At 38.6% G+C, this 72089-nt stretch overlaps 4 protein-coding genes across 5 annotated transcripts; all 4 read left to right on the forward strand.

Moving 5' to 3' along the window:
• Positions 1–1704: 1704 nt before the first annotated feature.
• Positions 1705–20824, forward strand: cnot3b (CCR4-NOT transcription complex, subunit 3b). The gene is made up of 18 exons (XM_082185735.1): positions 1705–1862; positions 6126–6189; positions 6392–6459; positions 7211–7285; positions 7595–7684; positions 8030–8158; positions 10262–10357; positions 10972–11191; positions 11292–11419; positions 11999–12052; positions 12145–13132; positions 13231–13336; positions 13831–13972; positions 15604–15700; positions 15790–15946; positions 18270–18402; positions 18619–18744; positions 19389–20824. Exons 2-18 carry the CDS (start codon positions 6165–6167, stop codon positions 19485–19487), a joined length of 2733 nt encoding a protein of 910 aa, XP_082041861.1. The 5' UTR covers positions 1705–1862; positions 6126–6164; the 3' UTR covers positions 19488–20824.
• Positions 20825–20975: 151 nt separating this feature from the next.
• Positions 20976–39718, forward strand: shisa7b (shisa family member 7). Of its 2 annotated transcripts, XM_082185743.1 has the most exons (6): positions 20976–25627; positions 28818–32014; positions 32207–32364; positions 35621–35677; positions 37077–37262; positions 38397–39718. In XM_082185743.1, exons 2-6 carry the CDS (start codon positions 31335–31337, stop codon positions 39221–39223), a joined length of 1908 nt encoding a protein of 635 aa, XP_082041869.1. In that variant the 5' UTR covers positions 20976–25627; positions 28818–31334; the 3' UTR covers positions 39224–39718. The 2 variants fall into 2 exon arrangements, with proteins under 2 accessions (XP_082041869.1, XP_082041870.1); XM_082185744.1 differs by lacking the exon at positions 35621–35677.
• Positions 39719–48549: 8831 nt separating this feature from the next.
• On the forward strand, positions 48550–54318 carry znf865 (zinc finger protein 865; the record flags this gene model as incomplete). Its single annotated transcript, XM_082185732.1, has 1 exon — positions 48550–54318. One exon carries the CDS (start codon positions 48550–48552, stop codon positions 53068–53070), a length of 4521 nt encoding a protein of 1506 aa, XP_082041858.1. The 3' UTR covers positions 53071–54318.
• Positions 54319–57049: 2731 nt separating this feature from the next.
• dbpa (D site albumin promoter binding protein a) lies at positions 57050–64996 on the forward strand. Its single transcript, XM_082185759.1, has 4 exons — positions 57050–58049; positions 59354–59785; positions 61876–62120; positions 62772–64996. Exons 1-4 carry the CDS (start codon positions 57860–57862, stop codon positions 62985–62987), a joined length of 1083 nt encoding a protein of 360 aa, XP_082041885.1. The 5' UTR covers positions 57050–57859; the 3' UTR covers positions 62988–64996.
• The last annotated feature ends 7093 nt before the right edge of the window (positions 64997–72089 follow it).

The raw sequence follows: 72089 nt of genomic DNA on the forward strand, positions 1-72089 counted from the left end.
CATGCATGGATTGTGAAAAATCACACATCTTTATTGACAGCAGATTCTCACGATTACAAAGAGCCCAAACACAACATAATCCATTGCTTTGATCACGAGATATTCCTCACGAAGTGATGCATACTTGGCTAAAAAACAAGTCTCTCATCCTCCCGGGGTGCAAAGTGTTTTCCAGTTTTCCCGGAACCATCCGTGCTCGATTTCAAACGTGGAATAACACAAAATATGTATCATATTAAAGCTTAGAATCTCAGCTTTTTAATGCATCCAACCACTTCGATCAACTCTGAACGAGTGCTGACTAGTCTCTCTCAACCGTAGTGTACCGCCCGCAGACGCCCCACAGACGCCACCTAGCTGCGAAAATATTAATTATCATATTTTTCCAAAATATTGCCTTGATTCAAACAAAATTGGTGTCATTTGAAAGCTTAGAGTCTGAACTTTACAGTGAATGTAGCCAATTCGAAAAACTCCTAAGTACTGCTGAGTTATTTGTTGATAAATAGAATATTTTTTTTCATAATCTATAAAATAGTTTTTTGTACTATGTACTGCAATGTGTCAAAAACATCATACATCTCATGAAACATTCAAAAATCATTGAAAATTGCACTTAATTTTTTACAGCATATTAATACAATTCAAATGAGCCCAAAATGTACTTAATCTATTGCTTTTATGACAAGATTTTCTTCATGGTGAAACAATTTTAAAAATGCCCATGAGGGGGCGTCAAGGTCTCAACAAAAAGGCTATCTTGGTTCCAAATGCTATAACTTTTGATTGCTTTATCCAATCACCACAAAATTTTATCGAGATGCAGCTCATATGTAGAGGGACTTCCCCAAAAAAGAATTTTCCTTCTACCTTATTTCCTTCCTGAGTTATTCCATGTCAAATAAGAAAGATATGCATTATCATAATAAAAATTATATATATTTTTTGTCTTTTATCAGCAGTTTCTCGGCAGGAGAATGTCCAAATGTAATGTAATGTATATTTTCAAAAAATTTGAAAAGTGTTCTTTCAAACGATACCTACCTTTAGAATCTCCTTGCTATAGTTTTGAAGTTATGAGTCTTTAGTTTTGTGTATGTCACTAAGAAAACTCATTTTTTTTATTGCCTTCCAAATGTGTGAGGACTTAACAAAAAGGCTCCCTTTGTTCCAAGTGCTGTAACTTTGGATTACTTTATGCTATCATCATAAAATAACGATCCAGACGCAGACCACACATAGGGGAACATCACAAAAAAAGAATTATTTTGCCACCGTATTTCCTTCCTGAATTATTGCATTTCAAATAAGAAAGATATCTAAATTATTAAAAAATAATATTAATATTTTTGTCTTTTATCAGCATTTTCTCAGCATTAGATTGTCCAAAAGTAATAAAAATTTATATTTTCTAAAAATATAAAAAGTTTCCTAACAAATGATATCTACCTTTTGACTCTCCTCTCTATAGTTTTGAAGTTATGAGTCTTTACTTTTTTGTGTGTCACTCAGACAAAAAACTCCAAAAATGGCCTCAGTGTTTAAGGGGTTAACCTCTCCATTTACACCAACCATCACTCGCTATGCACGGAAGCTGTCAAGCACTGCGAGTAGATAGACAGCTCCGCTTACCCAATGAGAGATGAGATCTGATGGCCGGCACCCAATGGCGATGAAGTGGGCGGGACCACAAGCCTCCACGCACAAGCGGAGGAGGTGTTCCTGGCGGCCATCTTTGATGCGAGAAGTGATTGTTTGGCGAATAGAAATAATAGGAAATAAAAATATAGCGTGAAAAGTTGTGGAATTGTGGCGGAACTGAAGGGGATATTAAGAGGGAAAGTAAAACTCAGGAAAATCAGGTAAAACATCCCCTACAACGAGGGAGCGTAACTCCAATTACATGCTGCTTTTTTCCTTTCCAATTTGTATCCCAGCCAAAAAAAAAAAAAAAAAAAAAGCTCGAGCCGGTCGCGTTTACTACAGGCTCGCGAGCTGCTTGCTGGAATTGAGCTTTCTAACTCATCTAAAGTGTTAATATTATCGTATCAGTGTCTCGTCACGTAAAAAAAGTAGCGGATGCGAATGAAGTTGGATAAGCGCCTATAAAAGAAGCCACATGCATGCAAAGACAGTGGCAGTCTCTGGTTTCATGTTGCTGAAATATTATTTAGTACCGTTCAAAACCGAGCTTGGTCCAAATGAGCTGTTATCACCAGGACTGTGAGATCTGGGGTTTTAGGTTTACTTTAAACTGTTAACATATCCGATGAAGGATCAGCTCGAGAATTGCCAGCTGTTGTGTTTGCACGCGCTACATTGTTGCGAGGACTCAATGGACGCGCGCGACTGTGTCAGATAATTTTGATTGACATGCAGCTGTCATCCTCTCTGTTTATATGATAAGAAATGCTGCTGAATGAATATCACGTTTCTATACAATGTTAGGTTTCTGCTTCAGTCACACTTGAACTAGTCATTATTGAAGTGCATGGATGGATGGAATAATGTGTTTCTTCATTGTGGCAAATGAAGCTGATGGATCTTGCTCAGCTGTGTTTGGACGGTGATCACTTTAGTTATAAAACCTGCCTGATAAAATGAATGCTTCATTTTGATTTCTGCTGTTTCATCATTCAATTTGGCATATTTTTCCTGTCACTGTTGTCTACACCTTTCAAATTTGTGAATCGGATGTTTTTACTGACCATGACCCAAAGCAGGATAAAGTCACCATTAAATCAAAATTGACCTTTTATTGCAGTATTTGTTATAAATAATTTTTCTGTGCACATCATTATTATTTTGTATTATTAATGTGCCCTTAACTTCCTGTCCCTCTTATGACAACATATCTTCTCTGATGAAGTGTTTACTGGCGTGAGAGTGGGACAACCTGTCACTCACATGAGATCACATAAAACAATTCCCAATGGACAAAATCAAGCCCACCCTACATTTTCTTTTTTTCTTGTTCAAGAAGCCGTTTTACTCAAATATTCGTCACAATAGGAAAGAATACCACAGCTTTTGTTTCATGCCGAATTGAAATACAAAAGCCATATATGTGGAAGTTTCTTTATGTATCCATTTATTCTATACTAGCCTTGACGGTGCAGTACCACAAAGATTTGTGTAGATGCTGATATTCCTTTAAAAGGGCCGAAAGGAGCTATTTAATCATTTATACATGTAGGCTTCAAAGTATGCTTCTTGCTGTCACGTGCCTTTACATCAGGAGCTTTTTTATTTACTGAAGAAATAGACGACAACCGTCATTTAAAACATCAGGTCTTATTTGCAATCTCAGCTTTTTATTGATCTTTAATTTTAAAAGCATTGTAAGTATTGTACACTTTTAGAAGAAAAGGTTCTGTATAGAAATTTAAGGGGTTTCCATCGTATGATGATTTTATGGATTATGTTTTAATTCATTAATTTAGTTAAATTTGTCATTTTATTAATTAAACAGCTCATAAACATATTTTATCACTAGAAAAATTGAAATAACCTGTTTACCATGAAAATATTATGCCATCTTTTAGAACCTTTTGGCATAGAGTGCTTTTTAAATGGATCCAAGTTGCCCCATTTAACCTTTTTTTCTAAGTACATGCTGCTTGTGTTGAGCAAAACCCTTGAGCTTTCTGAATCTAATAAACACGGATTACATGTCTTCATCCATGGAAGTCTCTACTATGTGAGATGTGCGAAGAATAGATTAATGCATTCTCTAAATTTAGACTGAGATCACACATCTTTATATTTCCCACCGGCATACTTGTGTGCATCCCAAATGTGTGCTTTGAATGTGCATTGGTATATATTTGACCAGACATGCCTGTCTACACACACTGATAAACATATGATTTCTTTACTTTTTTACCATGCAACTGGATCTAAACTCAACGGATCAGATTTTGTTTTATTGTAGAGATGTTTACAGACATATCTGTAAAATTATAGCAAACTCTCCAGTATAAGGGCTTAGTTGTCTCGTGTAAACAAGCAGAACTGTTCAATTGCCCTTTGCGTTGGAGGTATTTTTATTAAAATGTTTCGTGTAAAAGCGGTAAAATACTTTCTCCTTTTCCAGTTTAATGTGCAGAAACAACTCTAATTGTAAGCAATTCATTGGTTGACTTCCAAAGAGTGTGTAAACACTGTGTCTTTGTGCCGCTTTCAAAACATTGACACCATTTTATCTCATCCAATGACGTCGGATTTGTCTCTCTGTTTTCTGTATAATTATTTGCAAAGACCGCTACCAAAGACTATTATTTATTACTGCCTTGCTATGCTATTGTATATCTACCTAAATTCCAGGACTTTTCTATTGAACCATAATGATATTTTATGTAATATACACATATTGCTATTTGCACTTCTGGTTAGATGCTAACTGCATTTCATTGTCTACTAGTACTCCGCACAATGACAATACAGTTGTATCTAATCCAATCTATTCTAATAATTATTTTCCATGCAGGTTTATCATTATGGTATAATAACACCATGAGACCATAAAACCCTGCCCCAAATGGCAAACATAAACAAACTATGGTTGATTTTCTTAACATTTAAATTAAGTATGGTTCTCACTGCAGCTTGTGGAAGTGAAATACACCAATTACTAAAGGGAAAAAAGAGTAATTTAGCATTTTTATATTCAAGCCAAACCTGTCCAGCCTTCTCTACAGCAATCACAAGAGTCGGTTTGTGTGTTTGTAATTTTCGTCACTGTGCCATTACAGTAATTACACTAATAGTTCAGGGGGAAAAAACATAATTATAAAATAGGCCATCCGTCTAAAAGGCTTGTGTTCTTTATTTGGACATCTGGCTTTGAAGCACATTATAATGTGTCTTGTTTCTTACAAATCCAGTCATTTGTAAGGGATTATGTAGGGCTCCAGACTGCAACCAAATGTTTTCCTGCCGGTGCAACAAAATTTTGTTAAAGTTTGCACTGGTGCCACTGTCACGTTGTCCAACTGATTAGAGCTGCCATTTCTGTTGCATATGAGAAACGAAAGCGGATCAAATTTGCGCTACTCGTTTGAGCAGCGCATCGCGGACCGTTTATCAGCTCGGAGCCTCGGACCAATAATAGACAGTGCAAGCTCAAAACAGGTTTACTCGCGGTCTGATCTCGACCAAGCGACAGCGTTATTACACAGCGCTGGGAGATCCAGTGAGAAAGTGTGTGAATTTGGGGCAGAATTCTGTCATAAACCATAGATGTCAGATAAACCAGCGCTGACTTGGAAACCAGGAGAAACATTGTGCCATGAACGAACAAGTTATAGAAGGCTTTTCATTCCACAAATCACCAACATTCACCATGGATTTCATGTAGTAACACTGTAACAATGGTATTGTGGCAGATAGAGTCGAATGCTTTTACATTATTCATTTCAGGGTTCGTACAACCTTTTGAGAGTGAAATTCAAGTACTTAAAGAACTTTCAATTGCTTCACTCTTTTTCCAGAACTTCAAAGCTCTAAATATTATCCAGTTTAAATGTTATTTTTTATGTGATGACCATAAACATTATTTGTTCATCCTTCAAAGATTGTCCCCGTGGATTTAGTTTTAGACATTATGAAATCACTGTTATAAAATATCGAATCATCAAGAATATTTTTTTGTTAAAATGTGGCAATTTTTTTTATACTGATTAAGTAGGAAAAGTCACAGTTTCATAAAAAAACTAACTATTCTTAAAGTTGCCAATGAATTACACAGAAAGCAAGCGAGTGAAGTTTTAATCGCTGAAGCTGTTGTATGATGCTATAAAATAACAATGGTGCATTTAATAAAAGTAGAATATTTTTATTTTTATTTTTTTTGGTAAATAAAGTTTTTAATAAGAGAGAATGTTATCTGAACTCAAGCTCAGTGCTTTACTGTCAAATGTGCATTTCCAAAAAATAAACATGTAGCCTTATATTATTAGTAACTGCACTTATTAATGCATAACAATAGTAATTTTATGATTCAATTACCGTTGATTAAAAATCGCAGTCACTGCTCTCAAATGTTAGTCTGGAGCCCTGCTATGCTAGTTGATTTACCATGAATGAAGAGCTACTGTGCTCATTTTCTCTTCTATTTCTTTCAGTAGATGAAGGCATGAAGAAAACATCATAGTCAGGAAGTCATGGCTGATAAAAGAAAACTTCAAGGTAATGGGCAATATATGTTTAATGGTCTTCTTGGAAGATATCTTTATGCAGCTTAGTTTGAAGAGAATGCTACATGAATAGCTTACATTATTTAGCATATTTCTGCTGTATCAACCCCATGTTTGCATGTGTGTCTCTGAGAATGCGGCCTGGTCTCACCCCATCCCATCATGTACTGAAGGTTTTGTTCCTCTCTCTTCAGGCGAAATAGACAGATGTTTGAAAAAAGTTGCAGAAGGGGTAGAGCAGTTTGAGGACATTTGGAAAAAGGTAAGAGACGACTACAGCACTTTTTGTAAAGCTCATTAAAATGTTAATTATACTTTAGATGCATTCTCAGTGATTTTTGCTGTTTTAAGAATAATATTTTACAACAGATCCAAATTGGATAGTGAACTTAGATGGGGCTGATTAATGCATAAATACACTACCATTGAAAAGTTAATAAAAAAGAAATGACTATTTTCCCAGCAAGAACACACTAAATTGACCAAAAGTGGCAGCAAAGACATTTATAATGTTAGATAATATATTTCTATTTCAAATAAAAGCTGTTCTTTACAACTTTCTATTCATCAAGGAATCCTTACAAAAAGCATCACAACTGTTTTCAACATTGACAATAATTAGAAATGTTTCTTGACCATTAAATCAGCATGTTAGAATGATTTCTGAAGGATCATGTGACACTGAAGACTGGAGTAATGATGCTGAAAATTCAACCTTGCTCAGCATTTATATTAAACCACAATGAGCAAACTCAATCTCCCACAATGAACAAATGTAATAATCAATGATATATAAGAAATTTCAGAATGTAAAGAGTTTTTAAGAAAGTACACCTACATTTGTTCTGCTCATGCTTCTTGAGTGAGGCCCAATGTATAGAATATGCAATGCATAGTGTTTTCAACATATAATTGAAATTTACAATCACCTTCTTATGATTCAAGCCAAGTAGAATCCTTTAAAATTAACTTATAAATAATTTATATGTTTGTGATTTATTTCCCCCTTTCAGCTCCACAATGCAGCCAACGCAAACCAAAAAGAAAAATATGAGTCTGACCTCAAAAAAGAGATTAAAAAATTACAGGTGAGAATATTTTGTTGATATCAAACTGCACTTTTTGGCCATAGGCGAATCAAATGAATTATTGAAAGATTGAACTGCTTTTCATTTCATTTGTAATACACTTGGCTTGTTTCACTGCTCATGGTGTGTTTGCCTTTATTGGTAACCATGAGGACAAGCGCTACCCATGCCGAGGGTCATGTATGCGCGTGTCCTGTGCTTGGCGGCACAGGACGAGTCGGCATGCTTGATTTCAGGTGTCCAGCTCAATTTTCTTTCATTCTTTCTTTATGCATGCTCTTTCTGTTTCTGTCTGCATTGCTTCTGCAGCGCCTTCGTGACCAGATTAAGACATGGGTCGCCTCCAATGAGATCAAAGACAAAAGACAGCTAGTAGAGAATCGCAAACTCATTGAGACGGTGAGTCTGTTTAAATCTAACAAAAAGACTTGATACTAATAAATAATGCCAGATTTAACATGTTTGAGCAACTTAAATCAGTTTATTTTATTGGATGAAGTTCATTAGCAATGTTTTCAGTAAGGTGAAACCTTTGAGATGTGAACTTTGAGACCTTTTTGTAAATAAATAAATAATCAATTATTAATTATTTAATGTAATGTAGATACTAAATCCAAATAAGACCAATAAATCCAAATTCTGAAACATAATATGGAGAAAAGTGCTCAGCTTTGGCACACGGTAAAACAAAATGTGGTACTTAGTTTTGACTGTTGATTTATGATTTTTTTTTTTTTTTAACAGCAAATGGAGCGGTTTAAAATTGTGGAACGGGAAACCAAAACGAAAGCATACTCTAAAGAGGGACTCGGCCTCGCTCTGAAAGTCGATCCTGCACAGAAAGAGAAAGAAGAGATCGGGCAGTGGCTAACGGTAAGAACGGCAGTGTGAACAAAATCGATATGGGTCGATGCATCGATCAAACATCTAATCAATGCCATCACGTAAAATATCAATATGAGGTACCTTTATTTTGACACTCTCCACATCCTCACGCAACGTCCACCAAAGCAATACTTTATCAATACCCCCCCACACCCCCTTTTTTTCCTTTTTTCTTTTCTTTCTTTATAAAAACTGTGTAATTTTGTTGTTGTTGTAAATGTCCCAATTGGGAGAGGGTGTGCAATTTTCAAAGAGTTTAATTAAACATTCATATTATATATTTTGGTTAATAAAAATGTAACTGGTTTTGTGAACTTGGCACATATTATCCAAATATCGACAAATCAATCGATACAGCCCTGAATCAAATCGTAATCGTATCGCAGATTTTTTTTTGAGGTATCGGCAAATATCGTATCGCTGGCTGAGAGAATCAATATCGCATCATGATGAACTGTCCGATTTACACCCCTAGTGTGAAGCACTCGAGTCAAAGTCACTGCAAATTGTTTGCACCCATTTGACTCCTGTAATGTGGAAAAGTAGGACTGACCTAGATTTCTTTAGAATTTTTTTGTTTGTTTTTTACTAACATGCACCAATAAATAATTCACAATAAGACAAGAAATGTGCATCAAGAAAGTAATTAGGATTTGTTTTGATTTCATGTTAACTTGACACATATTCCTGTCATTCTGTAAAGCATTTGTGTCTTGACACAATATGATAAAACATTAGGATTATTTTAGATGCCAAATGCCTCGTTTTTAATGTAGATGATAGTAGGCGGCTGCTGTCAGGGGAGGAGTGAAAAAACAGCAGCCGGACTCCCACTTCTTGTAGTGGTACATCTACTGTATGTATGTTTACTGTATACATCTACTGTATGTATGTTTACTGTATACATCTACTGTATGTATGCAAAGGCAAATATTGTGATCGCATTCTTTGCGATTCATTGCCAGTAAAGTGGATGTATTTGATATTGCTTTTACACACGATTGATATGATGAACTAGTAATCCAGTGTAACTATTATTAAATTATACTACAAGTAATCCACTGTATCTATTAGGGATGCACCGATAAGAAATGTTGGCCGATATACCATTAACCGATAATTCTTTATATTTGAAAGCCAATAACCGATATATTTGCAAATAAATCTAAATCCAAATTTATATAATTTGAGAATTGAGAGCCTGATTACAAAAACAAAAGGCTCACCATTAAAAGCCATGTCCCAAGCACACAATTCTAATGTTCTCAAAATAATTTTATGTAGCCTATATATGACAGACTTGCACATTGCGCTTAACTATATTGTCCTTTTTTGAAGTGATTCCAATCATATTTCAAGCAATTCAAAACCATCATGGCGAATAGTGCGCATCTGAATTGTCTCAGCTGAAGGAAATAATTCATTATTTATCAGATTTTATATATTGGCCAATTTATTTTTATTATCGGGCAGATAACGATAACATAAAAAATGAACATATATCGGCCGATATCGATATGGTGGCCAATATATCGTGCATCCCTAGTATCTATTATTAAATTCTACTACAATCTGGATCTTTTCCATCCATTTTTAGTTTAATAAGACATGAGTTCCGCAGTATGAAAAGTTCTGAACTGTGACCTCAGTTAAAGTGCGGTTACATTAGCGAGATTTCACGAAATGTCCATTGTCAATATTGTAGCTATGTATGAAGCACAGCTCATACTAAAGTCAAACCAAGCAGTCTGCAAGCAATCTGTGTGGGTAAATCTTTCACACTTGCGTGAAATCCCTGATGGTGTGGATTGTTATTGAAATTACTTGATTTCACCCAAGAAAATTAGTTTCCCATCATCATTTCCCATCATTCTTTTTGTGTGCACAGTCTTTGGAAAGCTGCTGTAACGCCTGGTTCTGAAAGCTGCGTCCATCTCACTGTCGTGAGCGTATTTTGGCAAACAATAGCTCGAAGTTACAGAGAGCTTTTCAACTCACTACTCTGCAAAAAACATGCACATCTCAACTGTTGCTCTGTTTGCATCATTTGCTAATGTCATCTACTTCTGCTTTGTACCTTGGTTTCCCTAGAACACGATAGACACGTTGAATATGCAAGTGGACCAGTTTGAGAGCGAGGTTGAATCGCTTTCTGTCCTAACCAAGAAAAAGAAAGGAGACAAAGAGGTCAGTTAAATTTCTTCCTGCTTTTTTTTATTCTCATCCTTTTTGTCTTTTACAAGGCAACTGTTTGATCTGGGATTGTTTAGCCTAATAATACAATTTCTGGGCTGGAAACAAAGAGGTTGTTGATTCAAACCCAGCAATGGGTGAACCATGAATGATGACACTTATTGGGTGATTGGCCTTTCTGTAATTCACTTTGGATAAAAGTGTTAGCTAAATGACAAATTAATTAGTGATTATTGATGCCAAAGATATTTATTGTGTACTTCACCACTCAAATTTCAATAATTTATTTATTTTTAATGAAAACATTAATAATGCAAAAACATCTTGACTGTATCAAATGGTAATACTCTAGTACCTAATGATTTTCATATTCATGTACCATAGTATTTACTATGTCTCCAGGGTACTTAACAGAATATTATGGGATTACCATGGGGCATATCAAAAATAAAATAAAAATGGTACTAATGGTAATACTATTTTGTTAGTGACCATATAAAAGACTATTTTAAAAGATATTTCTAGCAGTTTCACTCGTTCTGTTAAAGTGACTGCTCATTCACATCAGAATTCTATATTTTTCCCTTGCTGTGATGCTGTGACCTCAGAAGCAGGATCGGATCGAGGAACTGAAACGATTGATCGAGAGGCACCGGTATCACATACTCATGCTGGAAACCATCCTTCGAATGCTGGACAATGACTCGATAGATGTGGATTCCATCCGCAAGATTAAAGATGACGTTGAGTACTACCTTGATTCCTCTCAGGATCCAGACTTTGAGGAGAATGAGTTCATCTATGATGATCTTGATTTAGAGGAACTTCGTAAGTGTTTGGTGCACATGTCAGAATTATGTTTTTTATTAATTTTTTTATTCTTAATTGTAACACTTTTTTTTTCTTTCTTCATTTTTCCTTCCTGTAGCCCAGCCACTTGGTACCACATCTCCAGCTGGTAACGCAGAGGACGAGATCTTCCAGCACTCCAGTTCCACACCAACCTCCACAACGTCATCTTCTCCCATACCTCCCTCTCCGGCTACTTGCACTACGGTGAGCATCAGACCTTACGTTTAATCAGAGCTTGGGATGCACGATACATAATTAAAAAAAATATATATATTAATTGTAATAATAAAATTTATACATTTTAATTCAAGTGTGTTTTATTTATTTATTATCAATTATAAGTCAGTAAATCTTGTAAATGTGTTAATTTGATTTCCAATTCATTTTATTGTTTTATTTATTTATCGGTTATTGGTTGTAACTTGAAAATAATTATCGAGTTATCAGTTTCAGCCTGAATTTTAATATTGATGCATCCCTAGTCAGAGCAACATATGACTTCTCAAACCTGCTTACCAGCAGACACATTTATCCTATTGAAGTTTATGCAAGTTATCATGAAAATCTATTTGAATCATATTTCCCCTAAAAAATTGAACATTCTATACAGGACCTTGATTTGTTCATGGACAGATATTTTTCTTAACTTCTAAAACACTAAAAAAAAATTTCTCTGTGAATGCCATGGATGTGGATGGATATGAATGTAGTAAAAAGCAATTCAGTCATTTGTTTTGGTTTGTTTTTGTTCCATGTCATGTTCTCTTCATTTGTACTGATAAGAATTCTGAAGATGATAAGAAAAGAGGTCGCTCGACAGACAGTGATATTAGTCAGGTGAGAAAAGATGCATAAAATCACTGTTCTAAAAATCTTATGGTCCTTTCCAGCTTTGGCCTGACAATGAAAATCCTGTCATTTTGTTGCAGTCACCTATCAAGAATGGAAATCCATCTTCATCTCTATCCTCCTCTTCCTCACTGTCATCCTCATCCTCGGGAGCCTCTTCAAGCTCCTTGATCTCATTGGCGACTGTCGCCATCAGCGGAAGCTTGGCATTAGGGGGCAGCAGCCTTTTAGGCAACATGGGCGTCCCCCTCCAGAACTCTGGCAGCTATAGTTCAGCAACACAGCAACAAACACAGCAATCCCAACAACAGCAGCACCAGCCCAAAACCTCAGTCTCCTCCCACTCCAGCACCAACTCTGCGTCCTCCAACAACAGTATCCTACTTCCAACATCCAGGTCCACGTCACCACCCAACACCTGCACACCGGGTCCCCTGACTCCCAGCTCACAGAGCCAGCCTCCGTTGGGCACGGGTCTTTCCTCCAGTCTGGGCCTCGGGAAGGGCATGTCGGTGACGAGTAGCGCAAACCAGATGCCCGTTCTAGTCCTTTCAGGGATGCCGGCGTCCTTGGGCATGACTGGGTTTATGAGCGGATCCACCCCAGCGCCTTACGCGCAAGCGGCCGCCGCAGGTTGCATAGGCAGCGGGCTGTCAGCATCGATTGGAACGAATATTAGCAGTACAAACTCCAGTGGAGTCGTAACCTCAGTGGGGACTAACGGAAGTCTAGGCTCCACAAGCCTCTTGGGCTCAGGGCCTGGTGTTTTGGGTCTTGGGTCCACACAGTCTGCTGTGGAGCCTTTACCTCTGCTAGCTCCCAGCCCTGTGGGAGGCGCACTGATCTCAGGGAGCAACGTGGGAGTTATCGGTGGCAACGTGGGAGTTATCGGTGGCAATGTGGGAGTTATCGGTGGCAATGTGGGAGTTATAGGTGGCAACGTGGGAGTTATCGGTGGCAACGTGGGAGTTATCGGTGGCAATGTAGGGTCATCTGGGACAGGAAATACAGCAGGAAGTGCCGCGCTACCGCGGCCACCCAGTGGGCCGAAACAAAATGGTGGTACAAGTGAGTGCATGTTCTGAAACAGTATTGAATTATAAGAAGAAACTAAAATATTTATAATAAATACAAATTTTGTTCACATTTGTATCCACATCTTCCAGGTTATAGTGCTGTGGTAGCAGATAGCTCGTCAGACTCTGCCCTCAACAGTGCCAGCCAATCACAGACCAGCCAATCCTCATCCTTAAATTCCTCAACAAATCAGCCGTGAGTACTGGCGCACTTACTACACTTCAGAAACCACTTCCCTGTTAAGAAGCTATGCCCTGGCAACCACCTACAACACCCTAGCATTGTGACGCCTTTTTTGTGAGGTTGATATTCGATTAACAGACAACAAAGACAAGTAATATTCAGTCATATTAAAGATTTAACTGCACTACCACAATCGGATGAGATTATGTCTTCTGTAGAGCTGCTTTATAGCTGAAATTGAATTTGTTTCATAATTGATGAATTTTACAACATTAACACTGTTATTTTCCTGTTTATTAATGTAAAGCTGCTTTGAAACAATCTGTATGAAGCACTATACTAAACTTTTCAGATAATGTACAAATCTAGAGGTGAATAACATGGAAAACCTGCATTAAAACTAATATCACTACTTTCCTGGAAAAAAAACCCTTCTGAATTACATATCTATGTTATTCATAATTCAAACAATTTTCTATATGCTCTTCTCCCTCCTCTCAAAACAGTAAGGACAGTGGGTCCAGCCTTCTGGGGTCGATGACACTGCCGCCCAGCTCGCCCTCACCATCGTACAGCGAGAGTAAACCAAGCGGTGGCAGCCTGCTGAATGGCCCTCTCTCATACACACAGGCTGCCGACACCATCAAGGTCAGGCACACAACATTTGCTCATACTCAGAAACAATGTGTGTTTGATGTGTGGGTCTGAAGGCAAAGTCTACATTGCTGTTGCCCGATAGTGCTCTGCAAAGATTAGATGAGGAAACGGGCAGAGAAATTACTCTTTAATTATTGCTCATCACCTGATTGCAGCAAGAAGTTTAGATAAAATAAAAGGTGTTGAGAGCCTGGGTTGTTAGATGTGAAGACACTTATGCTACCGTTTAGAAGTTTTTTTTTTTAGTTTTTTTTTTAAGGAAACATACTTTTATTCTGCAAGGATGCATTAAATTAATCTAAAATGATACTAAAGACATTTATAATGCTACACAAGATTTCTACTCAAATAAATGCTGTTCTTTCAAACTTTCTATTCAAAGGCTCCTAAAAAAAAATGTTCTTGAGCACCAGATCAGCATATTAGAATGATTTCTGAATGATCATGTGACACTGAAAACTGGAGTAATGATGCTTTAAATTCAGCTCTGCCATCACAGAAATAAATTACATTTTACAATATATCAAAAAAAGGTATAAATAAAATATAAAGATAGTTATTTTAAATTGTAATAATATTTCACAGTATTTTTTTATCAAATAAATTCAGCCTTGGTTAGCATAAGAAACTTCATACCAACCCCAAACGATTGAACAATAGTGTGCGTATAATAAATTAATCACATTTATAATTTAATTCATACTGATTGCAACCATCACATTTTGATCTAATAATATTAATATAATATACTGATGAGCCGAAACATTATGACCAGTCCCAGGTGAAGTGAATATAGTTGATCATCTCCTAACATGGCCACATTTTAAAGGGATGGTTTGGAGTAATTTCAACCTAGGGTCCTTTGCACCAAAAAGAAAAAAAGGGTTCCTAGGTTGAAATGACTCCGAACCATCCCTTTAAAGTCTGTGTAGATTAAATGGTAAGCAAACACTTAGTTCTTGCAATTAACTTGTTGGATGCAGGAGAAATGGGCAGGAATAAATATCTGAGTGACAGATTGTTATGGCAAGGTGACTGGGTCAGAGTATCTCTGAAACTGCAAGGCTTGTGGGTCGCTACCGGTCAGCAGTGGTGAGAATTTACAAACAGTATTTCGAGGAGGAACAAACTAACAACCGGTGACAGCAACGGAGGCTATGCCGTCTGGTCCGAGCCAACAGAAGGTCTACTGTCTACACTAAATTTTAATGATGGTTATGAGAGGAATGTGTCACAACACACAGTGCATCACACTTACAGACCACTCAGAGTGCCTATGATAACCGTTTTCCATCGTTGAAAGCGTGAGCGTCCAAACTGTTTCGTTTTCTTTTACATCACATGGATGGTCCCGTGTGCACCATTCACCTAAGGAAGTGATGGCACTAGGATGCACAGTGAGATGGCGAAAAGCCGATAGAGGGAGTGTGATATTCTGAGCAATGTTCTGTTGGGAAACCCTGGGTCGAGCCATTCATGTGGACGTATAATTTCATATATATGGATTTCAGTGGAATTATTAATCATCATTAATTGTTTTGAGCACATGCTAGATCACTAGAGTCCACTTTTATTGACCGTTTTGACCAATGCGTTTTCCCTTCTGCATTCACTCTCTTCAGCCTCAGGAGCCTCTGAGTTCTCAAAAGTCGATGGTAGAGAGGGTTGCCCAGAGCTCAGGGTTAGAAGGAGAGCTGTCTGCGCTACATATCTCTAGTGGTAAGTATCAACAAGTACTCAACACTATAAGGTTATCTTGCCCCGTTCTCTATGTTGTTGGTAACATTCTTTCTCTCACCGTCTTCCAGCTTCTCAATCTGTTCTTTCGGAGGTGAGCATCGCCCCTTCTTTGGGCGTGTGTCCACTGGGTCCCGTCCCCCTCTCCAAAGAGCAACTCTACCAGCAAGCCATGCAGGAGTCCGCCTGGACGCACATGCCTCACCCGTCCGACTCTGAGAGGATCAGGTGAGCGCACACCAACACACACACACACACAAATACGATTTTTTAGTATTCACTGATTCTGACAGCTGACTACACACATGCCTCAAAATCTAGGGAATTCCTGGAACCTTGTACTCCAATGTGACCATGTTTTGCATCAGTTTGTCATTTCTTTTTCTTGTATTCAATTCTAAAATATCTAATGCAACTTAATGATATTTTGGGGCATTGCCGAATGAAAGATATTTGGCCCTTGAAACAGCCATAGTGCTCATCATTGCACAAGACATTTCAAGAAATCTGCTTTCATATTACTGACACTGGATTTGATAAAAAAAAAAAATATATAATTTGTATTTCTACATGTCAATTTAAATAGTAACAAGTTTCATGAGATCATTTGTTTGAGCATCTTGATCAGCCTGATGCTGCCACATTGATTCATTCTATTATTTAATTATTTTAAAAGAGGTTCATTTAATTTGACACATTATTTGATTGATTTACCAAAATGTTCCTATTGGTACACTTACTTATTTTATTATTTCCATTTGTATTAAGTCTTATTTTGCGTACATGTAATCATTTTAAAAAGTAGAAACAATTACATATCTTTTTTTTACTAATGTATTTATTTATTTATTTATTTAACTAAATGTTAATAAATCAGGGTTTCCGCGGAGTCATAAAAAGTCATAAAACGTCTTAAATTTAATAATAAGAATTTTAGGCCATAAAAAGTCATAAAAACGTCCGGATTTTCCATACAAGGTCATAAATTACATTTAGCCACGTCTTAAATTGATATGCTCGTTCATTCATTGGTTCTACCATCGCCTTTTCCCCCCGAAAATGCGCTGGCGGCGGCATTCATTCGTTTCGCCTGTTGTAGTTCTGTCTGAGGAATCTGGGTGGTATCACAGCGTTCCAGGTCCATGCGGCAGTGCAGCAAATAGACTTGTCGGAAGGACTTTCACAGAAACCCGCGCGAACTCCCAACTCGCAAGAATCTCCTCAGCTTATTACTGTATAGGTCGTTGAGTCACTGCTTAATTTAACTGAAATTATGGCTGGGCATTAAACAATATTATTATTGCGATATAATTGTTTTCTCGATAAAACAATATAAAGAGTTCGATTGATGTTTATGCGCCAAAAGTGGAACGAAACTCATTTGAACCGCGCGCCACTCGGACCATTTATCCGCTCGGCTCAAAGTCCAAACGGCAGCGCAGCGCGTTTACTCTGATCGGCCTCGGTCACGAGATCCAGTGAGAATCGCTTGAATTCAGCAAAGAACACAAATGTCTCCGTGATCTAAACCAGTTTAAAAGCAGATGAAACGGCGCTGACAAACAGGAGAAACACTGTGCGCAACGATACAGTCAGAAGGCTTTTCCGTCTACAAATTCCCATCATGGATTTACTGTAACGTTAGCCTAGTATTATTAACTCCACCGTGAAATGTGGGATATACATATTGAATTGTATTATATTATTAATGTAGACAATGCATTAAAGGACTAATGGAATATAATTACAGTATTTAATGTATTTAGGCTACTACTGTTTTTCATACATTTCATGAAGATACGTGCCATCAAAGTCAGGCAACACAAACCTGTTTCAAGACTTGAAACAATATCCCCCATTAGCACATGCAGAAACTAAGAAATACATTTTCCAATAAAGATATTTATTTTGTTAAGGACAAATGACAAATGTTTGAATGTTCTGCCTCAGATTTGTGAAATGTTCACCTGTTTGGCATGATATGTTCTGACAATAAAGAGTAGTTTAAAACCACAATTAACGCTCTGGTTTCTACAACTTCCAGTTAGGAGCAAAAATCTGCCTTTAAACTTGACAGAAATAAAGATTTGACATTTATCATGATAATTATCGATATTGACTAATATATAATCATGATAATTGTTAAGTGTTGTTCCTGTGTTATTGATACTTAGGAAAAGGGAGCCTTCAGTTTGTTACTCTTAAGAAAATGGAAAATGAAAGTCAATTAAAAAAAAGACTTTTGAAAGGAATTTATTTTTCGTAATTCATGTAGGTCATAAATTTAAATCAAAATGGTCATAAAAAGGTCTTAAAAAGTCTTAAATTTGACTGACTAAACCCTGCAGACACCCTGTAAATTGATTAAAAACCTATTTTTTTCAAGTACCTATTTTTTGAATCACTTAATTTTGAATTCTTAGGTTCTTCATATTAAATCCACACAAAAATACTATCTCTATCTCTTTTGAGTTGATCAGGGTTCTTTGACTTGCAAACTTGTTCTGATTGAATACTCACTCAATAATTTACCCTTTTATTGGACACACAGGCAGTACCTGATGAGGAACCCCTGCCCGACGCTGCCTTTTCACCACCAGATGCCACCTACCCACTCTGACACTGTGGAGTTCTACCAGAGACTGTCTACAGAGACCCTCTTCTTCATCTTTTACTACTTAGAGGTGTGTGTGTGCACATTTATAGTTAACACCCTCAGTGAAGCCCCAGTAATTGCAAACAGGTTGTTTTGTCTTTTAGTAAGCACATATGGCTTGCATTTGATTGAAAGATAGAGGTACTATTGATCTCTGAGTGGGATTTTTTTTATGGTCAGATTACAGTCCCTTTTTATTGGTGTATTTCTGGTAAATGACAGATTGTTCCTTTCAACTCCCTAGGGTACAAAAGCGCAGTATCTAGCAGCCAAGGCCTTGAAAAAACAGTCATGGCGGTTCCATACAAAGTACATGATGTGGTTCCAGAGGCACGAGGAGCCCAAGACCATCACTGATGAGTTTGAGCAAGTGAGTCACACTATTGCTGTATTCTGATTCTGGGGCCCCTGGTCCCATTTTTATCATATTTTGGCCAAGAAACGCTAACTTATACAGGAATACGTCTCACCAATATGTTGAATAAAGTTCATTTTATGTACCAACGTAGCATAAGACTTCTTTCAAAAACATTAAAAATAGTAATGTTTCCAAACTTTTGACTGGTTATATATCTTCTGTGGGAGTCTCAGGTCCAAATAATGCTCGTCCAATCATTGCATTCGGTCTATTAATCAAACTATTCTGAAAAAGTGTATTACAGTGGCTTCCACAAAAATTTTCAGCCCACACCTGTTTTGTCAAGCATAATAGACTTTATATTTTTTATTCAATCTTACTGACCCCAAACGTTTAAACGGCAGTGTATATGTGAATACAGTGCTGGGTAGATTACTTACAAATTATAGTCAGTTACTAATTTCAAATGACATAATGAAAATTGTAATAGTAATTAGTAATGTAATCTATATTATCTAAATCTTTCAAAGAATTTTAAAAACGTAATATAATTACAAGTACTTCATATTGGAATCTTAATAACCAGCACTGTGTGAATATGACCCAAAAAATTATAATTTGTAACTGAATGGTTCGTTATTTCCATCTTTCTACAGGGAACATATATCTACTTTGACTACGAGAAATGGGGCCAGAGGAAAAAGGAAGGATTTACATTTGAGTACAGGTACCTTGAGGACCGGGACCTTCAGTGACGGATGGTCAACTAGAACGGAGGACTACTGTCGACATTCCGAATTGAATCAACACACACATGTACACTCTCTTTCATTCACTGGGGAGGAGACCCAGATGCACATGCGAGGCTGTTTTATGTCTCGCTGGTGCATAATGCATCTGAAGCCCCTCCCACTCTTTACAATCCTCCCGCCCACCAGCCGAGTTCTTTGTGACTCCGCCCTCTCATTCAATCAGACTTAACGCTGGTAAATCACCCCGTTCTGAGAACTTTATGGAGCATTTTTGCGCCAAAGAAGAAGTTGAATGAACATTCACTCTATCAGCAAGATGACAATAAACTCAAATCATTGTGGAGGAATTATTTAGCCATGGCTAATTGCGTAAAACACTGAAGTTCTGCTATATTGATCACATAAATCCAAACTAATCCAAGTCCTCTGAGCTACAGCTGTGTTGTTCAGCAAATGATTAGTTTAAAGTAAACATCAGCAATTAAATTCTTATGCACAACCATTTCAATCTTGCATATATCTGTCCACTCAAGCCATAACAACTGCTGTTTTCTCTTAGGAAGCTTGATTTTGGGGTAGTTACACCCCTGTCTTGTAAGCTCTGATTAAACCACAGCTATTAATAAGCTTGCAAGTGTGTGTCCCAAACTCTAATATTGATATTCATAATCGTTTTATCACTGTGGCACCAAATAATGAGTCTGAATGAGTCTCTTGCCAGCTCAAGCACACTATTTTTGTTTGTAGACAACAAACAGGAAGCCAAGTACACGCCACTCAGATCAGGTTTGTGACTCATGAAAAAAATAAAAAATAAAGTTATTATATAGAGGGCTTTTTTGGAATAATGAATATGTTCATTTACTAGGGTAAATGTACTTCTCCGGTTGAAATTCGCTGTGAATTTTTGAAAGCAACAGGCTTGTGAGAGTTTCAGTAGACTTGCATGTCTTACAGATTTCACTAAAACTTCACCGTTTCATTTCGCAATGACACCCATAAATGTTCCAGCATTTTATGACATTTTGTTCCCCTTATTTGTTTGTGCTGTATAAATTAGCAACCATGGAATTAATTTAATGAGAAAAAACGTGCTGTAGGGAGGATTGTGGTCAGTCATTTTTAAATTTCTTTACAATTCAGCAAGAATCGGGCATTAAATACCCAACCTTATAAAATGCGTACGCACACAACCTTGTTTTAATCGTAACGTTTATCTTTCTCGTTGAGCGTGTGGAAGAGAGCAGAAATGTGAATTATGATTATATATATATTTTTTCCTAACTGGAAAAGTGTTGTACAGAACATTTGTTCTCCTTCTGTTGACCCCCCTCCCCCCCCCAACAAAAAAACCCCATTTAAACAGCATGGAATATTACACTTGCTAAGTGAACTGGAGAGAAAAAAATAAAAAATTGAGAAAATGAAACATTGAAATGAAAGTAAAGACTGTAAAATATAAATAAAATAATTACTTTACAAAAAGAGGGCATCTGGGTTTTCATCATCGCCGAGCATCTGTTTTGAAATGACATTGTCCTCATGAGTCTGCTTCCAGTAACGTAATATATTGACTGCCTTGTGAAGAATTGATTCTCGTTTTAATTTAGACCCATTTTAATAGTTATTTCCAGTCTTTAGATTTGATTAGCTGAGCGGTGTTGTACAGTCCCAGCAGCACTAGGACTCTGTTCACTGTTTTTATCCCTCTGCTTGTCTTTTTTTCAGGGTGGAAGCCAAGTGAGGGACAGGTTTTTGAAAGTCAGAGCATCTGTGTTTTCTCTTGGTTCGTGATCGCTCACGGTTTCTTGCTAGTAAGGAAATGGAGCTGAAGCTGAGACACTTTAAAGCGCAGATGGGAGAATCTCTGCCACTCCACTCGTACGCCGTTCTAGACTGGCTTTCGGTATGTGCACTGGTCTTTGGCTCATAAAGAATGGCAAGTTGTTGGTTTAATGATTAAAGAAATCATTTCTGTTCATGTGTCTTAATTAACAAAAAGCTTGTAGTCAATGCTCTGTATTACTGAATGTATACTCTACCATTCAAAAGTTTGGGGCCAGTAAGGTTTTTTTGAAGGAAATTGATACTTTTATTAAACAAAGGTGCATTGAATTGATTAAAATTGTCAGTGAAGTCATTGAATGTTTCAATTTCATTAAATAATTGAATTTTCTTTTCATTAAAGAATCCTGAAGAAAAAAAAGATCAATTTCCACAAAAATATTAAGTAGCACAACTTTTAAATATTGAAAATATTTCACAGTATAACTTGTTTTTATGGTAGCACTTTATTTTACAGTCCTGTTCCCCATGTACATACGATGTGCTTATTATAGTTATTACAATAACTGGGTAATAACTAGGCACTACTAACCGTAAACCTACCCCTAAATCTAACATTAACCCATGTAGTTACCTTATTACCAGTACTTTCTTAGGTAAGTCCACGTACTGCAAAATAAAGTGTAACCATTTTTACTGTGTTTTTGATCAAATAAATACAGCCCTGGTGAGCATAAGAGACATCTTTCAAAAAAAAAAAAAAAAAAACCTTACTGCAAACTTTTGAACAACAGTGTGCACATTGAAGTAATACACTTAGGATGTACAGTGGCCCCAAAATATGTGGAGACTAAATGAATGTCTCTGCATTACAAACAATCTTAAATCTGCAAACACATGTTGCTCAGAGCTAACTTTACTTTTCTGAGCTATATTTGCTAGCTTTTTACCCAAAGTGATTTTTCATGGATGTATGAACTATGAAGTGAACCTAATCCAGTCCAATGCACTCCTCATTTTCATTTTGAACAGTAAATATGATGTTTTATTTAAGACCGAACTAACGTTTTGTTAAATGCTTTATTTAAAATGTTTCCTGTCTGTCTTTGAGATAAATGCTTGGTATTTTGGGTAGAACTTCAGTTTAGGGTCCAATTCTCACTATTAACTATGACTTTTGCCTCAATAAACTCTTAGGCCCTGTTCACACCTGGTATTAAGATACGTTTGGATCGATCTGATCACAAGTGGATGATGCTAAATACAGGTGTAAATGGAGTCTAAAATGTTTTGAGCTTGTCCACTTTCAACCGTTTCCAGAGGTAGTCGAAAACACATTTGACCGGATTGCTTTCGTAGGCGCTCATGTGGTCAAATGCATTTGAACCCCACTCTCCACCTACCGACCTAATGTGTAACAGTTTGGGAAGCACGATAGCCAGATGGGATTTAAACTTTATCGGCTGAAGACCCAAGTTTGGTTTGAAGTCGTGTAAACGGGAATGTGTCTTCCTCGTCTGCTTGTGATTTGATCGACCAAAACGCTTAATCTTAATACCAGGTGTAAACAGGGACCTAGTTACTGCTTATTAATAGTTAGTAAGGTAGTTGTTAAGTTTAGGTGTTGAGTAGGATTAAGGGATGAAGAATATGCTCATGCAGAATAAAGCATTAATATGTGATTTATATGTACTAATAAACAGCCAATATCCTAGTAAGCATGCTAATAAGCAACTAGTTAATAGTGAGAATTGGACCCTTAACTGAAGTGTGACTGTTTGTTATATAAAGCAATTTGTACACTTTTAAGAGTGCCTTAGAAGTCCTTCGCTTTTGTACATTCATTGTGTAAAAGACATATCCCAATGCATTGACATCATATTGACCGAACCTCCAAACTCTTTATGCTCTGGTGTTTTACCACTCTAACAAAACGCAATCCTTGAACTTGTCCCACACCTGAACCTGTTTTTCACATTTTTCCTCTCTTCACGCATGTGTGAGCGTATGATTCCGTGTTTTTGTGTGATTATTTTTGTGTGCGGCTCTGTGACTCATTTGGTTTGGGCCAGCGGCTGCAGGACCGTTTGAGTCATCTGGCTGTGTGTGAGAGCGCGTATGTGTGTGCGAAGCTACGAGCACTTCTGGCAGGTTCACTACCATGAAGCTCCCACAGTGACAAGACTGACCCAACCATTGCCTCCAGCAACACAGGGAGTCATTGTCATGCCCCAAATACAAACATTCACTCTCACGTCACTGCAGATCGCAATGCTCATACCCCAATGTCCTAAAGTGTGCTGCCTTCAGACTGCGGTATGATACTTAAGAGCAATGCTGTCTCCTCCAGAATGCCTCCTGAAACCATCGTGCCTTTTCCGCAATGTGTGATAACCAATGCCAGCTTTCCAAGACCTCACATGTATGCAACATGGCGACTCTGCTACTGTTATACAAGTGTGAGAGGTAACACATTCACTTTAGGCCAAGTGACAAAAAGGAACTCATTCTGATTCATTCACAATCAACATTCAAGTAACTCAATCACTCAGGAGTAAAAATTCTTCAGTAACATAAGGGCAGTTGACAAATAATATAGATCAAATATATATATTAAGAGAAAGTGAAAATTTTCGATTTGTTTTTCTTCACTATTTTAATCACCCTTTGCTGTTTTGCAGTCTTAAGTCATGTGAGGTGTGACAGGATTTCTTAAAGTACAAATATTCAGCTTATGCTGTTTTATTCTCTATTTTTTTCCGAAGAATAATTTGATAGTTTACTGAATAATTTTATAATTGTAGAATGTTTTATTATATAATTATTATTATGCATCGTCTTCTTTTTAATAATAATTAAAAAGTCATATTTGAGCCCTAAATAAAATATACAGTTTGTGATATAATGTTATTATTTTCATGAGACACTTACCCCTGATTATCATGTTTTTTTTTTTTATCCCCATTCATCCCAATAGTTATTCTCATATGATGTTCATTAATGTAATAGAGTATTTATTTATTTTTTACCATTTCTCAATTAGTGTAAAATTTCCATTGTATTATTAAAATGTCTTAATTCAATGATTTATGACATACTATAATTTATTTAGTTTTTTTCGTTGAAAGCGAATGTTAGCATTACAGAACAGGAAACATTTAAATAGCCAACATGAAAATATTTTCATCATAATACCAATATAAAAGGTCCATGAATAAAAACAAAATATCTACTATAATTTCTTTTGATTTTGGTCTCAAAATGGACCCGGGCATGTTCTTGATTTCTTGGGATTCACCTTATAAAAAAAGAGAAATCAATCAAGAATCATTGTCATGGGATGCCTCGGTTACCACGGAAACCAATGGCACAATCCTTTTTTCTTTTTTTTATCCATTTCTGTCGCCCAAATGGAAGAACTAAACTATAGTTTGTCATTCTGTTCTTCGTTTCTCGGAAAGAAATAAGTTAAAATTCATCCCGTTTTAAGAATGTTCATCAATTCTCGCGCGCTAGAATCTCATGAGCGCGTGCAAGTCTGCGAACGAGCGTCAGTTGATTTTCCCTAAAAACCCAGCACGCGCAGAAAATACATTCTCAGCCAATAACGCGTGCCAACGATTGGCAGATCATTTCCAACATTTAGCAAATGAAACCACGTGCAAGCATCTCGCTCCAATCGATGTAAACTGAGCGAAGCGGACCTTTGTGGGAGCAATTGCGTTTCAGTGGCGCGGAGGTAGATCTGGAGCCCATTGAATTTGTGTTGAAAGCGGAATAACACGGTCATTTAAATAGTAGGGAAACGGATATTGCCGGGCGCGTCTAATTAATCAGCCGTTTTATGTGTATTTGGCAACGTTCGGATTAGACTGTGCATAGTCAATAGCGTTTTATATTAAAAATAACCCATTTTTACCTGGATGCACGGAGTATTCTGCGTTTTCTTTTCTCGGTGGACTGTATATTACGCATGGTCGATATTTTTGCTGATATTTGGAGACGTCCACTTATTCCTTTGACGTTTTTATGACTTGTGACTCAATGCAAACTATATTTTGAAACTGATATTTTTTTGTAGAACATCCTGGACGAGTGGAGGTTTTATTCGCCTTTAAATAAGACACTCTCCCATCGCCAATGCCACAAAACTGCGTCTTTTTCTACGAACCAAGAGCTGTTAAGAAACGCAAGACCCCATCTCTGTGAATACTGCGCGTGCTGCATCATCTTATTCAATTTGCTGTCAGCCAAGAGAGGGGCAACAATAACTTTGAACGGTTATTGTATCGCATTTCTTTCAGTCTCCGCATCATTTTCCACAGATTCGAAGCGGGCAGCTGTTGCAACACACGCAGGTAAGACGTGCCTTCATTTTGTTCCCATCTGATGCTGTTACTGCTGCAACGTGCGCGAGGATCGCATACACATAGGTCGCGCGCTCATTACAGCCTTTTTTTGGGGTTGATTTCTGTTTATGAACACATCTGTTGTGAGCTAAATTTTGAATATTCTTAAGGAATGTAAGATCAGGGATGGATACATGTCATGGGGATTGGTGTCGCACAGCGTGTGTCGTCCGCCACTGGAATGTTAATTTCCTCCCTGAGATCTGCCATGATGCTGCTGTGTGTATAGATTGCTATAGTCTTGTTTGCGTGTTTGGGTCAGAATTTGCCTATATTGTGAACTAAATAATGTTTGAATGAATATATAAAAATGCAAAAAAGGGTCTTAAAGGGTTAAGTTTAGGGAAAGGGGTTTAAAAATGTAATTATCTCAGTATAAAACAATAGAAGTCAATGGAAAGTCCTCATTGTGATAGGAAAACAAGCATGTTTTTTTTTTTTGTTAACGGCTTGTCACTTGTAACTATGGCGCATTGTCAACACACGCATTCAAGTGTCGCAAAATGCACATAATTAAGCAAATCCTTAAGTGTTTCACTTAACAAATTAGCCTACACTAAAGTGTCTTCGTTCATCTCTCTTCATCTGTAAATGACAGCACAAAGCTTTTTTTGTTTTTTTGTACTATGACTTGTTGCTAACTAACAGACTTTAAAATCCTGAAAGCTACTTTGATTTTTATCTTGTAAGGCCTACTGTCCTCTTTCTGCCCTTCATCTCTCCATTCCCATTTCGGTGTGTGCTCGCTCATAAAATGGTAATGGGCTGCATATTGGCCTGGCATCTGTCATCTGCACCTGTTTGTGGATGGGACGGATGCCTCCCATCCTCCTGAGTCAGAGAAACAGGGTTGATGATGATGATCAGGAGGAGGATGAAGGGGTGGGGAATGGAGAGGAAGAGGCAGATGAATGGAGATGTGTATTGCGCTCGCTTATAGGAAGAAGTATGTAGGCCTATTTACCGCAAAGGGAGGATGAAACGAGTGAACTAAGAGAGGTGATCCATCTGCCCATCTCTATGTCACATCCCTCTCTATCTCACTCACTGCAGCAGAGCTATTCTAAGAGAACACTTTCGACCCACGCACTGTCAAAAAGATCGAGAAAAATAAAGTGTATGAGAGAGAAGGAAGGACGAGAGGCGTGTAGTGTGGCATGCTCAGGCCGTCTTTGGAGAGTTAGTGTGCATGTGTGTTAGAGAAGTACGTGCAGATGTTGTATCACACATCTGTGAGGCTCCGCTTTCACGAGCCCGTGTTTCCAGGACCCTGTCTCTCCGCTTCACATCATTAGCCACACAAGGCGTTGCCGATGGCAACTCCGGAAAAGATGCAACTTGGTGAGCATAAAGCGCACTGTAAAACAGCATAAGATGCACTTGTGAGGGGCTGTTTTAAAGGTGCGTAGCCTTGTGTGTTACCTCATTCCTTCTTCCTTAAGGGTCCTTGCTCCTTAAGATCCTTCCTCCCCCATCCCTGCATCCTTCCTGTCTTCTCTTCTCCTCTCAATAGGGTCTCTCTCTGCCCTGCCAACCCCCCACTCCGCACACATCTGTGGCTGTGTCACCCCCCGCTTCCTCTCTCGCGTCGTCCAAAGCTGCATCTCTCTGAGCGTATTAAGCCTTCAGTATGTTCCCACAAGCCTTTTTTAAGTGGCTGTTATTTGCTTATTTACACCCTGTCATTGAGATTTTAAGATTCACTGTTTTGCATCAGCTATGCTAACATGTGCATGTTATTCACTGCCGTAGATGTGACTCAGTATGTGAGAAAGCTGAGGTCGCACTACTATATGCAAAAAATATGGTGTGCATATTGCATACACTTTGCACCTTGTTGATTGTGGAGGCTGATGTGATTCACAGCCACAGGATTGTGGATGATTTTGTTGTAGGGAAACAACTGAAACTGAATGCACAGTTCTTCATATTATTAAGAATTTTAAATAGTTTACTCATTGCAGTCATTGTCTGGTTGAATGTGTAAATGTCGGTGTCAGTATAAAATCCGAAATCTTATATGTTGGTGTGAGTAATATTATATCAACAATACAGCTATTTTTAATGGGAAATCGAAGGAAAATTGTTGATGCATTAAAAAAAAAAAACATATGGTAATATTCAATGTTGGAATATTCAGTGAATAACATTTTTTTAAATAAAAAAGTTACTTAATTTAATTTAATGTAATGTAATTTGATTTATTTTTTATTTATTTTAGAATTGAATATACACAAAACATAAAAATAAAATCATATATCATATATCTCAAAAGAGAGAAATATAGTGGGAGATGTAGTTCAGCATTGCACTAAGAAATAAGAAGTTTATGAAGGTAAAATGATGCCATAAAGAGTCGGATGTGCAGGGTAAGATTTGTAAAGGTGTACATAAGATTGCAAGCATAAATTAAATTCGCATGAGCAAGAGAAGATTTGTAAAGGTATAAATCACCTTTTTTTGCTGTTATTTGTAAGTGTAATTCATGTATTGTGAAACTGCAGCTTCATGCTAACGCAAATTAAATATGATCTGTATTCATCTGACTTTTTTCTGTGCTTACACTTTTGGCACGACCCCCACACCCCCGCCAAAATACGACCAAAAGCATCGCAAGCCTGTGAACAGCAATTTGCAAGCGAAAACAACAGTCAAAAAGTGCAAAACATAAAAAAAATTGTAAAAAAAAAAAAAAACTGTTGCCAAATGTCTAAATGACTTGTGTACATGGGGCAAAAAAGTTCCCCAAATAACCCGATTTATATAGTTCCGTCTTTCTTTTAGCTGCTGTTACAGTTTTGGCACTCATTGAGTTTTGCACATAGACTGTAAAACGGTTTTGCAAGTGCGAGGAGGAGGACAGGTCCACCTTCTTCTTATAGCCAATAAAATGAGCTTCTCGCTGGCTCTCGATTGAACTCTTATCTGATTGGTTCAATAAACAAGCCAGATGCCAGAACACATCTTTATCTTCATTTGGCTCAGCATCGTTCTCGTTGCCGAAATGGTACTTTAAATGCACACATACATGTTAAATAAATAAATCATGATTGCTCAATAAGCTGTGTACCGTTAGGCTGACTATATGAGTTTATACTGAATCAGGGATTTGATTTATTCACTTTCTTTTGTCTTTCAGTGAAAATCCAAGACTAACCAAGGCAAACAGAAGCCAAGACGAAGAGCCATCAGCCTGGATGAAAACGACTGGAGTCCCAGCCAGGAATAGGAAGTCATCATCTTTTCTAAAGCAGACGAACCATCACTGTTTTTGTGAGCCAGGGGCTTTTTGAAAGGATGTTGATTTGCACAGATTGAAGATTTTTTCCTTGACTTTTTGCTACCAAAACCAGTGCCAAACACTAACCGTGCCAACCAGAAGCAAGAAATTATTTCACCAGTACTTTTGCATTTTTGTTCATCCATTTAACCACAATTTACACCAAATTTAATTCTTAATTTTCATCTTTTTTCACTACTGAATAGCATGTAATAGTTCCCAAGGTGTATCGTTTATATTTACATCATTTAATTTGAGTTGCACACAACAAGCAGCTTTTGCTCCCCAAAATAGGGAGAATAGTGCATTATTGGTTAAACATGCTTTATGTAAAAGTGGCCGTTACGAATGCATTAGCTTGAGAGAGTTTGGCTCCTGATCGATTGATCGATGGATGGACGGGCTTATGGATGGCTGGCACAAGCCTCATTAAACTTTCCAAAGTGAGCTGCTGCTAATTCTGTTGATTAGTCGTCCGTTCCTCTCACTAAGGCCCGTTTTACTCTTCTTATCCATCAGATCGCTTTACTCATCCATCTCGTTTGCTCCTCCCACCTCTACGGACTCACATTTAGAGCAGAACCCTCAGGAGTCTCTGAAGGGTTTAGATACTGAAGCCATACGTCTCATAGCCATACTAACGTCAAGATCCCTGCTAGCGTTGAGAGGATTCGGCTTGACCATTCTAGAACAGCAGATGCATGGGTATATTCAGGAATATTTTTAGAGGTCTATATGTTCGACGGTGGTCAAGGTTTGACGTTCCGTAATCTGCCATATTCACCAGCGAGCCATTGACGCGTTTACTGTGTTGACAGTGGGACGACGTTTAAAGTTGTCCCACTACTTGAAAAGACGCTCTTTAACACTTAGGATAGGTCTTTTGGTGCGTTTGCTTGACGGTCCACACGTGTTCCACATTGACGGATGAATCCCGACTTGTTCATGCCTGTTCAGTGGGCTCAACCATGCTGTCCTGCCAGAACTGGGCCCAAGCCCCCGTTTGTTTTATTCTGTTGGGTTGAGCTAAATCCAGAGCAGAGACACTCACGCAAGAGGGTCCAACACACATAGACCCTCAACCTTTACCTAGACTCAGTCCATCCTTCCATTTCCTTTCTTCCTTTCCTGAATACTTCTTCCTTTCTGGCCTGACTTGTGTCGTCAAGCCAGGAACTAATATATACCTGCTGCTTGTTACACTTCGCGAGTGCCCTAACCGACCTACACTCTTCCAAAGCCTTCGTAATGAGCCTTTGTTCCGTGGTGCCACCTTTAGAGAAAAGATCAGCTCTTCCCCATTTCTCTTGAACTCTTGAAAATTGCTCTTTCATCGCTTCGTCCTACCTTTATCTCTAGCCTCAATAACTTCCTTCTGAAACTCGAAAAGATGAAGTACTTAGTATTTTTCTTGAGAACTGACACTGTTAGCTTGATAATTTGGACCGCACAACAGAACCTCAATGACCTTGAAAGGTATTCTTGTTAGTCTTGCGAGATATTCTCATTGATGATTAAAGCCTAAAGCAACCCACCAACTGAGATTTGTTTACAAGACAACATCAGTTCTTGAAGCTGACAATGACAGTTGTTTACAAATCACACAGAATAGCTGAGTAGTATTAACTGTTTCTTTCTATATGGTTGGTTAGTGAGTCGAGAACTGAAGTGCCAACCAGAATAGAGAGCATTTAGTGAAATATAGTTTACACTCAAACAGAAATGTTTACATGTTGCCCATAAGGTGAACTCAGATTGAGTCTTGAATGAGTTGTTTGTGCCATAGATCAGTTCAGTTACACAGACTTAAACAAAACCACCTTTAAGAGGATGTTCCCATGACTTTGACACTTTAAAAAGTTTACATTGTTAAAATATACGTTTTGTTTACAGAACTAAATTGCTTGCAAAAAAAGTCAAATACTTTATTATCATTGTCATATTTCTAAAGCTGTTGTTTTTTTGTTCTTTTTAATTTTGTCATAGAGAAGATTCCATATATTTGATTTTGTGTCAAATCAACATTTTCAAGCATTCCAACTCTCACCCATTAAGCATAAAACTTGTACATAGATTTACCTCATTCTTGTTAATAATTTCCTCAGAAATATGTTTACACCCTAACTGCGAGTCTCATGCTTTTTTTCTTCAATCTGAACTCCCGCACTTGGATGTGTATTTTGCATATGAAATAATTTGCATACTAGTGTATGCACATGTGAAATAGAGATTAACTTGTCTACATGTCTTATATATTGCCACATTGACTTGCAAATTTTGATAGACGTCAGCTTTTTGTAGGCCTCAGTAGTCTTTTGTACAAAGGCTTCACTTTTTTTCATCTTTGATAAAAAAAAAAAAGTCCCCTGTATCAAGATGCCACCTGCTGCCATCTTGCTTTTCTTTCTGTTCTGCCCTGTGGTCTCCACAGTGACTATTACCTCGGAACGCTCCTCTGTGAATGGGGGGCCGGTGTTGCTTCTGTTGCGAGGACGTGGCCGCAAGGTCCCTCAGCCTGACATGCGGGACAAGGAGGCTGCTGCCATGGCGGCAGAGCCAGAGGCAGCCGAGATCCCTCCGAGACCCCTGCCGCAGATTATGCTACCCCGCAATGTAACAGCCGATGCCCTGAAGCCCCCGCTGGGAGCCGCACAGGTGGCGCCTCCTCCTCGGCGACTGGTGGACGTGGACTGGTGTCAGGGCTACTACGACGTGATGGGACAGTTCGACAACACTTTCAACTGTACCAGGGGCACCTACATATACTGCTGTGGCACCTGCCATTATCGCTTCTGCTGTGAGCACCAGCGCAGCCGTCTAGACCAAGCCTCCTGCAATAATTACCGCTCACCTGACTGGGCCGTCACGCAGGGACCCGTCACTCATCCCCCGGTCCGAAACGACCCAGATTTTGACCCGCTGCAGCAACAGAGCAACAGCACGGCTTACGTCATTGGGGGAGTCATCTCTTTTACCATGGCTGTGGCCATTGGGATTAAAGTGGCCTTCCATAAACTGTCTCGACGACCGAGGAATAGAGACATCAACATGCCTAGGTGAGTGAAAGGCCCATTATGACTGCACTCACAAAGTGGAAGGAGACAATGCTGTACACATCTGAGTCTGCACCAGTGACTGCCATATGAAGAGATCCGTTGTGATTTTGATGTCAGACTCTTTCAGCTTTTGCTTTTTGATTTCGTCATACACTCATCTTTCATTTGTACTATTTATCTCTTTCTCTTCAGAGCGCTGGTGGACATTCTGCGTCACCAGTCTAGTCCGGTCCAGCAAGGAGAGAGGAACAACAGCACGGTCCTAACAACCGCCACCTCCAGTGAGGGCACACTGGGGCGGCCATTGAAAAACTTCTACACTCCTGTCCTCCAGAGCAAAGATAACCGGAGTGAGTCTATCTCACTCACATATAAGAGTTATAGATTGAATTACAGCAAAACTATTAAGCAAAGGAAACAATGCATGTATGCAATGTGTATAAACTTGCAGGGGAATGAATGAGTTGACATAGAGAAATAGGCGCTTGAATTAATCAACAGCACAGAAATGAAGTCTGGAGGCATGATTTAGTCGACAGATTGAAAAGAGTGTATGAGGTAATGTGGAACAGAGGATGTGTCAGAAATGAGTCACATTAATCCTGCTTCAGAGACAAAAGATGCTATGTAATAACCACATGCAAAGAGAGCAGCAGTAAAGGAAGTAAAGAATTGACCAACATCCTTAACACAGATACTTAAAGTATGCAGCTCTGGGGCCACTTTTAGAAAGTGAGGAGTAATCAGGGGCCAATGAATAAAATGTCTGTTAAAATATGGTATTAGTTGTGATACTTGATTTTCAACTGGTTTAAAGAGTGCCGTGCAGTGCATAAACCAGTTGAAAATCAAGTGGTAAGGTGTGTGTGTGTGTATGTATACACACACACACACACCGAAATTATTCAACCCCCATTGAAAATCCGCTTAATTGGCAAAATGTACAGACTTTCAGCTGTTTCCAATGAACAAATCAAACAAAAGTAATTGAAATAGCTCAACACAACAAATGTTTCAAGTGGTTTCCCCATATCCAACTAAAAATGCAACTTTTAATGACTTCCACAGTCTCAAAATGATTCAACTCCCTGAATAGAATCCCTCACAACAGCACAAATCAACGGCTGCAACCAGATTTTCTGAGAAGGCAAGTTCAGAAGCAAAAGACCTGCAGCAAGACTTGGTGGTAACAGGCACTGAGGTGTTTCAGCTTAAGGCCCCTTAGGCTACTAAATGCATGCAGTTTCCATGCCAGGACTCTAAGACGTACACCACTACTAAACTTTTAAACTAAACTCACCACTACTTTTCTAAAAGCACAAGAAAATTGCTCAAAATTATATAAATAAGCCACAGAAGTTTTGGGATTCTGTTCTGTGTAGCGATGAAATGAAACTGGAACTTTTGGTGGTGGCTCTGTGATGCTCTGGGGCTGCTTTGAATCTTCTCTGCGATTTTCGGGTATGGCCTATTTTCAGCTATGTCGTGCAGTGTTCGTGAAGTGTACAGTTGGAAACGAGAGGCGATTAACCTCTCCCGACAGGCAATCGGATGGTCGGATGAATTTCTGGCATGTCAGAAATTTTGGTCGCTCCTCGTGACTATATCACACAGTTGAAGCAGAGCTACGAACCGATTACCCTAAACTCAGTGTTTTTTCCCTCACTGCGCCTGCGCGAAAACAGAAGTTTAACCTTTTCATCTTTAATGCAGCAAGAAAGAAAACGAAAAGAGGGAGATCTTTAAGTTCTGTAGATATCAAACTAGCTACAGATTACTGTTGCTTACCTCCAGTTCGTGGTGCAAAATGGATGAACCATATTACCCACATCTTCCCACGTTAAATGCTCATGTTAAACAAGCTGTTTTTGAAACAAAGCGGTTTTTAATTTTCATTGATGACTGATTATTGCAGTGTTCGGACATAGACTGTTAATCATTTTAATTATAGGCCTATAATTCATTGTAATCGACCTAAATGTTTTTAGACAATTTTCAATGAGGAGTAGTAAGCTCTTCTATCTAATCTTCGCAGGCATATGCGGGGATGCGCTATAAAATTATTGCGTGGCAAATTAATTATAATAGCCTATACATTTAATAATAAAAGTAGACCTTCCCTAATAATAATACAATAATACTAATAATAATTTAATACATACATTGGAAATGCTAAATACTCTTGATATTGATAGCTGATGCTTGTTTTGACAATATCTCTGGATACACGATATCATGGTCGATTGGCGCAACCCGGCATGGGGGTTTATCGCACATATTTCACACGTTCAGTGTGAGCAGTCAAGTCGCAGCTCGATGATCGGACCGTATAGTGTGAGCACATAAAACGCGAGCTTTGGCTTTACATCGCATTCGATCTCTTCGTTCAGTGCGAGTAGGTAACCTTGCTGAAGCCGCACGGTGTTTGGTGTTTTAAGCCCCCAACGGCGCCTTCCAGGCAGCGAGGTGATGGGTAGGTTTAAGGTTGAGGTATAGGGTTAGCGCACAGACATCGCACAGTGTATGCCCGCCTTAAGATGCTTGCCGTGAAGTGGTTGAACCATTTTGAGACTGCAGAAGTCATTAAAAGCATTTTCTGTTAAATTTGTATTTGTATTAAAGTTGCATTTTCAGTTAAGTTTGGCCAAACGACATAAAAACATTTGTTGTGTTGAGCTATTTCAATGACTTTTATTTAATTTGTTCATTGCAAACAGCTGAAAATCTGTACATTTTGCCAATAATTTCGATTACAACTGTGTATGTATGTGTGTGTGTGTGTATATATATATATATATATATATATATATATATATATATATATATATATATATATATATATATTTATATATATATTTATATATATATATATATATATGTATATATATATATGTATAATAGAAACTTTAAAAGAACAGCACTTATTTGAAATATACTGTAAATATTTTGTAACATTAACTTTACTGTCACTTTTGATTAACTTAATGCATCCTTGTTAAATAAACAGTAACAGTATTAATTTCTTTCTTTTTTTAAATCTAACTGACCCCAAACTTTTGAATGGTAGTGTAATTTATATAAAGGCATTCATAAAATTCAAATTTCAAATCTTCAATAAATGATTTCATAAATGATGCTCTTTCTAGGATTTGGTCCATTTTGTGTTGAATTGCCTTTTTTCACTCTCAAGTTTTCAATGTTTGGCTACATTTGCTAAATGCAACACACGCAGTTTGAATGTGCCAAAGGTGGTCTTTCCAATCAGTGGTGAGAGTATTTTAGTGGCACCAATCAGTTGTTATAATATTTGCATATCATTTTTTTCACTATTAACAAAGTAGTACGACTACACTGCAAGTAAGCGATGTGGTACAGCATAACAAAACTGCTTTAGACTTTTTCAATCATTATAACAGGAGCGTTACACATCGCATTGTGCTTTTCACTTGCTGTGCTGATTCTTAAAATTCTGCTGAAATTCTTAAAATTGAGGTGACCGGTCAACCAATAACCATGTTTCTAAGTTGAGATATTAAATGTGCATATAGGCCTCAAATGTATTTTATGAACTGGGAGTGGGTCGGTGTTCACTCTGCTCTCTTGCAGCTGGGAAACACAGTTTTGGCCAGACTGGGTCCAGTCCTAAACACACAACTACAATCGGTAAGCCAAGGAGCTTAGGCAGAGTGTGCAAATGTTTCGCTTGTGTGAGAGCACCAGTAAGAAAGCTTCAGATTTGTCTGTGTGTATTTGTCACTGCCTTTGCTTTGGCCTGGTCTAGTTGGTTCGAGTGTGTTTGCTCGTGCCCTCCCACTCTGTCGCTACCCTGAGCTATTTTCTTGTTGTTTGTCCTGCACCCAGCACTGTTTGCACCAGTCAGCAAAGCTTCAGTAACTGTGTTGGCATGCATAGTAGCAGAATGCAAAATATCATGAAGAAAAAGTGTCTTTTCTTCATGTTTATGCATAATATTATATTCATATTTATTGCAGTATATCTACAGTATATGAATATGATATTTAACCAAAAGATTGGGCGAAAAAAGTCCTGATGCTGTGGATTGCAACTTGTGTCCAGGTTCTCACAGTGGAAAAAATATCTATCTATCTATCTATCTATCTATCTATCTATCTATCTATCTATCTATCTATCTATCTATCTATCTATCTATCTATCTATCTATCTATCTATCTATCTATCTATCTATCTATCTATCTATCTATCTATCTATCTATCTATCATCTAAAAGAAGTCAAATGAATTTCTTTGAATTCATGGCTCACAACCCAGATAGATGGATATATTGTCGATGGTATTGCATTTTCAGATGTTTTTTCCTATTATAACTATTGTTGTTGTTATTTTTTGAGTGTTTGTGACCTCGAGGGTTGTGTGGGGGGTGTGGGGTATGTAAAACCAAATAAGGAATTTTTTTTCATCAACACATTTTGTACAATTTTTGTTATTCTGCATAGATAGATAGATAGCAATAATATTAAAAAGCATTTTAACTTCATGGGTCAAAATAGCACATATTGCATATGCCATGATGAATTAGGGTTAGTGATTAAAGAACCGGACTCTAACTCCAAGGTACTTAAGTTTAAATCTCAGCAAGGATGATCTATGAACTAGAGAATTGCTGAGTTCCCATGTGACCACTGTGTCCTTGACTACATTTAATCTGCAGTGCTTAAACCAAGGTTGCTCCAGGGGGACGTTCTCTGTAGTATGTGTACAGCAAATTACTTTAAGTAAAAAGTGTCTGTGGAACAAATTACTACATGACTAAGGAATAGCATCATTACATGAGGATATATTAAATTTAGAGGGAAAATGAAGCGTTGAACAGTAGTCTAGGGCAGGCACACAAATGTTCCAATTGCATTGTAAGTAATTCTTAGACATCTTCCTTTGTCATTTAGAGAATCAGGGCGAAGCTTCAGTGTTCCAGTCACCCACATTTAATAAGACCCATATTCTACATTCGACCCAGATAGATATGCTTTGAACACATCGGTTGTTGGTATTTGTCTTATTCTTCTTTGTTCTCCACTCTTAGAGCGAGTTCAACGCATGAACAACACCCAGTTGGCCTCCACAGGAACACTGATGTCCAGCAAGCACAATAATTCTGGCTTTCACCCCTCCTTCTCTCACTCCTTCCACAACCTTGCCCAGCTACCTCCATCATACGAGACCGCCATGAAACCAGAGCTTAACCGCTACAGCTCCCTCAAGAGACTAGGTAAGTGTGTGTCTGAAAAAGATAGTGTGTAATTTCAACGCTGCTACTACTGAGGGTCTCTGTGAGAGAGTGTAGCAAGGGGTCAACTGTTGCTTTTTTAGGAAGGATGCTCTGTGGCATTGGATATTTTTTGCACATATCATTTTATTGTATGTTCAATTCATATTATTTTATTTCAAATATTTCTATTGATCATATTCAGTCATATTAAATCACTGCCTGAAACCTATAATTGAAAGAATTTGGAAATTACTACATCAGAAATTTGACTTAAAGTTAAAAATGGCTTTTTAAAAAGGGTTGAGATTGGCCCCTATTTTACCTAACATTAACGTACATTTCATTTCTGGATATTTTTAGTCGGATAACATTTTAAACCTTCAATGCAACTCGAGTGTGATCGGGCGGTGCGATCTCACTTACCAGCACAAAATGCAAATCACCATTGACATATTACAAGAGAGGTTATGTTAAGCTGAAATTATATTCATTAAATTGAATTAAATAAATGTAATAAGCATTCATGGATAATTCAATTGAATGCTGTTCATCATTTCTTGCATTTCCTTTTTTATGAACTCTGTAGTTTGTTGAAATAATCAAAAAAATAATCAGATATTGACTAAAGATAAAGCATTCAATCAATTTAAAAATGTTAATTGTTCACTGTTCATTGTTTTTAAAATATAAAAATATTTACATCAAAATTAAAATATTAATAAAGTATTAAAATATAAAAAATGTTTCAGTACATGAAGAAATTAATATTAACCACCATGAATTAATGCTGTTCATTGTTAGTTTATCATACCTAATGCATAATTTAATGTTAAAAAACTGAACATTATTGTTAAGTGTCTGTGAAGTGTTATCAATCTGTTACAAATCTGCAACACAGTATTTTTAAGTGATTTTTTTTTTTTTTTTTTTTTTTAGCATTGCATAGCTGAAGACGAGTAACAAAAACACATTTGAATGTTACACCTTCATTAAATGTTGTCAACATCTGTCCCATACAACAGTGCATTGTTTTAATGCGGTCAAGTGCGATCTAATCACTAAAACGCATGTTAATACCAGGTGTAAATGGTCAAATTTATGAATGATATTAATTTGACATTTTCCTAACTACAGAAAAAAACCTGGATGAATATTCCGGATATTACACCTCCAAGCGAAGGTCAAACAATGCCCAACCCAGCTTCCACTCCTCCCAGCACCACCTGCCCTGGGGCGGTGACTTCACATTGGGTGCCCGGGGAACCCTACCGCTAAACATGTCCCGCACGCGCATCCATGTGCCCAGTTCCACTTCCACCCCCAACCCCTACCCTTTACCCCAGACACAGTACAACCCCACCTTTGACACGATGAGTAAACCGCCTCGCCGGGTGATGTCCCAAGACCAGCTTCTGGCACTGGGGGAGGGGAACACTCTCTCACGCCTCTCCAAGAACCAGCAGCATCAGTATTACAAACCCATGACCACCAGCAAGAGCTCCAACACCCAGACTTTGCGCAAGTCTCATGAACGCCTCCTGGTGTCGCCAGACCGCCTGGAAGAGCGAATGATGGCCGATTATAGCGGGATGGTGTCCACCACGTCCCGTCTCTCCTACCACCAGAAAGCGCAATCCCAGCAGAACGTGTGCGTGACGCCCTCACTCGACCGCCATCACATGATCAAAATGAATTCGCACCCTACCTCCGGCCGCGAGCAAGACCACACGGTCGCTGGAATTTCGTCGGGTCACGGGGCTGGGACTTTGGGATGGGGGGACGTCCACGGCTCCGGAGGAGGGCCTGGAGCGATGGCGCACAACGCTCGCCGGATGGCCTTCGCCAACAAACGGCAGAACACCATCGAACAGCTGCACTTCCTCCCCGGAGGAGGTGGGGGAGGGGGCGGGGGTGGAGGTCAGGCGCTGAGGACGGGGAGCAAGAACGAAGTAACCGTGTGATTGCAAAAAGAAAGACGGAAGATGGTAAGGAGATGGATAAATGAGGTGTGATTGCGCAAGCCGAAGGAAGGGAAGAAAAAAAGGCAGAAGACCGAAATGAGGAATGAAAAAGAGGAAGGAGATAAGAAGGTGGTCAGGAATGAGGCCCATTTGAAGAGAATACAGTATATCACTATTGAAAGAAAGAGGAATATGAGACTATGCCCTAAGTGATTCTGTAGATCCCCAAATTCTCAACAAACAGAAAAGTGAAGAGGGACTCAGGTTTCCTCTGACATGTGTGTAGCATATAGTGTCATGATGGCACCATTCAGACATGATCTGAGGAGACACAAAAGTGAAAAGGTTCATTATTAGAATAGGCCATGTTTTCTCTAGTTAGTGCATTCCAACTAATGTAAAAGCCAATTGGTTTAGGGGTTACTTTTTTTCTGAATCCAATGACAGCAGTTGACCTTGCCTCAGAGTTTGCCAAAGTGTCATTCTCAAAGAGGTGTAGGTGAGTGTCACCTTCATCAGTAAAATAAGAGAACAATGAGAAATACTGGATGAAACTGACAAATGTCCAATAGTGTCCTGAATTACCTCACGGAAACTATGATTTGACCGTTCTCTTGACTTGGGAATGGATTGTGACTTGCCATCAAGCGCAGAAAATGCTGGTACGTAAATCATCAGAGAGAAGAACTTGGAACTTGAAAAATGTCACTCGTTTCGTGACCTGACTCTTAAGTCTGCACTGTTAATATGAGTCCAAATGCCATCAGCCATATTAGAGCTTATTCATATGGAATACAATGGAGGAAAACATTTTCATTGGGAAACGGGTGTTATATCGTTGATCAGAGATTTTTAGCATCTTATACTCAAGACTGTGAATCAAAGTTGACATGAATACTTTTTTGCATTGTGGATAACATTTTGGCTGTTTTATAATATAATCAAAAGGCTGTCAGATTGATGGGTAAATCAGGTCATACTATCTGAACTAGAAATGTTTGAGTAGACAGACATTTTGGTAACCGAAGTCAGCCATTCAAAACTGATAGAAGTCATGCCTCTTTCTTGCATGTTTGACCAGTCAGAGAATAGCTTCGTATGACGGCATCAAACGTTCCGGAGTTGTTACGGTTGTTCTGTTATTAAGCGTTAAGAGCTGAGATTTAATCATGGGCATGCAGTATGTCAAATAAGACAGCATAGTCTTCACACTTAATTTGCAACTCAAGCTGTTGTATTGAGGGGGACAGGGGAAAGGGTTTAGTTATACAATGGACAATTTAATCCAAGGGCTATTCTGAAACTTCTTCATGTGTGTCTGTGCTTCCGTGCTCTTACGGCTTTTTATCTTTTCCCGGTGGCACGGCTGTGCGGAACATAGAGGCTACATGCCAATGAGTGTACAAAACAGAGAAATAGAACAAAATCTGCAAAGCTACTTCAACACTCTGTGTCACACTAAGATGCATTATTATCTAACCGATGAGTTAGGATTTAGGAGTAAAAGCTGTCTTGTTTATCTATATTATATTCAAGAAAAATGTCTTTTTTGTTAGCGATTTCTGTGTTTTTTCAGCTGTCTCCACATCAAATGGACACTGTTGTGGTGGAATGTGTGAGAACGACCTGGCTGAGCAAGATTATTGGGCCATAACATAGTATTTTAGATCACTCTGCAATGTTTAAGCTTTTATTAACTTGTTAATAAAACTGAAGTTAAATATGTTGAAAAGGAAAAAAAAAATTAGTGAATCCCGAATGTTCAAATATGTACACATGCCAATTTACGTGCATATATATATATATATATATATATATATATATATATATATATATATATATATATATATATATATATATATATATATATATATAAATATATATAGTCATCGATATTATTCATATTGATTATTATCATTGTTTTGTTTTATTTTTTTTCTGTGATTTTAGAAATTGTTTTTATTCCTGTTTTCTGTTTATATTTGAGTTTATAGTGGATTCTAACCTTTGTAACTCAACAAAAAAGCAGATGCAATCATAGTGAAAAGACAAAACGCATGAAGATGTCAAAGCCAGTGTTGATGATGTCATATTGCTGACTTCTGATGTCAAGGCGTGTATGTGTCCAGTTTGTGTGTCTGTATTTGTGTGCTTGTGTGTATTTCAGTGTCTATTTTGGAATGCTTTATCTCGCATTTTATCTGACTTTTGCTTTGTGTGAAATCAGAGAATGTGCATTTCAGAAAACCCAAAATATAATTTAATTTAAGTGAGTGTCTCTTTGAATGCAAAAAATAAACAAATCATTAAAAAAAAAAAAAAAAAAAAATTCCATTGCTGCGTTCACCAAAGTTATGAAAAACAGAATAAACAACCACCATTTATTTAATGTTTTTTTTTATTATTATTATTTATTTTTATTTTCTTCTTTTAGATATGTTTCTTGCCATGAAATACATAAACCTTGTTGTAAATTTTATGGGGGAAAATGCCACAATGCCATGCATAAAATATCTACAGCAAAAACTTTAATTATTATTTTGTAAATAAAATTCTTGCCATTAAGAAGTTGTTTTCTGGAGACTGACACGTGTTCTTTTTCTCATGAATCATGAAATCTGTTTGTTGGTTTTTACATGTATATGTTTTTGAGATATGTTTTAGCCTAAATCTCAATATATAATGTGCTGAGTATTTTTAACCATGCCTGATCTTGTATTAGACTAATTGTTTGTTTACATCGGCAAAACAGCCAGTGGATGCAACTCGCTTAGCTACTTTTGACTAGTGTAGAATGCTTTAGATTAACAATGAAAAAGAAAGAGAATTAATTCATTTATATTAATGTAATCGCTGTAATCTAAGAAGTTGTTTCCCCACATTTGCATTCCCATAAATCTCAATTTACCATTCTCTTGCATTCATTAATTATTTATTTTTTTCATTTTCTTTATATTTGGTCTAAAAATTAGTTTAAGCCTAATTTACATCATATGTGTGTGTGTATATATATATAGTTACTGCTATAGTTTTATATTGCTGTAGTGTAAATTATAACTGTTCTCTGCAAAACATGTTTTCAATTAATGTTTAGTAATCTAAAATGGGACGTTTCAGGTTCTTAAATGGTTCCTAAGGGAGACGGACGAGCCATCACCGGCATTCGCCATTTTGAGGGGCAGGGTGGGCGAGGACCTTATGTTCTGGTAGGGTGGCGGGGGGGAGACGGCGGCGGCATGTTGGTAAAATGGCTTCAGAGAGGTGCTGTGCACTGCAATCCTTTCCAAAATATATGTGCAGTCTAAAATGCTGCGCGCGCTGTCTCTCGTGCTCTCACAAGGTGAAATAATTGTTCTAATTACTTTGGCTCGCATATGTGTGGAACAGCTGTTCTGACTGGCTAGTTTGTATCAGTCAGTGCGCAGCGCGAGAGAGAGATAAAATGTGATGTTTTAAGTCTCGCGCGGCAGCTCGTGAAGTGTGTGCTTTGACAATGTGTTACTACGTCACAGAAGAAACATATTTAGGACGCGCCATTTGTTGTTGTTGTTTTTTTGGCGCTGTTTTCCTTAACCGTTAATAACATTACGAGATTACGAAAATGCCGAAAAGTACACAATTCAGGATGTTTTGTTAAACTAACACGCCATTACCCTGTCATCCTACCTCAAATGCATGATAGAATGAACCCGCGAATGGAAAAAATAAACCCTTTCTTTGACCCCACTTCATTACATGCTGGTTACAGTGTACTAAGCAGGACAATGTCGGAAGTTTTAACATGTAACACCACCCGGAACTTATATCACTGCCCGGAAACGACCACTGTGAGGCGAACAGAAGTACCCGAAGGAAGACGGGGGCACTAAAAATTGACACGGGGCGGAAAATATTTGGCCGACCATAATCCGCAAAAATTTAAGCGGAAAACGGACGGGAAGAGCAGTTTCGGTCGAAATTCTACGATGAGAATGATATCGCGTGAGGTTGAACGTTAGCGAGCGCAGCCAGCGGAAATTGGGGTTTGTTTAACGGATCGAAAGCGATGGAGAGGCCTGCGAGAGTGTTTTTCCACGGGATGGGGAAAAATGACCTGCTAACCTGAAATCGGATACCGCCTTTGTGCACATCTACGCTTTCGGCGCCCTTTTTAGCATTATTATTTTCACGCTTTGCTCTTCAAGAGGACTTTCTCCGTTCACGAGCAGGTGTGATAACAATGCTTTTGAATGCATTCTGTTGCGATGTAAAAGGGTACGACGTCTTTATTTAGCTAGCTAAGAGGCTAGCAGAGTGAAGTGGGCTTATAGCCTGAATTCATATGACGGGCTGTCTGCACTCACAGTCACTTTCTTGTTTATGTTTCTGTTTTTCTGTCATGTAGTTGGCCCCTACGCAACGAGTAGCATACGTATTTTTACGCTAAATTCGTGCATGATAATGCCAAATTGTTTGTACATTTAACAAGTCTGATTTTGCTCTAATTTTTATTTTGAAACTTTTTGGTCTGCCATAGAGGGATGTGATTGAAAAAGGGTATTCGGCTCTCCCCCTCTCCCTCATCCCCTTCACATTCAACAACCATCCCGGATCAGCGCTTTTCTTTCAACCTGCAGAGGCTTTGGTAAGTTTGATTTCAATTCTACACTGGAGTTTAATTGTAACTGCATGCAGATTTTGTTAGTGATGTTGACATGGTGTAGTCATTTGATTTTCTTTGCTGAGCTCAGGTTTTCATGTTTCACCCTCAATGTATCCGAGTATTGTTTTCTCCCCATGCGTTCTCGTGTTTTTAGAGTTATCTGGCGCTTTTTGTTTACATCAGTGTTTTAGTTGCATCTTATTTACTTTTGACAGGTATAAGGACTTGATTTTGACAGATATAAGGATTTAATTTGTGCAGATGTCAGAATCTGATTATAAAGGCCCAGTTTCTATCGGATTGTGTGGATGAATGTTTTGACTGGTGTGGTTATACTTTAATATTTACGGTAACGCTTTACAATAAGATTTCTAGTCTAGTTAACATGAACTAAGAATTAATTCATAGTTCATGTTAATTCATGAACAACATTGTTAATTTCAAAATTTACTAATACATAATTAAAATAAAAAGCGGTATTTGTTAACATTAATAAAGATTAATAAATACTGTAACAAATGTTCTGCTCATTGTTAGTTCTTGTTAGTTAATACAATAACTAATGTTGACAAATTAGACCTTATTGTAAAGTGTTACCGTATTTATTTGTCTAGCTGTTAAAAAAAAAAAAACTATATTAAAGGTGAATGTAGACAAATTCGGTCACTTTTGTCAGCAATTAATTTGTTTATTGAAAACTTGCTGTACAAATGTGAGTTTGGGTGATTTTTGGGTACATTGAGTAAAACAACCAGTGGTCAAATAGTTTCAGCTCAGTTTTGACATAGCCTATAAGGACTTGATTTTGATAGATATTAAAATGATTGGAGTGTGTGAATGTGAACAGTCTGTTTACTTTTTTGCCTGGTTCTTAATTCGGTTAAGTAATGAATAATAGTTAAATAAACTAATATAAAGTTGCTTAGAATAATATTTGCTTTTGTCATAAAGCTTGCATATTTGACAACATGATGCACAGTTCATCACAGGACTAAAAGGACCTGATATCCTTAAACTGTTTTTAAACTTGTAACATGTAAATTGGCTTAGCCCTTAGACGTCAAGCATTATGGTTTGATTAATCTGTCAGTATTACTATTAGGGCTGGAACTAAATATTATTACCTTTTTTTTCTGTCGATTCTTTTTTCGATTAATCCAATAATCTAATGATAATTTTTCCCTCATGTTAATCCATCCAATTATTATTATTATTTTTTTATTTTTTTTTGAATAGTTCATTAATCCTTTGGTTAATTTACCAATAAATAATAACCGCTAATCCTTTGGTTAATTTACCAATAAATAATAACCGCAACTAATCTATATATGAAGTTTTACCTAATGATATTATTTATCAAAAAAGATAAGGTTGATGTAATCTAGACTTAATTAGGAAAGTTTAAGGCCCTATGAAATCCAGTTTGAATTTTTTTATTTTCCCTGTTTTCATTTTTCTGGACTCAATTTGAATGGTTAAATTATTAACCCAAAGCCAAATATATATATATATATATATATATATATATATATATATATTAGCGCCCTATGAAATACATTTTGTTTAATCTCAAATTCCATTTTATTTTTTACCAAACTCTGTTTTTTTTCCATTTGAATTTTTATGGATTCCATTCTAATGGTTTAATAACATTTTAATAAACAAGCATGTTTAATCAAAATGAATTCATGAAAACTTAATTTATCTCTTTTATTTTTATTTATTTTTATACATAATAGGGCCCTATGAAATATTATCAAATGAAAATTAAACCTATACAATTTTTTGGCAAACAAAGTGCTGCACAACAGAGGTTTACTGTTAAAATGAATACATGGAAGAACAATTTATTGTTCCTTAAATAAAGTTTTAATAATAATTTATCATTACTACTACATTACGACATAAGACATTCTACTGTACACTAGTAATATAGCCTATTTATGTAAAACATTTCTTCAAGTTAAACCGGAAATTCTATTTTACGGGTTGCCGTGTTGACCTTAAAGTTTCTTTATGTTTTTGATATGATGATAGTTTTTCTCAAATGAAAAGGTAAAATGCTCATGAAGTGACTTTAAAGCAGCTCTGGAGATGAAGTTCATGTGCTTATGGCAGAGGCTGAAAACACCGTGAGGGTATGTGTGTATTAGACGAAACTGCACATCTGTGCCATTCATTCACAAAGAGACAGAATGCAGGATTCATATTTAAATGGTCTTTTTGCGGCATTAGTCCATATCGTGATTTGATTTATGTTTACTGACCTTCTTCATCCAAGATTTGACAAATTCCGTGATTTCCGGGTATTTTACTATATCTCTTTACATAAATATTTTTTTTCTACTTAAAAACTATATTGTTATTTTACTAACCCAACTAATTACTCATCCGGGCTTTCCAATAGGTTGCACCTTAGGGGGGAAAAAAACTTTGCAAGAATCGCCAAAAATTCCGTGAAATGATCACGGCCCCTTAAGTTAAGGAAAAGGTTGTGGATGGGCTTACATTTCCATGACACGCGGGACAACAACGGGTTTAGGAAAAGAAGAACGGGACGGTTGGGTTTATAATAGAACAACAGGACGGTTGGGTTCAGGAAAAAAAGAACGGGACTGTTGGGGGCGTGGCATCACGATGGTGGCTCTCCATCGTGATGTCGGTCATCGTCCATCGGCACAACCCTAGTACAAAGAGTTCACAACATTCTTTTACAGTAGTGTTTTCGTTATAATTTTATGTAGCCTAGCCTATGTGACAGACTTAAGCTGCACATGTTGCTCTTAACTGTATTTTCCTTTTCAAGTGATTCCAATCATAATTCAAGCAAATCAGAATCATCATGGCGAGCAGAGAACATCTGAATTGTCTCAGCTGAAGGAAATAATCCATTATTTATCAGCTTTAATATATCAGCCAAATTTTATAATCGGGTTGATAACATCGTAAAATGAACCTAAATCGTCCGATACCGATACTCTGGCAAATATATCGCGCATCCCTACTTTTTGGAAGTGATCTTGATGACGAAAGGTCTTCTAGTTTACCTGAAATTACCCTATTTGATAATTTGTTTATTTATTCAAATAAAAGCAGGTAAATTGGCCAATTTTTTTGACAGCCATTTCAATGTTAAAAGTGTCTAAAGTTACCTGACATGACCCTATTTATTTATTTATTTATTTATTTATCAGCTTGCAAAAGTGTGAAATTTGTGCTTTCTGTTTACTTTGATTACTTCAAGTGTACCTGTCTGGATTGGAATGTGTGAATGAATTGTAGACAGTTCATATTATGAAGAACTCTTTTTTTTTTTTTTTACTTGGTTCTTCAGTTATGGTTTGTGTGCTATACATGAATTGTTTTAATGTATAAATGTCATAAAGCTATTTGGCAATATGACCCTCTTTTTTTCTCAGGCCTAGATGTAATTAGTTGCCTCATAGGCCTATTATTTTTTTTAAATGATTAAAGAAATTAGCATAGTCCTTAGAAGCCAGGTGTTTATGGTTGGTTAAGTAATCTGTCAATGTTTTTTAAGTAGTTTTATCAGAAGTTGATACCAATGCCAGTGGAATTTCATGATACTCAATACCAATTTCAATACTGCAGGAAAATCCTTTATGCAAGTAATTATTAAAGTTAAATATTACTGTACAATAGTACCCAAGTAAAAATATTCGTTTTGTGGATTGGTTAAAACTTATGCTGTGCCTTAGCTTTGTGAGTCATTGCTTCTCATGTCTTGATTGTTCCATCTTTTGTTTTTAAATATACTTCCTTTGATTGAAAGCCTTCTTACTATTTTTTTCTCTCTCTCTCTCTCTCTCTCTCTCTCTCTCTCTCTCTCTCTCTCTCTCTCTCTCTCTCTCTCTCTCTCTCTCTCTCTCTCTCTCTCTTTTTTAAGGACTGACAGGTGCCCACAGAAGAGAGGAGAAGAACTTGGTCATACCACTGTGCTGTGTTTGTGGTCTTCCAGCTGAGGTGTTAAAGACAAAGGTTGAATAGACTCTGTGGACTATCTAACCTTTCACCTTTTAACTCCAGACTTGAACGATTGAAAAAGTTGCTCACCACAATTTTCTCTTTAAATGAGGACATTTCTGAGAAGTCACAAAGTGGAACCATTTTATTCAGAACTTGACAAAGGAATACACAAATAGCAAAGCACGCAGACATTCCCTCATCGCTTCAGTTTTAAATGGCTTTCAACACTAAAGGATTTGCTTTTTAGTGATAAACACATTTTGTAAAAACATATTTCATATGGTAGTATTAGACATGTTTTTACTGTTTTAACTGTAGGATATAGTCATTTTGGAAGACCAACGCAGACCTGTGTTTATTGCATGATATTGTAAACCAACTTTTTTCTTATTTATAGATTATTATTTAATCCAAGACTTCCAGACTTTTCTCACATGTAGTGGCCCATTACTATAGTCAAAACTCTGTTTGTTTGGGATGGACAGTCACAACATCAGACAAATTACTCCCACACAGACATTGCTTTCTAAAAACTGGAGCTGCTAGCAGATTGCTTTATATTGATTATTAGTGGCCCTAGTGCCAGATTTTTTTTGTCTGCACATCTTTTAGGTAAGATTACGTTGTCCACTTTGCCGCAGTACCAGGTGAACAGGGATTAAAAATCCTAAAAACGCCCCTCAACAGTGAGAGGGAGATGTTTCAGTTTGGAAAGTACCCTATGGACATTTTAGAAATGCTTAGTGGACACCAGGCTCACCAGTTCAAAGGACTGGGGCTGGAAAGACAACTGCAGCACCAACAACAAGTCCAGCTTCAGCACCAGCAGCAGCTTCAACAGCAGCAGCAACAACAAAGTGAGGCATCTGGTGGCCTCCTATCTGGGCTTGGACTTGGTTCCCTTCAAGGATCTAGAAGTAATGCATTTGCAGATTCTTCATCCTTATTTGCCAAAATGAGTGCGCCCCCTCCACCTCTTCCACAACAAACTCAGTCCTCATCGTCACAAAGCACACGTAAATCAAGCAAGATGAGCAGCAGCAGTGGGAGTGGCAGTTCTGCCTCTGGCTATCCACAATTTCTACGCACATTTCACCCTGCTGAGGCTGCACTAGCCCAGGAGCAGCTTCACTCAGGAATGGGGCGTTTCGATTTTGCTGGAGGAAGTACTGGAGGAGTTGTAACATCTGCGCCACCACCACCACCCTTGCACCCTGGTCTCTCTGTTCCTCAGCCATCTCCTGGACCATCCTCGTCGTCCCCCTCCCCTTCGAGTTCAACCACCACTTCTAATAATCCCCCCAGCAGTAGCAGCTCAGTGGCTGGATTAGTCGGAGCCCAGTCTGATGCAAGAAGTTTACACCAGCAGTTCAGTTGCATGCTCGCTGCAAACCAATACCTGTTTTCTGGAGTGCCCACAAATGCCAGTTTGGAACAGTTTCTAGTTCAGCAGGGTCCCCATAATCATCTTGGTCTTTCAGATTCGAATACAGGTCTTGCTCCTCCTCCAGCCCTTCATCCTTCCCACACCCATGGCCATCCAACTCCCCAGCCCCAACAACAGCAGCAGCAGCTGCCACCTCATGCGTTGTCCCACCCTCACAGCCATGCCCATCCACACCACCCTCTACACCCTGCCCCCCAACCATCACCACTTGGTGGTTTTGATTTCCAAGGTATTCCTGTTCTTTCGTCTAATCAACTGGCTTCCCTAATGCAACAAGAAGCAGGCCTGCCTTTGCCACTCCCACTCCATCTCTCCATACCAAAAGATGATGGCAAAGGAGATAGTGGATCTGGGGCTGGAGGAAGTGGAGGTAGTGGCAGCAGGAGAAAGAAAGCCATGGCTGGCTACCTGCCCCAGAGGAAGGCAGAAGGTAACAGTAGCAGCAGTACAAGCAGTGCTAACTGTCATGGCAGCTCTGGGGCACATGGTCATGATGGGTCCTCTGGTCTTGTGGGAGGAGGTGGAGGGGTTGGAATGAGGGGTCTTGGTGGTGACCCCTCCTCCATCCTCTCCTCGTCAACACCATCCTCCTCTTCTTCAACTGTCTCCTCCTCTTCTTCCTCTGCCCCATCTTCAAACTCTGCCTCTGTGCTGGTATCAAATATCTCTCAAAACCCCAAGCCTGAAAACCAGCAATCAATGACTCCCAATATCACACAGCCTGAGCAAGAACCACTCTTTCATTGTGGAGAGTGCGGCAAGTCTTTTAGCCACCTCCCAAGCCTTCGTCGACACATACGCTGCCATGAAGAAGACGGCAGTCGTCCCAACAGCAGCACAAACACAAACCCAAGTCATCAGCATCAGTCAGATCTCCCCCACTCAACACAAGATGGAATTTCTCAAAATTCTCACCACCAGCATGAAAATCCAGACCCCATGTCTTCCACTTGCCCAAGTCCAGATAAGTCATACTGTTGCAATGAATGTGGAAAGGGGTTCAAGAAGAGAGGACACCTGCTTCAGCATGGCATTATCCATTCTGGAGCTCGTCCATATGCCTGCTCTGTTTGTGAGCGTTCGTTCAACCGCAGAGAGTCTCTCACTCGACATGAGAAAATTCACGAAGACAAGCCCTACCGCTGCCCTGCTTGTGGCCGCTGCTTTAGAGAGAGCACTTCTTTGCTTAACCATGCTGCATCAGGTGACTGTGGCAAGCCAGGGAGGAGGTCTAGAAGCAGTGATGGTAGCTCAATAAGTTCAGTAGAGGGCAAAGTTGAAAGTGATTTTTCAGGTGGACAAATGACTGATACAAAAGAATTAGTATTTTGCAAGAATGAGGATAGCACAGCAGGGATGTCTTGTGACAGTCTGTATTCACAGGCAAGAAGTGCTAATCAAAATCCTGTGGGCAAAACTGAAGAAAAGTATAACCCTGAGTATTCAAGAGATCCTTACCAAACGTCATACAGGGTTGATGACTACCGTCGTCAACAGGGCAACCCATCATCCTACTCTGGAGACTCCTGTAGCAACAGCATGTCAAGTCCGGCGCTCAGAAAAGCTCCTTTAGCCCCAACACTTCATCCACACCCTCAAAATCAGCAGCACCATCACCAACAGCAATCTCATCTTCCTCTCTCCTCTCTTTTGGATGACTCTGAAGATGAAGTCACCAGTAGTGCCATGTCTGCCATTGCTGCAGCTGCTGCCGCCTCTGTCTTGCCTGCTGAAATGAATAGTACTGGGGGACGAGAGGAACGGAGAGACATTATTGGAGGTCTGTTAGGAGGGCTTGGCTTCGGGTCTATGGGTGCCTCGTCATCTACATCTACAGGAAATGGTGGGAATGAAGAATGCCTGAGTGGTTCAATGATACCTTTATCTCACCCCACCCAACAGCAGCCTAATTCACAGAATGCCAACAATCCTAATGCCAAACCCAAGCGGCCACGGAAGCCCAGACAGAAAAGAGAGCCGAGACCTGGTGGGGCTCCAGGAGAAGGAGTAAAACGTCGGAGAAGCAATCAGAGTGGTGCTGCTGGAGATGGTTCTGAAAGGCCTTATTTATGCACTGTTTGTGGACGGGGTTTTAGTAGACGTGAGACCTTACGTCGGCACGAACGTGTGCATACAGGGGAAAAGCCATTTCATTGTGACATCTGTGGTAAAGACTTCCGAGAGCCGTTTCATCTTACCAAACATCAGACTGTTCACTCGGGGGAGAAGAACTACAAATGTACCCTTTGTGGAAAAGATTTTGGATATGCACAGAGTCTGAAAAGGCATGAAAAACTGCATCTACGGGGAGATTTCAAGCCGAGGCGGAGTAAAACCAAATCTGCTGCAAATCAAGGGGGACCCGCTAATCAAGATCAATCTGATCAAACTAATCAAACCAACCCTGGCGCTTATTACTCCTATTCTCAGGATAAAGTTCAAGGATCTAATGCTAACACAAGCAACCAACCCCCTCCTAAGCTATATACATGTGAGATTTGCTGGAAATCCTTCCGCCATCACTTCCACCTAACTGCCCATCACCAAGCCATTCATGAACATGGTGGGGAGAAACTGTTTTCATGTGAAGTGTGCGGTAAGGCGTTTTCTTACTCCAACAGCCTGACCAGACATAGATTATCTCAACACGGTTTGACTCGTACTGGGCCAACAACACAACCAACAGGAAGTGAATCTATTGGAACTGCCCCATCTGTCTCTGAGAGTGAGGCTGCAACCAATGCACTCCTTCATATAACACCTGAAAGTGGAAGTCATGGAGTACAACAGCCCCATTCAACCATCGCTCACACACAGCATCCTCAGCCTGCTGGTTATTCTCCTCTCTTTTACACTCCAGAGTCAGGACATCACAGTTCAAATGTCAATTCACACCCCCAACATCTGCACTACTCAAACCCCACTATGGGTCCCCTCCAGCTTCAACAGCCAATCAGTGGGAAACAGCTAATTTATTCAGGGGTACCAGGTAACACCCTTCATTCCACTCCACCTCATATCCACATTTCGCCACCCCAGCACTCTCATCACCACCAGCAACAGCAGCACCCTTTTTCAATGCAGTCTCAGCATCTACAGCAAAGCCCTCAGGCCCAGGGAGATGCCACACAAAGGAAGAAAAAAAAAAGAAAGAAAAAATATAAACTGGCTAGTAGCATGCAGTTGATGACTGGATTCAGTGCTTACGAAATTGCTAGGAGGCGTATGTATTTAAAACGAAAGAAGTGCAGGCTTCAGCAGCAGATAAAGCGAAAGAAGTGGATTGCTCAGCTGAAATGGGCCAAGTTTACTGGAGCTGGGCTTGGTTTAAATGTTGGTGGAAGCACATGGCGTGCAGGGAGGTTAAGGTTTAGAGGCCTTCGGTCTCTCATTGTCCCCTTAAAGTCATATTCTTGCCCAGTCTGTCCCTTTACCACTTTTTCAAGCCGCATAATTCTTGCAGTGCACCGTGTAACCAGGCATCCACCAAGAAAACATGGCCGTCAGACTCGCCTGCGCTGCATAGTCTGTGGAAAACGTTCTCGAAGGCTACTGACAGCTCTCCGTCATCGGGCCCACCACCTCTCTCAAGGGGCGTTCTCTTGCTCTCGATGTCCCTCTAGATTCTGGAACGGAACCCTCCTGCAGCGCCACAAATTTGCTTGTCGGCGTGTCAGTAGAGGAATCAGAATGTCAATAAAGGGGACTAATGTTCTGAAGACAGAGGACCAGATTGAAAGATCAACAGTTGTGACAGGGTACAGGCACTAAGTAAACTGACATCTAAAAAAGTACAGGGATAACATGGAAATAGGCATAGAGGATTTTTATGGAAATTGCCACACATTCAACTCCTTAAACGTGGTCAGACTATAACCAAGGGAGTGCCTCTTAAAAATAAAAGACTCAGTTGATGTGAAAACAAGCCTGTACCTTAAGAACCATCCATTATATACATGGATCTCTAACACGGTTTCTCCAAAGGGGAAGAATATTCTAGATTATGGAACTGTTTTTGGTAGCACCTTTGTTGTAATGGTAGCATCTCTATCCTCTAAAAATGCATTCATTATGTATTTTCGTAACTTTATTTGTGCTGCAATGATGGATGCATACCAGTGAAAGTGAACTAATTTGAACAGTAACAATCTATTCTTTAAACTAGTTTCCCCCCAGTACTCAGAGCTTAACGGTATAGCCCTTGTTTACGCTCAGATATACGTAGCTTTTTTGTTCATTGTGGTGTTGCGTTTTGTTTTCCCCCTTTTGCTGTCTTCATGTTAAAATGCAAATGTTCGATCTGGAACTGAAAGTTACTGGTTTTGGGAAGAGGATCAAGTACATAATGTGTGTATTCCCTATGAACAACCTCAATTATGACACTCCAGGTTGAATTCAACAGTGTCTCAAAGAGGACTCTGCGGTGAAACTGTTAAAATGTGCAAAATATTCTACAGAGTCGATGAGAAGGGGACAGAATGGTGTTGCTAATGCCATGTTCCTGTGTTTAATGTCATCTGTTTTTTTTTAAGAAATATGTAAAGAAACCTTTGCAGGTGTTTCTATGGCAAGTGTTAATGTCTTTGGTTGCGAGATTGGCTAGCGGGTGAGAGGAATAGCCAATCTGTACTGTACAATGCGTATTATATTTTATTATGTAACAGTTTTTCTTTTTTATTATTCAAAGTATATGTTTTTTTTTTTATCATTTTTACTATTTTAGGGGTGGGTGGGTATGTGGCAGGGCCTGTCATTGTAAGATGTGGGGAATATATGTGTCGGTGTGATTTTTGTTCCCTGCCCCTTTGATCTGTTTAACCCAAACCACAGTTTAGCCCAGCTTTCCCAACACTATTGTATTCATTCTCAATACTTTTACTTAGCTCTACTGTCCCAATGTTTTCCTCTCAGTAAACTAAAATACAAAATATAAATACTAAACAACTGTTTTCTTTTTCTGAGTCAACAGAAATGTTGAGTTTCTCAGAAAGCAAATAAAAAGATAGGAAATGTACAGTTTTTTTGTTTGAGTACGTTGTATTTTCTTTTGAATGTTTATTAGAAGCAGAGCTCTTCCTCTTCAGTGAGCAGATTGGATTAATTGGTTATTTATGGCATGTAGGTTAAATGATTTATAAACATCAAATTAAAGGATACGACCAGGTGTTACGCATCTGGTGCCATGGTGCCGTGTTCAGCGGGATGGTGCTGTTTACAGCTCACATGTGTTGACACATGCCCTATGCAGTGCCACACACTATTAGAGTTGGGGGGAAGAATGCCTTTAAGGGTACTTTGGTTTGGTGTGTCAGAGGAACACAACCGTCTGTTCACTTAGTTTTTCTCTCAGTGTCTCCAAGCAAAAGTTTAATGAGTTCAATACAGGACATCATCTCACATGGCTTAATTGAAAATAACGTGAAACTGCAAGTTGCAAATGATGTCCTCTAGGTGGCAGTAATGTTCTCTGTGTAGCTGTGTTCTCAGAAAACAAATCAACTTGATTGGCCTTGCAAGGCTTGTACAGTGCAGACTGTCGAACACATCATGCAAAATACCAGTGATTGTTTTTTTTTCTTCCTATCAGGACCATGCGTATTGTCTTCAATTGTTTCAACTTCTGTTACATTGTACTTTAAGTGTAAGGAATTTTCAGATTTAAATTGACTGTCTTTGTATTCTCATGTTTTGTTTAATAACTTTTCTCCTTTACAACCAGGTTTAAAGTGAAAATCCATATACAGTTTTCATACAGAAACCCTTGATTTATCTGAAATTTCAGGCAAAGCTGTGATTTACTGCCCTGAAAAAAAAAAAATATATATATATATATAAATTTTTTTTTGTATTTTTTTTTTTTTTTTTTTGCTCTGCTCAGTATTTCATCATTTGGGTATTGGTCCTTGTGAACGCTTGTATGAAGTAAAACTTCCTTGTAAGCTAGCGTGAAACAAGTCTATATGCTGCAGTTCACGTTTGAGCAGTAAGTAGCCTACATTAATTTAAATCACTTAATTTAAAATATAGGTACCTGCCATATAAATAGAATTCCACCCCAATAAAAATATTTTTTACAACTAATTTCTTAACATTTTCAGTGTGATAACTGAATAAGGACCTTTCAAAATCCACTCATGAGGAGTCATTTCTAGCCAGTGACACTGAGCTGAGCATAACTAGGAAAAAGTTATATACACTACAGAAATTGCCAAGCTTTTTAAACGTTTTTCGGTTGACTTTATCAGGACTAAAAATCACAATTTCAGAATTATCTGATATTTCTGTTTTCCGTGACCATGCAAATCCTGGATAAAGAAAGACTTAAAGCCATGGAAATTCACTGGTCAAAAGGTATGTGATTCCTCCATATTTGTCATTTAAATTACAAGCATGTTTAGGCCTACTATGCAGTTGAAAAATCGGTAAAATATTTATTCATGAATTAAATTGTTTAATTTAAGATTATTTCCATTGGTTCAAATTGGTTTCATTCATTTACACACAAAAAGTTATTTCTAGTGTGTTGCTTCTTCCCCTTCTCTGCGTACAGCTTAATAAAGATCAGATGTTTAAATTTTATTTCAAAAGTATATAATAATAATTTCTCCCTTTAAATGGTGCATAATATATCAGTTATGTAGACAGAAACTCCAGTCTGTCTATTAGTATGCATAACAATCCCTGTGGATGGAACCTTATTCGAATTTGTTTTCATTTTTAAACACGCAAAGGCAGATTCCATTTGATCTCTGCTTCTGACAAGAGTTGCCGGCTCTAATCCACAAAGATCTCACCAATTCGTCTTTGCATGTTGTTGTACACTCATCTCACGCGGCACTAGCATGGGGAAAACTCTGGGAGGAGCGACTGACCTAGTTTTGTCCAATTGGATCTCGCGAAGGGCAGATACTGACCTACTTTAAGCCAATCGCGTGAAGGAGAGGCCGCCGGTAGGTAGCGATCGCGCGTGCCTGAGCCATGTGCTCGCGACGAGGTCTAGTGCTGGCCTTAAGGTACTGTGGAAATACATTTGTGTCGGCCAAACCGATGTGCTCACGTTTTTGGATTATTCTGGCCAATGCAACTAGAAACAAATGAGAGAATGAATGAATCTGACGATGTCTAGAAATAGCAGCGCAACTAAGAGTCATAGTTTGAATTCGGATGGACTACAAGTCTACAACTGCAATTAAAATAGTTGCATTCTTCTGTGTCCCAAGTTCCAACTTCTTAAAATGTTTCCATATCTATTAACTTTCGCAGGAACATTCTCACAAGCAATATAGCTTCTGCACTGTTCATTGCAGCCCTCACTTGTTTTTTTAAGGCAACTTTGTTAAGCGTATAGCTATAAACAACAATGACGTGCCGCTCTTTTGACACATTTTACAAATACGATTCATTAAAAATTTCGAATACACATTTTCTATTAATAATATGTCCATTCAATTTGAATAAAGTCCTTTAAATATCATTAAAATTGTGTAATTGACCCGTATATGTTTTATATCGAGCCTTGTCATTTGTCATTCTGCTTGGATGTGTGTAGCCTCCCGTTCAAATTAGTTCGATCTATGAAAATGTAACGGCACAGAAGAGGTTCGTGAAAAACAGGGGTGGTCTGATATTAATATGTAAACCAGGACACATCCTATTGGCCAGAGCGGCTTGTTTATCATATTATGGGCGTTAAGGCGAGGAGGTGTGTATAATGAATAATGAATAGCCCCGCCCCTGAGTGCCGTTCCCCCGTGAGAGGTGATGTCACGAGCGCTCGCTGCCCGTGTACGTTCCAGCTGACTTTTTGCTACGATACCGAGCGCTCGCTTTACCGAGTGCCCGAAGAAAGAAAGAGAGAGAGAGAGAAAGAGAGAGGTTGCGGAGGTTAGCAACAAAAATAACGAGAAAGAGAGAGAGCAACAAAGAGGGCAGAGGAATAATAACAGCCATCAGTCTTAACCGTCATAGCTCACGTTTAATTGTTTATTAACCATCTTTTTATTTGCACACGGAGTTTTTCCAGCACTCTCGATTCGATTCAGTCTGGTATTATAGTTTACTCGCAGTTTCCTTCAGACTGTGTGGGATTGAATTTTTATCTCTGCCTCCATGGACGCCCGTTTAATCCAACTCATTCGGTTTTTCGGGGAATATTTCTGTCCTGGACGCGAGGAGCACCAGTCAAATGCGATGACATACGTCAACAAATGAGCGGCGATCCCACGGAAGCTTCACTGAACGCGAAACAAACATCACAATATTATTTCAAAGGAGACAGTGCGTTTGAAGAGGATGAAGTAGATCTCCTGCATCTTTCTCACTCGAGCGGACCCTACAGGACGTCAGTTCACTTCAGTTTTCTAATGGGAACGCATCGGGACTTTGAATGCGAATTTTAAACGCTTATAAACACGGCGCGAGGCGTTCATTCAACTGCCAAACTCAGCTTTTAGTGCTTTTCTACTTTTGATTGAAACATTTGATTCAGTCAACCAGCCCAACTGTCCAGTGATCTGAAGTTATTAACTGGTTGAACCTGGACGAGGTGTTACACCGAGGAATGTCCAGGCCAATTTCTCAGCTATTGCCACCTGACCTTCCAGCAGGGACCAGTCCACAGCTCGGTCCTGCCAACCCTGCAGGCACCACCACCAATGGCCACCTGAATAATTCCATGGCCAGTCTGAAATCCCTTCTTCAGCTGCCTATTAAAGGGGACCAGAGAGGGAAAGACTGCTGTGCGATGAAAGGTGACTCTCTCACTATCTCATCCACTAATCCACTATTGCTTTTACAGTGCATGTCTCTTAAATTGCGTCTTTGTTAACATAATATGTTACCCACAATATTGTTTTTGTTTAGAAAGAATTTTGGGGTAGTCAAATTACAAATAGAGAGCGGCAATATAACTTTTGCTGCCTCCAAAGCTCTGGGCTGGTATACCTCAGTTCTGTGCAACCAGGAAACATCTTCTATTATTCATTCAGTCTGGCCGTTTCCTCAGCTGGATGAATAAATCGTTGACAAATGATGTGAATTGACGGGTTCACTACAAATTAAAGAAATTAGGGGCCTCTCCCCTCTCTTAAAGGGATTTCTGAAGCTCACTGCCATTAAAGGGATGCCATCCTAAAATTCATTGAGACGTTGTCTTATACGGAAGTACACATTACTATTTGCTCAAATTGCGCCCTCGTGTGGATAATCTATGCCACATCAGCGATATGAGGTTAAAAGTAATCAGGAAGAGGAGGATGAATACTGTGACAACACTTTTAATAAATGGTTAACGTTGTATTGTTAAAATGTATTGTTTTTTTCTCTAAATATGAGTTTGATATTGGTAAATATTGCAGTGTGATGATGCTTCCACTGCTGTGCTTTGTTTGGCACTGTTGAAAACTCCCACTCCCCACCAATATCCTTTTTTTTCTTCCTCTTTCCATTTATTACGGTTTCCTTCTCGAACATTCCTCCACTTCCCATTTGTCAGGACACTGTATTGTAGAGTAAAACACAGCTTTTTCCCTGCTATCACTATGCAGCACATATTCCCCAGCTCCATCTTCAAAAGCCCCAGTGTTGGAGATGACAGCTCAGCTCTCTGCTTCCCTCTGAAGCACTCATGCAGCATTCTCATTTGCCAGCCAGAACTACACCCCCCCATTACAAATAAAAGATAATTCAACATTTTAATAAACATTATGGTAATGATTAATTTAAAAATCTCTAATTCCTGCTGATATCTGAATTGGTACTCATATATCAGCCATTCCTAGAAATTTGTATTAATTTTCATAAATTATGCATTTATTATTAACTATGCTATGGTAAATTAGAGAGTGTGTGTGTGTGTGTGTGTGTGTGTGTGTGTGTGTGTGTGTGTGTGTGTGTGTGTGACTATAGCCAGATTTTTTATTTTATTTTTAGAGAATGGACATTCACATTGCTGTTGTAATTTTGCAATTTAACTTTCCATGAAATATTTGCTAATTTATTTATGATTAAATAAATAAAAACTCAACAGATTATTGTTCTTTTTTGCCACTCTCAGATAAAGACAAACCTCTGGACTCTGAAGAGGATTCGTTGGGTCCAGTTGGGGGCATGAACGGTGGGAACGGCACCCTGCGTTCCACTAACCAGTCTGCCTTCCTCGGACCATTGCTGTGGGAGCGTACGTTGCCGTGCGACGGCGGCCTGTTCCAGCTACAGTACATGGACCTGGAGGAGTTCTTGACGGAGAACGGGATGGGGTGCATGCCGTCGGGAAACACGTGCAGTACGGCCGCTCAGGTCCCTTCTCAGAGCACACAGTCGGCCGTACCCAGTCAGAGCTCCCAGTGCCCACCTTCATCATCTCCACCCTGTTCTTCCTCCGCCTCCTCCATTTCTTCCCTCTCTTCATCGTCTTCATCATCCTCTTTACTGGGTCTGGACGTGCCGCAGGGCCCTGGACTGCTGGGAGGTCCGGAGTGTCTACATGGTAAGAACCTTTCATTAGGTTTAGGTTTCTTTAGCTTGCTTAATTTTTAGTTTGCTAAACTGACTTAAATAGTTACGTGACCATATTGCATTTTTTTAGTGTGTGTCTTTATGATAACCAGTTATTTTGTCTCCTCCACTTTTTTTTGTGTGTTCATTGGTGTGAACAAGAGCAAGACAGTCTCAGCGATTCATGTAGACTGCAGTGATGCATGATGGGATGTCTGAAACTGTTGGCCTCTGATGCCAAGGGCAATGCAGGCTTTGAAGCTTTAAGGGCACAGCTGTGTGTGTGTGTGTGTGTGTGTGTGTGTGTGTGTGTGTGTGTGTGTGTGTGTGTGTGTGTGTGTGTGTGTGTGTGTGTGTGTGTGTGTGTGCTAGTGCATGTAGAGTGGAAATGTTTCTTTACAGCATAATCATCAGAGCAGATAATAACCTCATGCAATATTTGGGGAAGCACCAAATTTAGCTTGACCAAGCAAAATAAATCATTCCTAACTAGCAATGTACTGCATTAGTGACTGCACAAAGTACTACTTATAAGCGCAACGACAGTGTTAAATTAGTGTGCAATATTCTGCACTGTATTAACTAAAATATCCATTTGAATTTTCAAAATGCTGCACAGAAAGAGAGAGAGGAAAGACCGCTGGAGATGGTGGGTGCATTTCTATTGCATGCTTTTAAATCTCTCTCTCTCTCTCTCTCTCTCTCTATTTCTCTCTGACTCCCCCTCCCTCCCGCTCCCTCACACGTTGAGGCCATGTGCAGTCGACTTGTCACGTGCCGATGCAGAAAGCAATGGAGAGAGAGACTGAGGGGAAAGATCGGATAGGGAAGAAGGAGGGACGAGAGAAATAGAAAGAGAAAGCTAAAACGATAGATATACGTTTTAAGAGATATGTATGCATATGCAAATGCCGTTTGGATGTCTCAAACAGATCAAAGTTGTGTGTATGGATATGTGTGACTAGATAGATATAGATAGATAGATAGATTGATTGATTGATTGCCTTTGTATGGCAATATAAACATTGAATGTCATTGTGTGTTTGTATAGCTTGTACTATGTGAATTGTGCACACAGCTGTGTCTCTTGTTTATGTCTCCTCCCTCATAGAAAGGAAGAGGCCCAAAGGACAGCTGGTCTTATGCATGTCCATGGGAAAAAAACACTTCTTTCCCCTCTTGCTAGATTTTAGATAGACGAGGATTAGTACAGGAACTGGACAATACGTCGTCGGTTTGGTGGGAGGGGAGCTGGCTTTATGTAACATTCTTCCTATATCACTTCGTGTTGTTCTTTGTGTGTTGTCTTAATGAATGAAAAACAAATCTTTGGCAGGACTCCTGAGTGCTCAGGGCTTAGAAGCTCATTATTAAATTACAAAGAATTTGATTATGTTTACATGAGCAAATTGGGCTTTCAAGAGCTGTTTTAAGTCTGAAGCTGGATTGTTCTGTTGTTGCAATAAACAGAATGATCTTATTTCAACATTTACATGAGATGATTAAAGGTGCATACAACAGTAAACGTTACATGCACATAATTACCTCTTAATTATACGTGTGTCTCCTAAATACATTATTTCTGTGTAAGAAATCGCTCAGGAACAATTTAAAGCAGCAACTGCCATTACAGCTAATGTATCATAATTAACGTCAAGTGCTCGCCTTCCAATCGCAGTGTTATCAGCTGCTCTAAAAGCATATTTCAAACTAAAAAGAGGAAGAATATATGGGAAGTAAGCAATGGAAAGTGCTGTCACTGGAAAACGAGGCCGAATGAATTTAAACGATCTCGACCATGAACAAAATGTGAGTTTTATGAGGTTTGTTGGATGTTTATGACATGAATTGAAACTGCAGGTTGCCTTGTCGACCTTGCCTGCCAGCTGCTGAAATTGGGCAAGTGTCCACATTGGCTTTTGGTGCACCCTTGTGGCCAAAACAAACCACTGCAGCTGGTCAGGGAACATACACATCTATTGTTCATAATCCTCTTTGCCTTTAGCCCAGACGCGTGGTGTTTTCATCTGTATGGTGACGAGAGAGGCAGTTTTTTCCTTACGCTTCCCTCTTTCTCAACAGGGGCTCAAACTGTACCACCTGACCCTTCTCCGAGCCCATCATGCCCACCTCCGCCGGTGGTGCCACCCACCAATGCGGCTGATGTAATGGTGAACTTTGATCCCGACCCCGCTGACCTCGCTCTGTCCAGTGTCCCAGGTCAGCAGGCGTTTGACCCACGCAGGCATCGCTTCACAGAGGAGGAGCTGAAGCCTCAGCCCATGATCAAGAAGGCCCGTAAGATGCTGGTCCCAGATAATCAGAAGGTACTACACTGCATTTCATTTTAGAGATTGTTTTCCAGATTCCAGATTGCTGCTGGAAAAACGTCCATGAATAATCAATGAAAATTAAATATTAAAAAATTATCTAGTTATGTTATACAGTTTTAATTAGCATCATCTTATAAAAATCTCAACTGTATTGTTATTATTCTAATTATGAAATATTATGATGGATATATAATATGCACCAATATTAAAATTCTGGCCAATAATTAAATTAATATGAAGCCAATAATAAATAATAATTGAATTGCAAATAACAGATGAATTCCCGATGCTAAAATTCTACACTAAACATTAAAATGCTACAAGTGAATTTAGGCATCACAACAATAAAATGTACAGTAGGTACAGTATTCTTATTCATTTTGAGGTTTGCTGAAGATTACATTTAACAGTGTTATTAAATTAAAGGAATAGTTCACCCAAAAATGAAAATTATCCAATAATTAATTTACTCGCCCTCAAATCATCCTAGGTGCATATGACTTTCTTCTTTCAGCCGAACACAATCGGGGTTATATTAAAAAATATCCTGGCTCTTCCTATCTTTGTAATGGCATTGATTAGTGCCCGAGTTTTTGAAGTTTTTGAATTATGATCTGACCCATTTTCCCCTTTTCACCCTTAAAGGACGACAGGTACTGGAACCGGCGCTACAAGAACAACGAAGCAGCGAAACGTTCTCGCGACGCCCGCCGGCTCAAGGAGAACCAGATTTCAGTTCGAGCGGCATTCCTGGAACGGGAGAACGCTGCCCTTCGACAAGAGGTCGCCGATATGCGAAAAGAGCTGGGCCGCTGTCGCAACATCATCAACAAATACGAGAGCCGCCATGGAGACTTGTGAAAAGGAGAAAGGAAAAAACGGAAGAAAGAGAAAGACAATTACTGCTTTTGAAATAGCGTTTCAAGGGCTGTTCAACTCATCCTGGAATTGCATTTTCTCATAGCGATTGCTTCGAATGAGCACTTCGAGACTGTTCACAAATTTCTTTTCGTACGTGCAGGGATCTGTTGAATTTACTGGGGCGGCGCTTAATTGAATCAAATGCTTGAAAATTGTGGTTCAAAGCTGAACAGCTCCAGCACAAGGGATGCGCACAAGGACTACATGCAAGCACAAGCGTATTTCATAAGCATCAGCTCTTTTCCTAGGATACCACCCAAAACTTTGACTGTGGATGTGCAATCCAATCTCTCTTAAATACTCACGGATCATAAAGGCAGATAATTTATAATGTCATGTAGCCCTTGTGAACATCCTCTTTCTATAAAGGATGATTTTCTCAGAGAGAGAATTATACAGGAGGTGGTAGATATGTCATTTTTTCTATGACGAAAAAACATTGTATATTTTTGAACTGTTAGGGTCAGCTATAATAGACTAGATGAAGAGGCGGAGGAGAGAACGCGGATGGCAGCGAGAGCGAGAAAGATTTTGACATAGGAAAACTGTATATTTTTATACTTGCAGAAGCAGGCAGGCGATGAGATTTTGGAAATAATCTTTTTTGTATATTTTATATATGGGTGGGAGGGTTTGGGGAGCTGGACTGAAAGAGGGCTATATGAAGAAAAAGTCAGGATCGTTATCATTAAATGATATATTTTCAACATCAGGAGCAGCCAAGCAGGTCAGGAAGAACAAGACTTAAGGGACGAATGTCATTAAGAGTAACGGAAAGAAAAATAGTGAACATGAAAACTGTATAGTTTAATTTTTTTCATCATGGGTTTGTTCAAGCACTTGTTTTGGTATCTTTGATTCCTTTTCTTAAAATTTAATGTGTGTGTTTGTTTTATCCTGAGGTGAGAGAAAGAGAGAGAGAAAGATGGCATTACATCCTGTCACTATGTCTGGGAAGGTTTTTTCATGTATATATTTAAATGTTAAAGCAAATACGTCCACACACACTCTTTTTGACACAAACTGGACGTGGGTTTCTATGGCCAGTACAATATATACATATATATGCACAAACAGACTCTTTGAAGACGTGAACCACAGAACTGTTAAACACAGCAATATTGTTTCTCTCTCTTTCTCTCTTCCTCGAGCTTTTGACGTTGTGATCGGTGCTGGTTTGGCATTTCTCACCCAGGTCAGCGAGTGAGTTGCATGCTGGCGCATGCATATTTTTCCGGTGCAGGAATAAAACACTCTTCGTGTTTACGACCGTTATTTTATATGGTGCTCACCCAGTCTCTTGACCCAAACGCACATAACCCAACAGTTATAACCTGTTTGCCTATAACCTTTGCTCTCTTTTGATTTTTTATGATTATTGATCAGTGTATGAGGAATCGTGTATATATATATATATATATATATATATATATATATAGACCTTCACAAGTATATCTATACCTCCTCAAAAATTAACCCCACATCCCCCAAAAAAGACATGCACCCTAATACTACTGTACCATACAAAGTACAATATTATATTATATATTAAATATTGAACTATTCTCTCACTAGATATATGTGTGTACATGAGTATATGCTTGAATATGTGACTATAGATGTAATTTGCATAACTTGAATATATAAATGTAGTATCTTTCCGATAAAAAAGACAGATCTGATTTCTTATCAGTTTTCTCAGGTGTCTGGGATGACTATAAAAAAACACGCCATGCTGATCAGCGAAACTGTGGCTTTTTTGCTTGATTGCTGTCCAATTCTTTGAAGCCAGCTAATGGTGGCTGTATAATTCCACAGAAATGAATAGTGCACTACCAACTTTTTTTGGAGGAAGATTCTGTTAAAAAAATGGAAAGAAAAAAAAAACAGTGCTGGATATATAACTTTATTATATTAATGATAGGAATTAAATGTATTTTCCTTTTGAACCTTGTTGTTCTATTATTACGATTGCTTGCAATATCATTGCTGTTGTTATGATTATAATTCTCACGTTTCTTTTCACTGTTTTCTCGCAACAACTTGCTTTTCAAAGGAAATGTGTTGCTCTCTTACCTCCCTTGTAACTGCAAGACCATCTTGAATTACTCAGTCGAGCCCGTTCACTGTTGGAACCATCCACCGGGACTGTGCAAGGCCTCAAGTGCAATGGGGGGGTCAACGCAATCTTGTCCTTGTGTGTATGAATTTGATATAACCTGAAACAAACAAATAGTAGACTGACTGTTCCTTTCTCTTGACAGAACTTCTTCTACCACTTTTGACTCTTTTTGATGCCATGTCAGAAACGTACAGTTTGTTAAAAAGAAGCTTAAATCAAGTGACGGTTGAAACCTTAATGAGCTTAAAAACTTTTGACAGTGCTATTTTTCTATGTAACTGTGTGCACATACACTTTCATGGGCATTGGTAGCCTGTCGACACTTTTGTGACGGCACACTGCTAAATGTTATTGCGGGTATTGTATTCATCATTTTATCCCTTTCCACATGTGGATTTTGAACAGCTCCCTGTTTGTGACTGTTATGAACTATGAATCCCATGAGTGCACCACTACCAAACATCACTTGGTAATGTCTACTGTTCCTGCCTATAGGGATGCTGGGAAATGTGCTCTGGCTTTTTTTTTTTTTTCTCCCTAAAACACCAATAAATAATTAGCCCTATTCACTGACAATGAATCCCTTGTGCTGTAAATACCAATTAACATCAGAATTGATGGTTGAAAGCAAAGTCATTTGTAAATGGGACATTTTGAATGAATGTCTTGGAATCTAATCAGATGCTGATTTTTCATATAAACCACTGGTAGACCAGAACAGTATGCCAAACTCTGACTCAATTTGAATGATCATACAAATGAAATAGCAGCTCAGCCCTTGCTTACGCATTTTGTTTACTCTGTGCTATTGTCAGTCTCTAAGCTAATTGAATAAAGGTTAACAGCAGCTGTCACACACCCTGTCAGCCAACTATCCAAACCAGTTTCAGGCATGCAAAAGGCTCTTTTAACCTGCTTGCATGCCATCTGTTTGGCCTTGCCCATTGAAAGCTTACGTCAATGCGCGCCTATTATGCGGCTAAGTCTTCTCATAGATGTATATTAAGACTGTAGGTGAAGATTTGAAACTGTTCCAATCTAAAAGACCACAAAAGGTCATGTAAAGTAAAGTTCTTCATCTCTGAAAAGCATTCAAATATAGCATCCATTCACCCAAGTGGCCTTCGACAGACTGCAGGTGAAAAGCTTGAAATTGCAGACAGAAATGTCTTCACTTCACTGAAAAGTCTCACAGCGACTAAGTTTCAATTAAGTTAGGGATATGTGTGAAATATTATGTCTGTACATAACACTTTTCTAGGTGTATTGGAAACGGTCTAGCCTTGGCACTGATCGAGTCAAGTCAAGGTTTATTGTTCTGCTGCACTAGAGACTAAACAATATGTACTTTCTCCAGCGCGCTCATTTAGCATGAGACAGTAAAAGGAAATAGAAAAATAAAAAGAACATTACCAGGAGTGGGCAACAATGAATAGGACATTAATATGAAATGTAGTGCTCTGTATAGTGCTATATTGCAGTGTTGAATAGAGAATTATTTCACTGAGGTTGGTACTGTAATTTCATACACATTTGCATCCCTTTCAGCGTCTAGTAGACTTTTCAGGTAGGAGGTTGGGGGAGGTGGTGAGTCACTGCTATTGAGCATCATGATGGTTTGAGGAAAAAGCTTGCCGTTGGACCTGATGGTTAGTGTTGTGCGGGTAAAAAGGGTAGGCTAACATTAGATGACTAAAAATAGGACCGGCTCACGTTGGTCTCCCAAGGGGCTCTAGTGGTCAGCTTGTGCTGTATTCGCCAAGAGGCTGGGGGCCATAGTTGTCAACTGATTATATATGCAGAGGGTTTGGAGGGCTCTAACAGCCTGAGGCCCTGAGGCTCGAGGTCCATAATCCAGGCCTGGCCATACAAGCTTCATAACATGCCAAAAGTCATTTATGTTTGATTACAGTGATGTCCCAGAACAGGCTGGCCCTGACAAACTTTGGCCAACCTGTTGATGGTGGTGAAGATAAGGCCTTGTTTTGATGTTTTTAATTATCTTATGGAGAAAAGATGTACAGTAGGTGGCTCTTTTCCATTAATAAGGAGGTGTTTGAGTCCTATTGTATGTTCCTTTATGATGTGAGTCCACAAGAAGTTGAAGCTGTTAACTATAATTACTGAAAAAGAAAGGATATTAAAGGACGTGGTACTATCACCTTAAAGTGAATATTCTGTCAACATTTACTCACCCTCATGTCCAGGGCCGTTTCTAGGCATAGACAAGCCTAGGGGACCACAAACTGGATGGGGTGCTTATGAGTGCATCAACTCCCTGTTGTTAACATGTTAACATAAGCACAATGCATTTTAGCAAAAATATTCACCATGTGCTAAGTACATTTAAGCAGCTTAAAAAAACATTGGGAAACATACTGGGAATTTCATTAAAGCCTTTGTTTCATTCACAGAATTATAGGGCAAGGTTTGCTAAATTCATATTTGTGTAACGAAAAGACATTATCATGTGATATTTTGATTTCATTAATTCAATTTACTTAGAATGTTAAGTAATATTACTAAACTATAATTTAATATATAGGCTACTTGCAGTCGGGCTAAGTGTTTTAAAAAAGTATGCTTAAGTTTATAATTTATAATACTGTAATGGATCCACTGGAGGCAAGCTTATTGAGAACCCAAGTACAGTTTATTACAAACAAGATCAGACATGAAACAAAAACATGGCATGGCATGGCATGGCATGAAAACTCAAAATGAAGACATGGACATGGAACAATATTTGACAAAGATACATGGCAAACATGAGGGCTTAAATACACAGACTAATTACAAGACAAGGGACACCTGTGAACAATGATCAGACAATTAAATAATAACAAGACACATGGCAGGATCACATGACAAATGGAATCACATGACAAGACAGAAACATGACAAAACCAAAACGTGAAAAATATACATAATGAGTATCGATTAATCGATAACTGATTCAAGTCGAACACACCTGCACTGCATCCAAAATCAAATACTTCCCTACTATTTAGTATGTGAAAAACAGTATGCCAACAGAGTAGTATGTCCGAATACATGCTGTAAGATGCATCCCAATTTGCGTACTTATGCACTATCCTATGACATTTTTAGGCATAAATAGTGTGAGTAGTGTGTTCACACTGAAAATTGTAAAAGAAAAAGTGCACTTTAAATACCCAGATGATGGTCGATGCCGATAGCCTTGTGGGCAAGTGCGCCATTCGAGTTCGAGTCCCGGCTCGTGGACCTTTCCCAAACCTGTCCCCAAGTGAGAGACACTACCTGTCTAGCTACTGTCCTATCCAAATAAAAGGCAAAAACGCCACAAATAAATCTTTAAATACCCGGATGATGCACTAAATTAACGGGAAAATAACAAAGTGTGAAATGTTGGACTCTTCATGCACTTGACTCCAATGTTGAATGACAAAATAACATAAAATGTACACACTACACAGATGCGTACATAGTGCATAAATACATAGAGTATAAGAGCATACTGTGTAGTGTGTAATTTGGGACGCAACTATAGTATTCGAAAAACAGTAGGCGAAAAGTCCCTGGATGATCTAGCCTACTACTTTCTGCTAGATTCTGCTAGAAAACACGGGAGACGATTTACAAATGGCATCAACGCAACTGAGGGGTGTTTCCAAACAGCGTTTTTGCACTCTTGAATTCAAGGGCACTTCCAGAAGGGGACGTGATTTGTAGGGGTGAGAAAGTCAACAACTGAATCCCTCCACAAAGGGCCCTTCCACAAGTCCGTTAGCGACGGGAACATGCGATGGTCACTTCAAGGAAGTAATTTAATTGTTGATGGTCATGTGACCGAGGATGACAGGTCGCAATTAATTTTAAATCTAGACATGGCCAGAGAGTTGGAGTCATATCTGTTAAACGTTGTTTCGTTTTGTTGTGCTATACTACACGGGTCACGTGACAATAACAACATGGCGGATGTAGCATGTCCGAATTTTATTCATACTATATAGAACATATTTTTTTAACAGTTGCGAAGTAAGTTCAAATTCAAAAGTAGTATCTACTCTGGCAGAATGCGATTTCGGACGCAGAACTAGTGTTATCCAATTCACGTGAAAAGAGTCTTGAATCAATTCCTTAACAAAATTTTTTTATTTAATTGAATTGAATTTTCACATTGGCAAAAGCACATAGGCATTCAAGAAATATTAAAGTCATGTCAAGTCAAGTCAAGTCACCTTCATTTATATAGCGCTTTTAACAATAAAGATTGTTTCAAAGCAGCTTTACAGTTATAAAATTAAAGTAACTGATTATTTTGGCTTTACAGCAGCTCTAGAATAAAGTTATTGTCCAGCTAAAGTTAGTTTTGATTGATTCATTTCCGTTGCAAAGATCATTAGTTATTAACTTAGGGGCTGCTTACACGACACTGTTCTAACAGATGGTTAGAAAGTTGTAAAAGTCGTAAGAAAGACGGTTAAAGTCATAATAGTCATTTGGTTCCATTAAAGCTCTGAGGAAGAACTAACCCTTGCAGCATGTACTGTGCAGGCTTTAAGGATTAGTTCACCCAAAAATGAAACTTATCCCATAATTTACTCACCCTCAAGCCATCCTAGGTGTATATGACTTTCTTCTTTCAGACGAATACAATCAGAGTTATATAAAAAAATCGTGGCTCTACTTGGGAGTGAATGGTACCCTAGATTTTGAAGCCTAAAAAAGCACATCCATCCATCACAAATTAAAGTAATCCGTATCTAGTTCCGGCAGAAGAGTGACCTCTGACCCAACGCATGACGTATTGACGAACGTGGAAGCACAGAGGATAGACCAAAGCAAAACACAGGTCACGACTTAGACGTCTAAAACGAGAATTGTTGGAGGATTTCGATAGAAGAGAAAAGGAGCTTGAGTTTGTTGCCCAGCTCTATTTGTTTGACCCGTCTACTCTCACCTAAACTTACGCTAATCCTACATCATGTGTCATGCGTCGGGTCAGAGGTCACTCTTCCACCAGAACTAGACTTGCATACGGTAAGGTTGTAATTATGTATATTTTTCTTACAAAAACCCATCGCTTTGCTTCAGAAGGCCTTTATTAACCGTATGGATTACTTTTATGACGGGTGGATGCACTTTTTTGGGCTTCAAAATCTAGGGTACCATGCACTCCCATTATAAAGCTTGGAAGAGCCAGGTTCTTTTTTAATATAACTCTGATTGTGTTTGGCTGAAAGAAGAAAGTCAGATACACCTAGATGGCTTGAGGGTGAGTAAATTATGGGATAATTTAAATTTTTGGTTGAACAAACCCTTCAACAGATAATGGTTTTGACTTGCAAAACACTTTTCACACAGAAGATCAAGTCAAACCAGCATGAATACTTTTATTATGGACAGATGAATGTGAATGTATATACAGTGGTATGGAAGCATAATTGATTATATGTGTGTGTACAGGACAGGTCAGGTTCTTAAGAGACAGGAATGAGGGAAAGGTCTGATTCATTATGCCTTATGTGCAGTGCCTCGATAGAAAACATATGTGAGACCTTCCAATACCCTTCCTAAGCAATCCACTTATTAATTTTCACCCTGCCTCACTCTCTTTCTGTTACTTCATCTCTCTTTCCATCTCACACTTCATCCTATTTCTCGGCCTCAAATTCCTGTCTCCTTAGCAACTGCTTGGTAACACTGGGCCGCTAGGACCCTACGGTCATTCCAAGAGAGTGCAGACAGTACTAAACATGGTTGCTTTCAAAGTTGTGTTTCACAGTCTGGCTTTAAGGTCAGTCGGACATGTTTGTGCCGTTGAGTCTGCTTGATACCGTCTAATTTTCAATATTAAATTAGATAATCTCTCAAGTGACATGGAAGAAAGCAGATTTAGTCCTTTTATTGAATTTGAGTGTTACCTTCAAGCAAAGCTCAGCTGTCTGCATGCATTACAATCATGTGAGTTCTTAATGATGAACTGACTTTTCAAAGTGACTTATACTATATAATTTGGAATATTTCACTGACATGCATACACAAAGCTAGTGTAATGGTTATGTTCGGTTTTATTGTCATTGTGTTTGGTTTTCCCTGTCTGCCTGCCAGTCTGTGTTCCTATTTAGTCTCCTTGGTGGTTAAGCTCTACACCTGTTCTATTTTACCCTGATTACTCTGTGTATTTAAACCCTTAGTTCTGTCTGTTCATGGTGTGTTGTTTGTGGTTAACGTTTTGTTGTCGTATTTCCTGAGCTGTGCGATTAGTAATGCAAACCGTTTGCTTACAGCTATAGCAGAATCAATTTTTTTAACTGATACCCCAAAAATAGCTGATAAAAGCTATATATTTTTTTAACACTCAACATTAAAAGTTGAGACAGCATTTGTATTTTTATTTTTAAAGGTTAGTTCTTAAAGGTTATTTTATCACCACATTAGCTATATTTAAATTATTTCATTTGGAAAAACCCTTAGTAGTACTTTGCATTCAGATCAGGCTGCAGTAGGTTTATGCAAACTTTTTATAATGGATTTTCATGTTTTAATATAGTAAGTATTGACTTGAAGAGTGAAATACTAAAATATAAACATATAAGGCATCTTAAAAATTATAGCCAAATAAATAATGACGCATGGCTCAAAGTTTACAAAACTACACATTTTGATGTAACTGTCATACAACAAAGACGAAAAAGTGGAAAACACCCCACCTAAAACCCCACCCTTATGACATGAAAGTATATACCCTACTAAATCAAATGTATTTTACTCAGTATCATCTTCCCCTAAAATGATGGCTTTCTAACAAATTCTATTGCCAACCCATGTCCAGGCTCACAGCAGGAGCAAGTGAGGAAGGGCATGACAATGGCACAAAACTGGCAGCACATGATGGAACGCACGTTATGCCTAGTCACCGCAGTCATAAATCT

Source organism: Leuciscus leuciscus (genome assembly GCF_965113295.1).
Source record: "Leuciscus leuciscus genome assembly, chromosome: 12".
Lineage (NCBI taxonomy): Eukaryota > Metazoa > Chordata > Actinopteri > Cypriniformes > Leuciscidae > Leuciscus > Leuciscus leuciscus.

Excerpts from the sequence above, each read along its gene's own strand:
- cnot3b (XM_082185735.1), top strand. The coding sequence starts at position 6,165 with ATGGCTGATAAAAGAAAACTTCAAG. Across the intron at positions 10,358-10,971 it reads AAAAGAAAGGAGACAAAGAG|AAGCAGGATCGGATCGAGGA; the intron begins GTCAGTTAAATT and ends CTGTGACCTCAG. Across the intron at positions 11,192-11,291 it reads TCTTGATTTAGAGGAACTTC|CCCAGCCACTTGGTACCACA; the intron begins GTAAGTGTTTGG and ends TCCTTCCTGTAG.
- shisa7b (XM_082185743.1), top strand. The coding sequence starts at position 31,335 with ATGCCACCTGCTGCCATCTTGCTTTTCTTTCTGTTCTGCCCTGTGGTC. Across the intron at positions 35,678-37,076 it reads TAAACACACAACTACAATCG|AGCGAGTTCAACGCATGAAC; the intron begins GTAAGCCAAGGA and ends CTCCACTCTTAG. Across the intron at positions 37,263-38,396 it reads CAGCTCCCTCAAGAGACTAG|AAAAAAACCTGGATGAATAT; the intron begins GTAAGTGTGTGT and ends TCCTAACTACAG.
- dbpa (XM_082185759.1), top strand. The coding sequence starts at position 57,860 with ATGTCCAGGCCAATTTCTCAGCTATTGCCACCTGACCTTCCAGCAGGG. Across the intron at positions 59,786-61,875 it reads AGGTCCGGAGTGTCTACATG|GGGCTCAAACTGTACCACCT; the intron begins GTAAGAACCTTT and ends CTTTCTCAACAG. Across the intron at positions 62,121-62,771 it reads TGGTCCCAGATAATCAGAAG|GACGACAGGTACTGGAACCG; the intron begins GTACTACACTGC and ends TCACCCTTAAAG.